Source organism: Medicago truncatula, chromosome 4, assembly GCF_003473485.1.
Source record: "Medicago truncatula cultivar Jemalong A17 chromosome 4, MtrunA17r5.0-ANR, whole genome shotgun sequence".
Classification (NCBI taxonomy): domain Eukaryota; kingdom Viridiplantae; phylum Streptophyta; class Magnoliopsida; order Fabales; family Fabaceae; genus Medicago; species Medicago truncatula.
Genome location: NC_053045.1, coordinates 31,805,521 through 31,877,454, shown reverse-complemented (window position 1 = coordinate 31,877,454; position 71,934 = coordinate 31,805,521). Strand labels below are relative to the sequence as shown.

The 71,934-nt window shown below is 32.0% G+C and overlaps 7 protein-coding genes and 1 long non-coding RNA gene across 8 annotated transcripts; 3 read left to right on the top strand and 5 right to left on the bottom strand.

Moving 5' to 3' along the window:
• Positions 1-15,811: 15,811 nt before the first annotated feature.
• LOC25492510 (putative E3 ubiquitin-protein ligase XBAT31) lies at positions 15,812-19,617 on the bottom strand. Its single transcript, XM_013600662.3, has 8 exons — positions 19,246-19,617; positions 18,953-19,012; positions 18,750-18,821; positions 18,534-18,655; positions 18,280-18,420; positions 18,072-18,179; positions 17,267-17,519; positions 15,812-16,557 (listed from the first exon to the last, which is right to left on the bottom strand). The coding sequence occupies exons 1-8, from the start codon at positions 19,426-19,428 to the stop codon at positions 16,153-16,155; spliced, it is 1,344 nt and encodes a 447-aa protein (XP_013456116.1). The 5' UTR covers positions 19,429-19,617; the 3' UTR covers positions 15,812-16,152.
• A 5,026-nt stretch (positions 19,618-24,643) lies between these two features.
• On the top strand, positions 24,644-25,422 carry LOC25492509 (uncharacterized). The gene is made up of 3 exons (XR_003011042.2): positions 24,644-24,813; positions 24,905-24,967; positions 25,142-25,422. It is a non-coding gene; the product is annotated as an uncharacterized lncRNA (long non-coding RNA).
• A 4,330-nt stretch (positions 25,423-29,752) lies between these two features.
• On the top strand, positions 29,753-31,520 carry LOC112420984 (E3 ubiquitin-protein ligase RNF144B). Its single transcript, XM_024780849.2, has 3 exons — positions 29,753-29,890; positions 30,104-31,049; positions 31,124-31,520. Exons 2-3 carry the CDS (start codon positions 30,634-30,636, stop codon positions 31,197-31,199), a joined length of 492 nt encoding a protein of 163 aa, XP_024636617.2. The 5' UTR covers positions 29,753-29,890; positions 30,104-30,633; the 3' UTR covers positions 31,200-31,520.
• Positions 31,521-34,354: 2,834 nt separating this feature from the next.
• Positions 34,355-35,307, bottom strand: LOC25492508 (probable E3 ubiquitin-protein ligase RNF144A-A). The gene is made up of 3 exons (XM_013600660.1): positions 35,127-35,307; positions 34,555-35,074; positions 34,355-34,430 (listed from the first exon to the last, which is right to left on the bottom strand). The coding sequence occupies exons 1-3, from the start codon at positions 35,305-35,307 to the stop codon at positions 34,355-34,357; spliced, it is 777 nt and encodes a 258-aa protein (XP_013456114.1).
• A 1,109-nt stretch (positions 35,308-36,416) lies between these two features.
• On the bottom strand, positions 36,417-37,494 carry LOC25492507 (E3 ubiquitin-protein ligase RNF144A). Its single transcript, XM_013600659.3, has 2 exons — positions 36,681-37,494; positions 36,417-36,442 (listed from the first exon to the last, which is right to left on the bottom strand). Exons 1-2 carry the CDS (start codon positions 37,492-37,494, stop codon positions 36,417-36,419), a joined length of 840 nt encoding a protein of 279 aa, XP_013456113.3.
• Positions 37,495-46,794: 9,300 nt separating this feature from the next.
• LOC25492506 (U-box domain-containing protein 13) lies at positions 46,795-51,863 on the top strand. Its single transcript, XM_013600658.3, has 4 exons — positions 46,795-47,285; positions 49,065-49,181; positions 49,383-49,838; positions 50,400-51,863. Exons 1-4 carry the CDS (start codon positions 47,025-47,027, stop codon positions 51,552-51,554), a joined length of 1,989 nt encoding a protein of 662 aa, XP_013456112.1. The 5' UTR covers positions 46,795-47,024; the 3' UTR covers positions 51,555-51,863.
• A 4,089-nt stretch (positions 51,864-55,952) lies between these two features.
• LOC25492504 (agamous-like MADS-box protein AGL80) lies at positions 55,953-56,960 on the bottom strand. Its single transcript, XM_013600656.3, has 2 exons — positions 56,839-56,960; positions 55,953-56,615 (listed from the first exon to the last, which is right to left on the bottom strand). Exons 1-2 carry the CDS (start codon positions 56,915-56,917, stop codon positions 56,179-56,181), a joined length of 516 nt encoding a protein of 171 aa, XP_013456110.1. The 5' UTR covers positions 56,918-56,960; the 3' UTR covers positions 55,953-56,178.
• A 10,178-nt stretch (positions 56,961-67,138) lies between these two features.
• On the bottom strand, positions 67,139-68,872 carry LOC25492502 (dof zinc finger protein DOF3.6). Its single transcript, XM_013600654.3, has 2 exons — positions 68,558-68,872; positions 67,139-68,378 (listed from the first exon to the last, which is right to left on the bottom strand). The coding sequence occupies exons 1-2, from the start codon at positions 68,609-68,611 to the stop codon at positions 67,428-67,430; spliced, it is 1,005 nt and encodes a 334-aa protein (XP_013456108.1). The 5' UTR covers positions 68,612-68,872; the 3' UTR covers positions 67,139-67,427.
• Positions 68,873-71,934: the final 3,062 nt, after the last annotated feature.

Genomic DNA, 71,934 nt, shown 5'->3' with positions numbered 1-71,934 from the left:
TCTTTTGAAGGCACGCTCTTGACGGGCGGATCATGAAAGACTGGCACAATCACACAGACGTCGCTGACAGTCAAATGATTGTTGTTCATCAAGCTCTGGATGTCATTTTGAACAACGCAGCAACCCAAAGGATTACAGAATCATTCTTGGCAATTGGCATGATCATGGTCAAACGGAGAGGCTTGGCATAACTTGATGTGTAGTGGCACCAGAGGAGTTGTAACATTACGGACGTCAAGTCCGGGAGCTTCCTCATATACCTCAATCATGTTCACAGCAGCGTGATTTGGAAGAGGGTTGTCGAGGACATGAGGGACGTTGTTCTCAAAAGTCAACTTTCCTTGGTTAATGAGCTTCTTCACAATGTATTTCAAAGCATAGCATCCTTCGACATCATGACCCAGAGCACCTTGATGGAAATCACATTTGAGGTCAGACCGAAACCTGGGAGGTAACGGATCAGGTGGAGGCTTCCCCTGTCTGATTGTGCAGTGCCCTCTGAGAAGTAGAGTCGGGAGCAACTCAGCATATAGCATTGGTATCAGAGGAAAGGTAGGTCTAGCTTGTTGCTGCTGTCGTTGTTGGTGAACCGGTGGATGATTGTTCCTGGGCGGCTAGCAGAGCAGTCATGGTATCATTGGCCTTAGCCAATTCTTCCCTCAGAGAAGCTAATTCGGTACGGAGCTGAGCATTTTCCTCTTCCATGGCTGCCGAATTCTTCTTTCTGTAGAGTCTAGTCCGGTGTATTCTGTCTGATTCGTAAACTTTCCGAGCACGAGCCACCTTTCAATCTGTGGCAGAAGAACCAGGAGGCAGTGAGCACTTGGAAACCTCTTGTGGCTTGATGAATGATGCACATGATGCATGATATGTACAAATGCAAATGCAAAAGTTGTTTTTGGACATCGAAGGATTTTTAGACAAATTAGGAGTTTTGTAAACAATATCTAAACAAGCAAATTCATACCTGTAATGTTTACAAAGTTTTTAATTTGTCCAATCCTTCGATGAATGCATGAGAAAAAAAATTATGCATGAATGCATGTATGCATGATTGTTTTTTTTCAATTACAGCGAAAACATGGAGGGTTGAGATTAAAGTCGAGGAGCCAAGGGCGGACACGGTGCCCAGTAAACTAAAGTTTAGGATAATAGTAACCAAGGTTCTAATCAAGTTCCCAAACTGCAACCTCTCTTACGTATATCATGGTAGCACGGGACAACATCCGTTCCATGTTTATTCGAAAGAAGGTCTAGTTTGAGTGTAGTATCGCGTGGCGACTAAAACTCGAGACAACACTCGGTTTAGCCACCGCACTACGTCCTAAAAAGGCCAGGGATGGGTTTGGTAACTACGGTCCATAGCATCGTCGAACAATTGAAAGCAAAGTGCCTAAGCATGACAACACACGCCGACAATATTACTTCCAAAATGCCTCAGCTATGTGAGATTGATCGCATAACCCAATACACGAGGCAACCCTCGGATCGAATTGTCGATTATATCTCTACCTAATCATAAGTTCACTCAGCCCGGGTATAGGACTTTTGATATTCTCACCTCACACGTCAAATGAAAATAAACAAGTATTCACATATGTAAGCAATAAAACAAAGCGTAAATATAAACTAAGGAAAACTAGGCGCGACCCGCTAAAAAGAATCCCCAGTGAAGTCGCCATTTCTGTTATCATGGTTTTTGGGTGCCAAGCCATTAATTGGACTTGAACCTTTTGACCGTTGATATCTCTCTTTTTTCTTGGGAAGGGTAAAAGGAGAAAAACCCTTAAAAAGTTCTAGATTCGGGGGTCGTTTTCGCTACGGGAAGGTGTTAGGCACCCGGAGCGATTATGGTATTCCATAAGAACCGCTCTCCTAAGTTTATTTCTACGCTTTAGTTTTATTGCTTATTTGTAAAAAAAGAAGGTACGATTAGTCAAGAATGGGAGGTGAGAAGAAGTAGAATTTGATTTTTATTTTGGCTTGGAGGAGTTTTGACTCATTGCCTACGTACCCTTTTAAGGGATCAAAACCGATCGTAGTTCATTCTCTCAAAAAATGTTTTTGTTTTTGTTGGTTGATTTTAAGTTTGAAAAGAGATTTTGAAGAATAGAGATGAGAGGCCTCAAGGGCATAAGATTTGGAAAATGTGAGGTGGAATTAGTCTTTTTCAAAATGAAGTCTATGTATATTTAAGATTCATTGGAAATTTTACTTAAGAAAAATAAAGAGAAATAAGGAGTTTTGACTCCCATTTTATTTTTTGCAAAAAAAGTCTTCAAATGAGGTTATTTGCATATTTTGGAAAAAGTTGGATTTTCTCTAAGTGTTTAAACCTAAGCGTTCATCTAACCATAAAATCCTAGCCATACATCTACACATGCAATCCTAGGCATACATCTAGGGTGAGTGTGTGCATGCCGGTGCGTCATAGTGTCCATAGTCCATATTACAAAAATTGCCTAAATACATTCTATGGCCCCTTTGCCAAGCTACAAACCAATGATAACAAATTACACCTCTAAATGAATTAAAACTTGCAAAAATAAATGCTAAGCTAAAGAAAGTGGAGGAGGTAGTGAAATGCTATGAAATGTATGGCACATGAGATGAAATAGTTAGTAAAATAAAGCATAGAGTAAAAGAAATGCACAAGACAAAATAATATTGAAAAGGGAGGAAATGAAAAGAAATTAATAAAGTGTCAAAAATACGCATGAAAGTGGTTATAGAATTCTAGTACATGCATGACCCTTAATTCCTTCATTATGACAAATTTTAGAGGTCTTGTTTGGTGTCGAAATGAGGGAAAATAGGACACATTTTATGCTAGAATTTATAGCACACTTTCACAATATTTTGGCACTTCATTAACTAGTAAAAGTGCATGTTAATTGCAAAGCAAAGAGGGAAGTAAAAACACTATACACAAGCAGCAACTTGCACCCATAACCAGTGGTAAATTCATCACAAAAATTGCATCTTAAGAACTCATATCACATGCCAACGTTTTCATGAGGAATATACTACTAAAATGCACAAAATTATGCCTAAGCACTCTAATTAACCAAGAAATATCACATACTCTCTTTTATCATTTTAAAACCATTGAGAAGTATCAAAAAGGCATGAAAATTCATCAAGAAATATGTGATAATTTTTGGAGATTTTATTAAGAAAATTTAAGCATGCAGAGGTTCCAGTAGCAAAGAGACAGGGTGCAGATAGCAAAAAAAAGCAGCAAAAACGAAAATGAAAGGCCCAAACCATAACAAGAAAATCTGGAGCATCAGGGAGCGTTAGATTGATCTGAAGGCTGAGAACGAGGGAGTAAAACCGAAAATAAACCGGACCGGTTTAAATCTCTATATATATATGTGAAATCCGGTTTTTTTCTCATTTGTTACTCCTCTTTCTCTTTCTTCTCTCTTTTAGAGAGAGAAGCTCCACCTTCTCTCTAACTTTCCGGTCATCTTCTCCGGTTGGCATGGCTTTTCCGGCGCGGCGGACGGCGGTGGCGCCTCCGCGCCGGAGTACGAAACTGCTCCGATTCAAATTTTTTTTACGTTTTTAAACCTCCTTTTTTACGTATTACTCGAATCCGAGCTTAGATTTTTCAAAAGAGCTTTGAATCGGAGTAGATCTAAACTTGAATCTTGATGAAAAAAACCAAAAAAACGGAAAGGAAAAGAGGAAGAACGGCGGCGGTTACCTCACGATTGCGGTGACTCTTGGCTTGGCGTTGTTGCTTCGTGTTCTTCGCGTTCTTCACGTTCTTGTGGCTTCGCGTTCTTCGCGGTTGTCACGTTCTTGTTGCTTCGCGTTCTTCACGTTCTTGTTGCTTCCGTACAGATTCGGTTTTCCCTTTCTTCTTCTCGGATTCGCACACCTTTCGTGATCGTGCTTGAGTCCGGTGACGGATTCGCACTCGTATTGCGAAAGGAAACAAATCGATGATGATGATTCTCTGACGAATCTTCTGAGATTTGCGGAAACTTCAGTGGATTTTGATGATTTTGTTATGAATTTGTGTGTTAGGGTTTGATGAATTTTTCTGTGTTCTTGGTGATTCTGTTTTCTTTGATCTAACAGAATGGAGAGAGAAAGTTTTGGATCTGTTTGTGATGTGGCACTGTGTGAATGGAATCGCCTGAAAAAATCTGACACTGTTTCCCTTTTATATGCTGCCATGTGTACCTGAACCAATAAAAAAGTGACATCTGGACTGGACTAAAATTTGTGCGAAAATTTGGACCAAAATGCCCCTTTGGGGCGTTTCTGCAAAAAAAAAAATGATAATAAAAGGACTGAAATGCAATTTTTAGAAACTTTTGGACTTAAATGTAATTTTAAAAATAAAATTGGACTAAAAAACAAATTTGATAAAACGTAAAGCGAAACAAAAATAAAATTAACAAAACGGACTAAAACGAACCAATGGCCTAAATGAGGTACTTCAAAGTAACCTCTCTATGCCAAAATTTTGTGTGAAATGACCAAAATGCCCCTAGGGCTAAAATTGACCTAAACAGACTCTAATTGACTTGACGCTGACTCGGATGCAAGTTTGAAATGAATTTGATAAGGCTTACTGATGAAATGTTTAAAAACAAACTGAAAAGACTCGGAGACAGTCATAAGGATGAAAATGGGTCCCACTGCAAGAAATGACCAAAATACCCTTCTGTATGACTTTTTGCAAATTTTGAAATAAACTGTAGAAAAAGCAATGTAACGATCCAGAGACACTTTTGAATGACTTACAAGACAAGTAAAGACATTTTGAAAAGTTTTATGCAAGGAAAACATAAGTAAAATTGTGATTGAAAATACAGCGAGGCAGAGACAATTTGAACTGTGCAGTTGAAATTTGATATTTGACAAAGTTTGAAATGCAATTGGGCCCAGTATTTTTAGGTCCAAAAACAGGGTATAACACCCCTTACTTGAAAAAATGAATTTTTTATCCCCGTATTTAATTTGTGTCCAACATCTCATTTTTAAGTCATTTTTTATTTAGTTATATTATTTGCACACACATTTTTAGACAAAAATATGACATAACCGTATTTATACGGTGTTTTTTCTTTCATTTTCTTCTTCCCTATGCATCTGCCCCCTCTTTTTCTGTCTTTGCCTCCGCCGGCCACCGTCTCTATTCTCACTCTCTCTTTCATGGCCACTGCCCCTCCTTCTCTCTCTTCGCGATCTCTCTCTCCCTCTCAGTTTGATGGGAGAGATGTATAACTTGAAAAGGTTTTCCTGTCAAAGATAAATGGAACCGGTGGAGTTTGTACAAATCATTACTATTCCACTCACAATATTACATAGTGAGTCTTCTTATGCTCGATTTTTCGTCCCTAAGAAGGTAGCAAAATCATGACCTTTAAAAGATCTGGTCAAAGACAACATTTTATCCATCCACTCGGGATAAGACTTCCTATACATATGCTTACTCATGAGTTTCAACAAAATCCAAAAATAACTACTTCCATAAGATCTTTTCTCGACTGTAGTCAGCCAATGCCACACATTTTATAAAGATTTTTTAAAATCTTGTTGATTCTGAACTTGAGGTGGAGAGTCCTCCCCGTTGCTTTCTTGGTTCATTTCAACAATGTTTCTTATAAGAGTCCCTGGTAGGTTGGTACCATCACAACATTATACTGGAAATCTGGATTCATAATCATGTTTGCTCGGCCACATAATAACTAATTGTTCTTGGTAAATTTGAACCCACTAAGGATGGAACAAGTACATCCGAAACTAACAAGATTTTTGTTGGATTAGTCGATCCATGGGAAATATCCTCATTGTTATTGATTCAAGTAACCAGTAACTGGTCTATGTGATCATTGTAACACCCCGTTTCCCCAAATCAATTAAATAATAATTTTTCAACATCAGAGTAAAACCCCAACGGACATGCCACACTACAATTTCAAATTTCTTAAATAGAATATATAAAAATTTATTTAATTAAACATCCTTCAAAATTCATCATTAAACTTGCAGCGGAATAATTCAACTTTAATTAACAATCATCTCCAATAAATATTCATGGCATAGAAGCCTCAACAAGCAAAACCAATCATCAATAGGGCTACAACAGCAATATTCAAAATTTGATACATAGGAAAGAATTAAACACATAAAATCCCATCCCACGTATCAGAGCCCTAGACACTTTGAGCCACCACCAACTACTCAGGATCACCTGCAAGTTACCCATAGGAAGGGCAACATTTTCAAGCAGAAGGGGTGAGATTCACAACAATAATATAGATAAAGAATGCATCATTTGAATCTAACACCCTATCACATAATTCATCAACAACATATAAATATCATCAATTCCAATATCATCAATAAATGGTAATTAATAACTCACTCAACGACTCATGCAACTCATCACCACTCCACTAAGACTCCTCTAACAACACCCATGCATGTGGTACCAAAATCAGGACCGTAGCCCTCACCGCTGTAGAATGGTTAAAGCATTCATTTTCAGGACATAAGTCCTCACCACTAACACCACTTTGAGCAACTAGTACTCCACCACTTTGAACGACAAGGCGTTCCAGAGCCGAAGCTCTCCCACTGTTATGCTTATGCAACTGACCCGCTTGTGTATATCTACATACAACCCAACCTATACATATATGTGTATATGACTCACCACTCCAATTTACAACATTCAAGTATAACTTCATTAATTAAAAGCATACATCCAGCCAGCATCCATTACAACCAATATAGAACATCCAGAAAAATACACCAATATAAAAGTCATGCTTAATCATCAAGATAAATCAACCATCTACAACAGAATCCAATCCAACAAATACTGGGCAACTTGCCTCGCGAGCACATCTGCTCGCTATGGCGAGCTCAGGAAAAAGGGCACTCGCCATGGCGAGTTCGAGGCGAACAGAAAAAGACTGCTATCGGGAGTTTTGACATTTTTCTCACTAAATCCTCATTTCCAAGTTCCCTATTCAACTTTTTGATCTAAAAATTGCACCAGTCCTCTCTAAAATCATCTAGGTACATAAAACTACCCAAAATACGGCTTATAACAACACTTCAAAAATCCAGTTTTCCTCACAGGTACTCGCCATGGCGAGTTGTCTCACTCGCGAGGCGAGCCATGAAGTTGCTCACTCGCCTTGGCGAGCAAAGGCTACTCGCGAGGCGAGCGATGAACTCCTGTACGGGCAGAATGCAGATTTTTCCCAAAAATCCCATTTTCCTCCAATTCACTCCCCAAATCAGTTTACAGATATGCAATGAAAGGTTATATGCACTCAGAACCCATTTCTAACATCAAAGACACAATCCCTACTCTCAAAACCCATTAATTTAACAAAACCTAACTTCTCCCAATTCTAACATAAACCTGTTAAAAACAAAATCAGAATTCAGAACCTATACAATTGCGGTAAACCTCACCCTTACCTTAGTTTTGCAGAAAGATCAGCACAGAAAATGACAACCTTGGCTCTCCTTGCTCTTCTCTCCTTTTCTCCCAAAATTGACAGTTACACGTGAAAACGTATTCTGACTCTTTCTTTCTTTCTTAACTTCCCTTTATTTTAATTACTCCCCCTTAATTCTATTAAATATTACTTAACTCCCCACATTCCAAAATAATACTAATTCTCACTTATTCTAATTATTATTAAAATAAACTATATAATAAAATAAACACACCACATAAATCACCAAAAATCATATATAAGACTCCACATAATCAAAAATAATTAAATAACGATTGGAGCGTTACAATCATGCTACCAGTATACCAATTTGTCTCAGTGCTTTAAGTTGCCTCCTTGTCATATGTAGGGGTGTACATGGGTTGGGTAAACCCATAAAACCCGTCAAATCCACCAAAAAAAAATCCAAAAAAGTAGGTTGGGTTGGGTGATTGGGTGGATATGGTTTTAAAAATGAAAAATCCATAAAAAATAATGGGTTTTGGGTAAAACCGGACACATATCCAATAAACCAACTTACCCAATAATTTCCAAATTTTAATTTCATTTTCATAGGGAGGAAGAAGAATAACAAATGTTTTGATCATAAATTTAGTTTAATTTCTAAAATTGACACAACACATCCTCTATATTGAAAATAAAAAAATATTAGAGTTACAAATTATGATGTTGCAATTTATAGTTACTTTTATGCTAAAGCAATTTTACATCATCCAACTTTAATTTATTTCAAGTAATCGATGATTAAATTTTTTATTTAATATTAAAATTTATTATTTTATGATACTAAAATATAGTGAAAATAGGTTACATAATTATTTTAAGAAAATAAAAAGTTGAGAAATTTTTATGAAAAAAATACAAGGACTCGTCGTTTAGTCATTTCATACTAACAAAAAAACAATTGGGTAACCCACTACCTAACCCAAACCAAACCGGAAATTAATGGGTTTGCTCAAACCCACCCATTAATTTAACGGGTGGATATTTTACCTAACCCAAACCGGAGTACCCTATATGGTTCGGGTCTTGGGTTTGGCCAAACCCAACCCAAATCGACCCACGTACACCCCTAGACATATGTACTTAGCCAAATTGAAGATTAACTCGATTAAAGGCATCGTTTTCGTTGGTTTTCCTTAGGGTTACCCTTGGCAAGAGAATTAGGCTTGGAATTTAAAGGATTGGAAAATACTTCTTTTTTTTTTTTTTAACTCGGTATCTGGCCCAAGAACCGACTAATAAGAGAGGTCCAATTCCACCGTCCATTTTGTGGAGGGTCGGTTTAAAGCCAGGGCATAGTTCAATACATGCTTAACCCAACATGATTGACACCATAGGAATGTAACATGAGACCTTGAGATGAGAACACTTCAAGGTTCCAATCCAACATCATTAGACCAACTTCAAGAGGGTTGGTGCCTATTGTATATGACTTGATTGAACCTAACATTCCCACAATCAACTGAATTTGGATCGCAACACCTGCCTGACATTGTTCCTTTATATTCCATGAATAATAGAGGTGACAAATTCATCACCAGAATGGGGTAATTTGGCCTCCAACTTCCCGAAATGTTAAATCTCAATTTGAACCATGTGTTTAACAATGTTAGCAAGTAGTTGAGAGACCTCCTATATGATGTCATGTAGGGTCGTCCCTGTAAAATTGGAGGCTCAGCTCTCTTAATAAAAATAGGTCCCTAAAAAATACAACTAAAAAAAAAATTTATCATGTTTTATTTTATTTTATTTTCTTAGAGAATAATTATAGAGTAAATTACACTTCCCTCCCCTCAAAGATGCTTGAATTACACTCCCCTCCCCTCTTATGTTAAAATATACACTACCCTCCCTTGAAAAATAAAATTTACACTCCCCTCCCTTATAAGATGCTAGAATTACAACCCCCTCCCTTAATAATTAAATATGCACTACACTTTAATCTATTTTAACATAAACAAAATATTTTTATGATATATAATAATTTTGAACCATCATTTAAAAAAAAATAATTCATTTATTTACAATTTAAATGTCAATGATAATTAAATTTAAATATTTCGCTATTGATTTGATAATTTAGAGTATAAAATTAACTTTTAAATAATCATGCTTTATTGTCTTTAGTAATTTTTCACATATTTTGATTTTATTTTTGGTTGTTTCGTGTTTTATAATAGGGTTTAAAACTACATGTTAATGAAATTGTGAAGAAAAAAAAAAGCAAAAAATATGTATTTAATTTTTTATTCTATTAAAATAGACCTGTAATACTATTTTTTTCGAAGTGTGTTAGATTATTATTATTTTTCTAGATTATTTGAAATAAAAAATAAATATTGAGGGAGTAAAGTGTAGGTTTTAACATAAGGGGGGAGGAATGTAATTCAAGCTTCTCTTAGGGGAGGAGAGTGAAAAGTTTTCTAATATGTTTTGAATAAGTGGGGAGGAAAATGTATATTTTAACATAAAAGGGGAGGGGGTGTAATTCAAACATCTTTGAGGGGAGGAGAGTGTAATTTACTCATAATTATAATGTTTGTTGTTAAAAAATTTCGATTTTATACAACAAGTATATGCCAAGAATGACATGTACTCTAAGAATAAGTAATATTATACTTTTACTTGTAAATAAGTAATTAGAAGAAAAAAATATTGATGAAATATAGACCTCAAATCCATTAAAATTAGGCTAAAAAAACCCAATCATGGTGAAAAAAATGCAACTAAAAAATATAACATATGGCATTCCTAGAATGCAACTGCAGCCCCTAAGCACTGCAGTGCCGAGTTAAACCACTGGGCCACACGTTTTGTACTGCTAATCATGCAATGTTACGCCTATATATTATTATTTTCAGTGCAATTTATTTATTTTTAAAAAAAATATTTAGGGCCCCAAAATTAGGGAGATCCAGCTCCATTAAGCTGTTTGCACCTCCCAGGAACGACCATGATGTCATGTATCACCATATCAATATGTTGTTATTATTTGAGTCATAAACACTGGTTGTTTATCTAGATAAACATAAGCATTTCCAAATATTTAGAAGAGTTACTGATTCTGGCATTCATAAATTTGTACTGGATCATTAGGTACATGTTGAAGATGGGGTTTGATCCATGTTGTTGTGACTTCCACCAGAACACAAGCGTATACACCAAACATAGTTGTGACTTGGTGAACCCACCAAATTTTTTAGTGGTATTGGTCAAGTTGTGTTTTATTGGACATAGCAAATTTGTTGTCGAATTAAAAAGTTAGTCAAATGATCGATTAATAGCTGTTGGTTGTAATTTTATTTGTGCTACAACAATTACGTTAAGGAATAAACTTTATCATTGAACTAAATATTTTTTAACCAAAAGTACAGATAATGTTAAGAAAGACGCTAACTAGTGACTAGTGTCCTTAGGATATTAGTTAAAAACATAAATATATGAATTTTTTAAAACTTGTGTAGTTAAAAGTTGTAAAAACATTTATATGACGTTTTCTTATAAAACATTTCTTTTTTAGTTTCGTTAACTAGTATCTTGGAGCGCTAGTTAGTATGACCCAAAGAAACCATGATGCCGTAGACACCATTTTCCCTCCCTTGATCAATTCCTTACTCTCAAAGAGGAGCTACTACTTAATAAATAAATAAATGAAATAAAGAGGTGCTACTATTGAAAATAGAAAGAACCAAGTTGCCTTTAATTTACGACCCTACGAATTTCCATTAATATTGACTGAAACAATTACAGAACCTGGTGGAATCATCAATTTCGGCACCAGTACTTGTTCTCGATCTATCGACTGATGACAACTTTGAGATATGCAGGGTAAGTAATTTGTTTGGCTAGTTTCAGATTATCCTCCGTTCCTTTTTAAGTGTCACTTTTAGAGAAATTTTTTGTTCCTGTTTAACTGTCACTTTCGAAGTTCAATGCAACATTAAATGTTGTTTTACCAATATTATTCTTGCTCATTTATTGTGGAGAAAGAAATATATGAAAAGAAATATTAAATGAATAAGGTTATTATAGTAAAAGTATATATTATTGTATCAAAAGTAGTAATATTTATTGAATGTCTTAGTTTATGTAAAATGTCAAAAAATAACAATTAAAAAGGAACGGAGGTAGTATGTGTTTTCAATTCATAGGTACCACTAGGCCCTAGCTAATACCTAATCAAGCTTTGAGTGTGGCATATCCCACACATGGGTTAACACACCCTATTTTCATGTGAACGTGACACTCTTATAGCATTTAAGGTAAATTATGTAAGGAGAAATGATATTTAAACAACCATTTTTAACAATTTTGATGACAACTCTCTCTCATATTCTTTTTTTTTTTAAAAAAAAACTCTCTCTCATATTCTCATTATACTTTTATTTTCTCTCTTCCTCTTTTTCTCTCTATTGTTATTGTCGAATAAGAAAGGCGGAAAAAGGTTGTCATTCAAAGTTGTTTCAAATTGGTTGTCAAAATATCATTCCTCTTAACTAAATGATCCACGTAAATATTCTGAATTTTGTTTTTAGTCCCTATAAAATAAAATCACATTTTTTAGTCTCTATAAAATTTTCTATCAGCATTTTTAGTCCCTATAAAATTTTTCCATCAATAATTTTAATCCCAGTCAAAAATTTTCATCAACATTTTTTATTCCTAAAATGCTTAAGGAAAATGTCACAGGAACTAAAAAGTGTGATTTTATCTTGTAGAGACTAAAAACAAAACTGTGAATATTTATAAGGATTAAAAACTTAATTAAATCTAATATTTATAAGCAGCACTTTAATTTTTTTGCCCAATTTTACATTGGAAAGTCTTACATCACTCATTTTTGTGATAGAAACTAAAGTGAAAGAGTGTATTACTTTAGAGGTGCCTTTTATGAACAATCATTTTATCATTTTATGAGATTTCCGTGAACTTAATTCAGTTGGTAGGAATATTGCATATTACATACAGGAGTCGAAGTTCTAATCTCGGATACCCTATTTTTCTACATTTAAAAATGTGCAAGCTCTAACCACTAGACAATTTAATAAAAAAATTATTTTATGAGACAAACAATCAAAATATTAAAAAAAATGTAGGTATTGACATAAAAGTTAAAACAATACGGAGAAAGTAAAGACACAATGTAAATATGAGAGAAAAATTTATTTCAAAAGTTATCATAAAATGGTTGTATAAATATAATTTCTTGTTCCTTTAGATGTAAATAAATAAATACATAAAAAGGGTAAATAATGTTTCTTTTATCCTTGATTATGAGCGGAAACTAATTTTTGTTGTTGGAACTAATACCTGAGAGAGAGAAAAATGATTTGCAAAATTGAACTCTTGTTTATTGTATTGTACTTTACATAATATATATTTATAGGATTAACTAGACACTAATCTCTTATATATCTAACTTGGCATTGCAATGAGACGGGGTAGGGGATATGTTTTACCTTTCCTATCTCAATCTTGATTTTTACATACTTACTTGTAACCCTACACATATTTATCGGGGATGAGAAATTAAATCACATCTCCATTTTCGAAGGGTTTGGGTATCCCCCGTACCCTAAGGGAATCATTTTCTTAACAAAAGAAATTTGTTTAGTCTCGAATGCAATGTTATAATACATTATCTAACAATATGTTCATTTTAACATTTCCTTAACCGAATGAGAAGAAAGAGACAGAGAGTGCGAGATGTTGAAGAAGAGAGCGAACTCGAGTGAGTGTCGTCTAACAGACTGACACTCTAACTGACTGAGAAAAATGATCCAGGGAGTTTCTATTTATATAAAATGACTAATAAATGGGAAGTAAAGTATTTTCTACATTTTGGAACATATTTGAGTATAGATTCGGGATGGGTGTCCATATCCTCGTTATTCGTCTCATATCTGTGTTTTGAAATAGGAAAAAACTCCAACTCATACTCAAACTCAATCAAAATGGAAAAAACCTGTCAAATTAAGATGAGTTCGAGTGGGTATCCGTGGGTACGGATTTTGCTATCATACCTATACCTAACTAACTTCTTCAACTACTCATAACTAGAATCCAATAACAAAACTATCTAACACTAATTAGTTATCTTTTTTAAGGAACACTAATTATTTTATTAAAACCAACTAAATCAGAATTAACCATAACATTAGATTCCTCCATTTGGTCCCTGACGTACTTACAAGACATGTTTGTGATTCGTGATGATCATGACCTATAGAGTAGTTGATGGACAATATATTCCAACAATTACCCATCCAAGAAAGATTACATGACAAATAGAGAACCACATAACCTTGGTGTGTGATGTGGTGTCACGCTAGACTAATTTGCCAAGAAAGATTAGAAGGTATACTTTTTGTTTTAAAAAATAGATATATAGATTTTCATGGGAATGCACTTTCCCAACTTCTCACATGAGAAGGTAATCTATTCCCAAAATAATTTACACATGAATATTTTTTCTCAAACTTGTAACAAATGTCAGTAATGTATTGCTGGAAATATGATTCTTAGACTTAAAACAAACACACTTTCTCTTGAAAATGAAAATAAAAGTATATCATGAAGATGAGTTGAATTATTTATCGTACATTGCACGTTCCCATTCTGATTCATGTGAATTGGAAACCACTTTGCTTTGGACACAAATGGGAAGGTTACGAGATTTATAATTGCTTAAGCTTGTTTGTTTATGTGGCCAGGGTCCATGTGGTCATGAACTAGTCATCCTTTAAGATTTATTTATTTTTGGCAGATATTCTTTTTTTTCTTTACTAACTTTAAGATATATATTCTCGTGTACAATTTAAAAGGCAATGCACCTGACCAAAAAAAAAAAGAAGAAAAAGGCAATGCAAATATCTAGATCAGAGTATTATTATTTTTTATAGATGCATCATTTTTGTTTAAAATTACATATATTTTTAAGAAAAAGTCAGCAACAGAAGTTCAAATATACTTTTGACAACACAAAACTATTGTGCAATGCATTAAAATATAGGACAAATCATAATTTTTTCCCCCAATATATAACGAGTAGCTAGATAGTTCATCAATGCATCAAACTTCTAAAATAATATTTAATTGTGCAATTCATTAGTCAAAATAGTCATTCAACATTGACAATAACATTTTCTAATAGAGACTAATATGATAGTAAATACTTATAGATATTAATATAACAGTCGGTATATTGAGAAACGGATATGACAATATTAACATAACAATTTAACGGAGAGACTATTTTAACTAACAGAGTGCGCAATCAAAAACTATTTTAAAATTTCGATAAATTGAATGAATATTGTATCTACTCATTACACATCCTCATACGAAAATGATTATTTATCCTAAAATAATATAACCCTTAACTACATTAAGCTTATTTGTTTTAAAATCATAACTACATATAAATGATAAGTACAAATTTAACTCTCGCATTAGCTTATTTTCATAAATTTAACATTATCTTTTTAGCACTCTCTCTAATACTCATTTTTCTATTAGATGAAATTCATGTGAGCCTCATCATTTTATAAGATCCATTTTCAATAAGTGGTATCTACATAAACTTTATCCAATAAAAAAATGAGTATTAGAAAGAATGTTAAAAATAGAGCATACATATCACTTCTCATGGTGTATAAAAGGATAATGATTGTCTCATGCCATATATGTGTCAATATGAGAGAGATATAGAACACAAAAAGAAAGTAAGATATAAAACAATTAATGAGATAAAAAAAAAAAAGAGTAAAGAAAATACAAGAGAATATTAAAAACATAAGATGAAAAGATCATTTATAGATGATTACACTTTTGAAATTTATTTAAATTTAAGTATATAATTAACGTATATTTTAGTCTCAACTCTTGGATTTCAAAAAATAGAAGATCCGAAGTTTTGCCAAGATATAAGTAAAATCTGATTAAAAATTATTTGACGTGTCATCCTCAATCAACACCACTTGGGATCATAATATGGTTAAATGTCACTAATATGTATGGTACAACTTACTACTATAATACATTTTTTGGGCAGTGCCTATAAAGTGTCATTTTCCTTATGAAATTACTAGAACAGACACAAGACTTCAATATAGTCACTAGTCATTATTCACAGATTTTGTAACAATGATGCTAATTCTGCTTTGTCAACTAGTTATCCATAACCTAGTGAGGCCCCAGTGACCCTGACACATGAACTTGTCTGGATTCTGTTATATTAATCGTAAGGTTCCTTCAGTACGGGTTAGTAGTGCACAAATTATTATATCGATGTAGACATTATCACATGACAACCAATAATAGGCCATGCCTTTCCCTTTCATATTTTATTGCTCATTTTGTTGTTACATTCAGAAGCAAATAATAATACACAATACATTTTCTTTATGGTCTTTTAGACCTTAACTAATGAGAAAAAAGAATTTTCTCAAATTTAATGGATGCAGTATACTTTCATTGACATTACAATTTACAACATGTCATGATGATGCACACTTTGCTTAGTTCTCAATATTGCATATTGAACTCTTCCTTTTTTTTTACTTTCATTTTACCTTGCTTATCAAGCATAGTTGCATATGCAATTATCATTCACTCATCAGCAAAAACACAACAATAGGTATCAACATCATTGTGGCTTATCATCAACGTATTCATTTTCGGAAGCAATCATCCCGGAACTACGGCCGCTCATTTTTCCGAATGAATTCACATTGGACAATCCCTTGAAACTGCTGCTGCTACCCTCGTTCATGTTACGAAATTTCCTTGACTTGCTTGGCTTGAAACAAGTGGTATCAGCGCCGTCTAGATCCATGTCTTCGTGAGTTTCTACCTTGATAACCATCAGTTTAGATATAGCGCTTCGACAGAATGGACAGATGGGTGGGATGGGATGCGAAGTTGAAGTGTTGGCCTTGTTGTGACAGCAGAGTGTTAGTGTGCATTGTGCACACATCTGGTGGCCACAGTCTTGGACCTCAATTGTACACACCTGCTCAAAGCAGATGCAGCATAATTCCGTCTCGCTAACCTGAAAATCACATTAGATCTTGCAATAAGTATATAGTGTGGTTCAAGAAAAAACATAAAGATTTTTCTTTCTTACTAGTGTGTTACAGCAATGCGAATGTAAAGGGAAAACATAGATTACAAGTCAAAGAGAGACGGATTTCAGACTTGCCCCAAAAGTGAATGTATAATGAACTTTACACTTGACTAGAATTTGGAATACAAGAAATTCTGACATTTTTTAATCAGTACCGTAGACTTGTTTCATTTGTTCAAGAGAAGTTTCAATAGTTCAGAGCCTGTTTGATATAATGATGATCGCTTGATGGGCTGCTACGTGCACTGGTAACTTCTAACCTACAGATGGTAAAGAGATGATAGTTTTCTAAGGTAGCTCGTTGGGATGGCAGACAACCCCGAGCTCTAAGCCTAAAAGGTAAGTGGGCTTGACTAAGTTGTTACCCGGCTGGAACAGCAGAGTCAAAGACAAATAGCTCAGAGTTTATGCATAAATTCGACAGGTTTAATTGATCAAAATTAGAAGGAAAAAAACTTAAAAGTATAAACTTTTGATTTGCTGCATATTCCGAAAAATATCCAAATAATTAGACTTCCTGCTGTAAATTTATTAAGTTTGTAGGAACTATATTGCCATAATTCAATTCAACTGCACATAAAAGCAAAGCAGTAAACTCAAATAGTTGGTAAGAAATCAAAGGGTGTCAAATTACCTCAGATATATTGTCATCTATTCGATCAGAGTGTGGAGATGGAAGAGAGTAAGGACTGCCTTTCAATATGTTTTTCTCCCTTTCCCTGTTCGCGTCCAACAAGGCCTGCTCTAATAAAACTTTAGCCTCTGGATTAAGCTCGCTGATTATCTTCAATGATGATGGCCATACAAGAGGCTGTGCAGATGAAAGATTTAGCAATGCTGCACATGCTCCATGCTTGTACTTCAAAGCAACCACATATGGTATCCGCCTGCATAAACACAAATACACACAGTATGAAGGCAATTTAAGAAATTCTTGGACTTGAAAGTTGAAACAGGTCTAGTTTATATTGTAAGAATTTCTCGACTTATGAATCATAACAATGTTTCTTGGGATAAGGTAAATCCTAAATTGAAAAATAGCAAAAAAGAACAAAAGAGGAAGGCCTACCAAAACAAGTGATTATATTTTTCAAATTATAGGTTTTTCTTAGAGACTTCCTTACATTTTACTACTATAACTAACACCAAATTATAGGTTTATTTGTATGATCTATCAATCATCGGATTTGGATTTTGTGCAGTAACTACATCACGTAGTTTTCAACCTCAACAGTTCAATCTCAAGTTAACAGTCGAGATCTTTTTAAACTGATTTTGTTATTGTGTAATCTGAACTGTCCAATCTCAGATTAACGGTTGAGATCAAAAACTGTGTGTAACAGCGTGCTTTTTCCTCCGTAGGAAATCCAAATCAATTGATCATCATTGGTGAGATCTTCTCAAGTGGTAAGAATTCATATTTAGAAACTAGAATGTACCCAGATGCATCACGTTGGAGACGATCTGCACCCCATGCTAATAATTCGCGGATGCAATCGAGAGATCCTCCTTTAGCTGCTAGATGAAGTGGAGTACTCCCGGGACATCTGCAAATATAGTAACATATTAATCAACAAAACAAATGAACACGGCAAACATTCAAATCCAAGCTTGTCAGTCATCATTAGAACTTTGAAAGATCAATACCCATATCTGCTAGTTGAAGCACAAACAAGAGCTCCACTACACAATAGAATGTGCACACATTCAGGCCGTCTTTGACGAGCTGCCAAATGCAACGGTGTAGCACCTCTACCGTCTCTAATATTCACAAACCGTGCAAACCCCCTGCAATATAAATTGTATTCATGTCATTGTTAAATGTTTAAAAATCATCAAAGTACATCACCGATCCGAACCAATTAGGAAAGAAATTGATGCCGAAATAAAAAAGGACTAACCAAGAAGCAGCCACAGGACTAGATCGAGCAGCAGAAAGTATTGCCTTAAGGCAAGAAGAATGACCATAGTAAGCAGCATAATGCAAGCAAGTTCTTCCATGACACACATCAAACATTAAAACCTGATAATTTTTCATAATTATTTGTTTTAATAAAATAATTAAATATAAAAAAATTCATAAAATTGAAATAAACATGGAGGGAAATGTAACATACATTAGCACCAGCTTCAAGCAACTTTTCCACACAATCAATCTTTCCATGCATTGCTGCCAACATAAGTGGGGTCTGAATTTTTCAAAAAACACAATTAAAGATAAGTAAAAAACAAACACAAAAAGATAAAAGATTCTCCACACACATTCAATTTTTCAATTCTTTCCATAAAATTCCAAATTCAAATAACATTAACAAATCACCTGCTTTTGTCGATTCAACACATCTGGATTTGTAGATCCATCTAAAAGCCTAGATAAAACCTGCGAATTCCCAACAACAAAAAAAAAAAAAAAATCAAATTTTGGAAACAAAAAAAAAAACATTTTTTTTTTCAGACCCAGAAATTAAAATGAAAACCCAATTGGGAAACTTGGCTCAAATGGTTAATAAGTCCATCTAAGACGAATCTTGATGAACCCAAGTTTCATAACAATTTTTTGTCAGACTTTACTTATCTGGAGCGAATTAACACTCAAAGGGAAAAGAATTGAACCTGGATCTGACCATTGGCAGCAGCAATATGAAGAGGGGAATGATGATCATAAACGGTAGTACGATTGAGAAGAGAAGGGTGAGTCTGTAAAAGAGTAGAAACAGTTTTGAGGTCACCATGTTGGACAGCACGAAAGAGTCCATGTTCATGACTACCTCTACAACTAAGACCACCTTGACCCATCCTTCTCCACGTTTTCAATTCAAAGTAGCCACATTTATTATTATTGATATTGAGTTGTTCTTGTTTGAGAGAGAGAAAGAGAAAGAAAAGAAGGGAGGGACATAGTCACATAGGTAGCTGAATGTGTCAGTAAATGAAACTTGGCTGTGGCATGGCATCAATCAGATTCTTTGTAGTTGTACTCCTCCATTATCCCCAAAACTTTTTATTTTTTATACTCAATCTCATCTACCTTTTTGTTGCAGTAAATTACTGTGGTAAAAATACTGTCTCATGTAGTAGCTTATTGCACAAGATTTTTAGTGTTTCATTTTAAAAGAATTCAATTCAAAGTACACTTTCTATGTTAAGACTTTCACACTTCACATTTTTAGGTATGTTTCAGTTTTTTGGTGATAAAAATTGATTTTCAAACAATTGTTTCTAACTAGAAGTGGGTTGAAAATATAATAAAGGTTGTGGCACTAATTAACAAAGTTAAATTTCTCTAAAATAAAAAACAAAGTTAAATACGTTCCTTTTCCAAAATTTTCTAGTTAGCATTTCTCATGTAATAATTTGTGTTTGAATAGTACATTTGAGTAAAAATAAGTTGAACATTAAAGTTGTAAAAGTCAACTTTAAAGTCAAAAACTACAAATTTTAACTTCAAGTATAATTAATTCTATTAAAAAAATAATTATATCAGAATCAATTTTTGTATATTTAGAGTCAATTTTATCCCCTTAAAAGTGGATCAAAACATACATTTAGTCAATTATAGTTTGATTATTTAAAACATTTGAATTTAATTATAATTATTTTAATGTCATACATATGAATTTATAATTGGTTTTGATTTGTTGACAGAAGAAAACGTTTTACCTAACTCAAAATTTGGATAATGATTGAAATTGTTATCTTTAATTAGAAGTTCAAAATCCTTAATATCTTCATGGTTGGGCTTGTGAGATTGTAACGTGCGCAATGTTTATTTAACAAGATAAGAGAAAACATATACTTCCTCCGTTTCAAAATATATCTAAATTTTACTTTTTAGGTTCATTCAATTAATGATGTATGTGGTTTATAATATGGACCACATACATCAATAATTGAATGAACCTAAAAAGTAAAATTTGCTTATATTTTAAAACGGAGGGAATATATTTTTTTTTTACAGAAAAGAGAAACATTTAAAAACAAATATAATTTTTTGTGTGTAAATGGAATTTATCACATACAATAAATACATTTTTGTGTAAAGAATATAAATTGATTTTTTTGATTCCATTATTTATTTATTTATTGTCGAAATGACTTTAATTCAATTATTAAATGATTGTCTTTTTCAATGTAAACTTTTATAAATATACCTTCTAATTAATGAGTGTCAATTTAGTAAAATGAGTGTCACTTTGGAAAGAAAAAAAATTTAAAATGAATCTTAAGTTCACTTTTTAATGTAAATTTTTACAATTATACCCTCTAATTAATGTTATGCACTACTTTCAGCAATATAATTCTACTTTTGTGGTCTAGAAGTCATAGCTCAACTGGTAAATGTCGAAATTGCAAGGCCGGACGTCGTGACCCGGATTCGAACCTGGAACCTCACAGTTACGTGTGAGTTTAATTTCAGTGGATTACCACTTCATCTATAACAAAAAAAAAAATCTACTTTTGTGGGAAACACACCAATAGTTATTAAAGGTAATTTAATAAAAGAATTATTTATGTCGACAACTTTTCTACATTTGTCAATATGTGTGCGTAAACTTTAAAAGACATTCATTTATAAACAAATGGATAAAAAGACTTTTTTTTTACCTCAAATGTGACATTTGTTTCTATTCATTGAATCACGATATCCTACTATAACTTTAATAAAAATCAGATGTTTTTGATCAAGTAATCAAGTTATTAGAAATTCATCCAATAAAATTAATAGTCCAAAAATCTAAAATTCAAACTTCGACCCTACATATTACATGCAACGTGGACATAAAAAGTATACTTTTTAAAATAAACAAAAACAAATATTGACACAAGGAAAAAAAAATTAATGGACTAATGCAAATATTTACCGGTATTCATCTTCAAACTCAAAGTTAAAACACACTCATTATCAACAAACAAAAAAGTTAAAACACACTCGTTAAAGTTAAATGGTAAATCTATAGATAGTTGAATGGTAATTCTATTTTAATGACTTGTGTAGGGGTGGTACTACTAGTACTACATTATGTTAACACGTCAAAAAGGGAGACCTATTTGAGCTCGAGCTTCCAATTAGGCAATGTGGACTTACCAATTTGACTGCAACTTTGGTCCTTTTACTTATTTTTCTATTGCTGTCGTAGGAAAGTTGATCGTGAAGTGAGGGGCTATATATTCTGATTCTGGTCAAAACAGTAACCTCTCTTCATGGATCGTGACTATGTCTGCTGTAGACAAAGTCAGTTTAATTTTTACTATTAAATTAATACACCTTTCGTCTAAATCAAGATCAAGAAGAAAACATTTCTTTATTTATTCCATTTTATTGGTTCACAAAAAGATTTTATACTGCTCATATATATACTGTTGTTAAATTGTTACTATACACATATTGACCATAATGGCGTGCGATTAATTGTGGAAGTGAATTCCTTCATTCCAATCAAAAATTTTTTTTCATAGGATGGTTGATAATCGAATTGTTGACCGTTTGCTTAGGCTTTGTTTGGGAGTTTAGAAGGAAAGGAATGGGAGGGCTTTAAGGGGTTGGAAATATATAGAAAAATAGATTAAAAAATGGATTAATTAAGTTTTTGGTCCCTATAAATATATGCAGTTTTGTTTTTAGTCCCTATAAAAATAAATCACACTTTTTAGTCCCTACAAAATTTTCGGTTAGTGTTTTCAGTCCCTGTTAAATTAAAATTTGTTTAATTATGCTTAAAATTTAAAATTTTTTAATGATTTTTTACATACTTATTTAAAACATTATAAAAGGTTCCGCCACAATAAATTAGCTCAAAATTTTATTTTTAGGTTCGAATTTTCGTTAGTTTTATCTTGAATTTTTGACGTTTTAAAAAAATTATATTTAATTCATTACATGTTAAAAAATTCTAATTTTTTATAAAAGAGATTATTATAATGTTCTTAACATGTATGTTAAAAATCATTTAAAAATATAAAAGTTTAAGTATAATTAAACAAATTTCAATTTAATAGGAACCAACACATACTTTTAGTCCATGTAAAATTAAAATTTGCTTAATTGTGCTTAAACTTTTAAATTTGTAACATATTTATCACATACTTACTTAGAATATTATACAAAGTTCCTCCGTAAAAAATTAACTTAAAATTTTATTATTAGGTCCAAATTTTCATTAATATAATCTTGAAAATTTGACTTTTAGAAAAATTCATATTTAATTCATTATATGTTAAAAAACTAATTTTTTTTTATAAAAGAGTGTCTTATGATGTTATGAACATGTATGTAAAAAATCTTTCAAAAATTTAGAAGTTTAAGCATAATTAAATAAATTTTAATTTAACATGGACTAAAAACACTAACAGAAAATTTTGTAAGAACTAAAAAGTATGATTTATTTTTATAGGGACTAAAAACAAAATTGCAGATATTTATAGGGACGAAAAACTTAATTAACCCTAAAAAAATTCACATTTTTTGAAAGAACAATTTTTTAGAGAATGATAAACTAATACTTATGATTAATATACTTTTAATTTTAAGAATATTATGGCAACATAGATTGGATTTGAAAAATTCATATAAACCCTCCATAATCCTCCCCCAATACAATTTTTGAGTTCCCCCAAATAAGTGAGATTTTTTATTATGAGTAAAATATAAAATTGCAGAAATCTTCTTTTATTTATTAAAGTTAACCCGAATGCTAATTGTTGCCTTAATTTTAACCTAAATTCAGTGCTTGCTTATCTTTTATTAAAGTTAACCCGAATGCTAATTGTTGCCTTAATTTTAACCTAAATTCAGTGCTTTCTTTTACTGTATTACCCCAGTTTAAAATATCAAATTGCAGAAATCATCTTTTATTTATTAAAGTTAACCCGAATGCTAATTGTTGCCCTAATTTTAACCTAAATTCAGTGCTTGCTTATCTTTTATTAAAGTTAACCCGAATGCTAATTGTTGCCCTAATTTTAACCTAAATTCAGTGCTTGCTTTTACTGTATTACCCCTGTTTAAAATATCAAATTGCAGAAATCATCTTTTATTTATTAAAGTTAACCCGAATGCTAATTGTTGCCCTAATTTTAACCTGAATGCTAATTGTTGCCCTAATTTTAACCTAAATTCAGTGCTTTTTTTTACTGTATTACCCCTGTTTAAAATATCAAATTGCAGAAATTTTCTTTTATTTATTAAAGTTAACCCGAATGCTAATTGTTGCCCTAATTTTAAGCTAAATTCAGTGCTTGCTTTTACTGTATTACCCCTATTTAAAATATCAAATTGCAGAAATCTCCTTTTTTATTTTAAAAATCGTTTCCTACTAAACAGATAAATATAAAAAAAAAAATCACTTCTATTAACAAATTCTTCCTATTTTGTTTGCATAACAAAAAATCGTACAGATACAGATTGTTTCTAATCGTTTCCTACTAAACAGATAAACATAAAAAAATATTAAAAAAAAAACAAATCACTCCTATTAACAAATTCTTCCTATTTTGTTTGCAAGACAAAAATAGTACAAATAATTGTTCCTAATGGTTTCCTACTAAACAGGTGCTTCAGGTTTGGTTTCTATGCTTTGTTACGTATTGATATTTTTTTTGTTTTGTTTCGCGTTCCTTTGGTATTGCTATTTTTCATCCATTTTGTTTCTATTACTCAAACCTCTATTGCTCATCTTTTTCAATAACGTGATTTTATTTAGGTTATTTTTCTCTTTCAAAATCTCTCTACTTCACTTGGTTCCCCTTACATACTATGACTCTCCAGTTTTTGTCCGTTCTTCCATACCAAATCTATCGATTGCAGGTGCTTCAGGTTAGGTTTTTATGCTTTGTTACTTATTGATATTTTTTTTGTTTTGTTTCTATGCTTTGTTGTTGCTATTTGTGTTTCAGTTAATGGCGTTCCTTTGTTATTGCTATTTTTCATCCATTTTGTTTCTATGCTTCAAATCTCTATTGCTCAACTAACTCTAATTCTATTTAGGTTGTGATATTTGCACTTTAGATGCTTTTGTTTGTTGCAACGCCAATTACATTTGTTTTGGGAAGGGAAACATTCCAAACTATGTCATATACAGATACATTGAGCATTATCCGAATCAAAAATTGTGTTTTGAGTATCCTAATTCTGAAGATGGATGCACCAATTTACTTTGCCACTGTAAGATATTTAAGGGAAAGGTAAGCTATCTGGAATTTTGGATTTTTTTTCTAACTAAATTTTCTTGCTTAGAATAATTTGTTGACACAAGAAAATTGTTAGTGTTTATAGGATCTCATGGTGGATTGATGAAAAGGGAGACAAGTTTGAAGTATGTTATAATGAATCTGAATGGTAAGTAATGAACCTTTGAGATATGTTAGTTTTGTAGGTCATGGATATCCATGTTTTGAAATTTTAAGTTCTATTTGTAGTGATTTTTCCTATTATATATGTTGTGTTTTGGAAATCATTTGCATTTTCTCATTAGTTTTAAATTCCTAACTTTGTCTTAATTGATAATGATAGGTATGCATAACCAACTACTGAGTTTTGGAGTGATGGGGTTATTCTTTATATTCTATTGATTTGGTACATTTGACATCATTTTAAGGTAATATAATAGCAAAATGTGTTACCATTTACGTTCCAAATTTGTTGAAGCTATTTGTTCCATGAGATGTGAAACTTTTTGGTTACTTCATAATTTGATTCATTTACTTTCTACACAATGCTATCTTGAAGAACATGCTCATTGAGAATTTCATTAAATATTTCAATGTTAAGTAAGTGATATCTCAAACTGATTAATTTCTTCCTGCTTTTCTTATTTTCTGATTTACTTATGATTTGCATCACATTATTCTCTAATATCTCAAACTATTTTTTTATTATCAATTTGTGATTGACCTTAAAAAATAGCATATGCATGACAGGCAACTTAAGGACATCTTTGTGTTGTCATCCATTTTATGTCTATGATGTAGAAAAAAAATTGAATACATGCTTCCACTACATGATTTAAATGTGGTTTCCCTTTACAATATTATCATATTGGAAATGACTGTGTGTACTTAAGATTAATTTGTGGAGGGCTTAACTACTAAAGTGTCCTTTTCAATGCCATTTTATTGGTTATTTATGTAGCACACTTTGTATCAATGTATCTTTGATATAGTTTGTCCTAGACAATTGATAAACAAATTTTCAACTCCAAACTTTTTCTACTTTTTTTTTTAGAAAAATCAAATATTATTGATGACGAGACTGTGCAAGATGCACAAATACTCGCGAAAAGCGGAAAAACAAAGTTGACAACAACTAATCCACACACCCACAAAAACACAAAATCAGCCGATCCTAACAAAGCACGACTTTGCTACACATAAACAACAGCAAAAATGTTGTCAAAACAGAAAAAATGCAGACAGAAAAAACCTAGCCAGCAAAACGGTTGCATTGATATAACTTGCTTCTATTACGACATATAAGATAAAGTGTAATCATTGTTCACCTGCGGTATAACAGGACTCTCTTTTGAAGGAATTGGTCTCAACTTGCTCCAATCAAAGAGGATATGATGTGTTCAAACATCTTAGTTAGGAGTGGTGGTGCTCACTGATCTGTGACAACATAGTTTCCGCACGAAAGTTGATTTCCTCCAAATTTATGCAGGCTACAATGTACAGAAACTATTTTTTTTTTGTAGAGATAAGAACCATTTGGTAGATTATGATTGATGAAAAAAATGATTTGTGTCTCATGAAAGTTTTTTTTTTTTTTTTTTATGCGACTAAGATATTATGGTTGATTTAATGTTACTTAATAGATTCCTTCAACAAAAAAAAGTTATTTATTAGATAAATAATCATTGAAAGATTTACTAAAAAAAATAATCATTGAAAGATTAATTAAATAGTCATTAGAACATCCCCGTGAGCTTAGCTCAGTTGGTAGGGATATTGCATATTACATGCAGGAGCTGGGGTTCGAACCCCGGACACTTCACTTCTCCACAATTAAATTGTGTGACCACTAGGCTACTTGACAAAAAAAAAAAAAGTCATTAGAACATTAGTTAACAAAAACCTTATACAAGGGCTATAAGTCTATTATAAATCGTTTTAATTCATTCTTTTAAACTAGTGGTTTCTTTTATACGTTGTAGTTGCACGGTTGTAATTCATTTCTATTTTGTGTAGTTGTTTTTCTAAATAGTCTTTACATAACAAGTATATAATTTGTTTAGTCTGCAACTAAGTTAACAAAATCAAGCTTTTAATAAAAACATTGCTTTTGTTGTTATAGATCTTGATGCTGCCATCAGCTCAATTTTTGGGATATTGGTTAAGGATTACTTCAATTATCAATACATAGTTACTTTCTACTCATAATTTTAGGTCACTTTTATCCTCTTCTTTTGTGTCTTTTACCATTTCATTATTTATATGGTTATAAAAATGATTTGTTCTTTAAATTATTAAGTCGTAGTTCTAGGTATTTTAGTTTTTAAGCGTTTTTGTCTCTCTATTTTTACTCAAATGCGGAAATGATCTCCCATTTTAAAAATACTCACTTTTAATCGTTCTTAAAGATTTTTAAACTTAAAAAATGGTAGCGCTTATATGTGAACTATCTTTTATTTTGGAATAATATATTTTTCTTGACAAGTATTAAATACAGACGATTTGGTGTCTCTTTAGTTGGTAAGATCCGTGCGGAGCACGGGTCGATTGTCTAGTAATAATAAGGCCCTGTTTGGATTGGCTTATTTTGAGCTTATATGAGCTTATCTACTCACATAAGCCTTTTGAAAGGTGTTTGGGTAAATAAATAAAAATAGTTTATCATAGTTTCATAAGCTGCTTATGCTATATTTTAATAAGCCTAAATTTTCAGCTTACCCTCCGGCTTAACAAGGAGCTTATGAATTTATGTAACCTCATTTGATTCTCTTTGGATCCACTTTTTCAAAACATATATTTTAATTATAATGTTAGTTATCTTTGGCGGTGCATAAGCAACAAAATTGATATATACTTATTTTACTAATTTAAAACACGTAACTAAGAATTTTTATTTTTTTTGAAGGAAGATTTTTATTATTTTTTCGTTACGTAACAAAATAAAACTGAATATAAATATTTTTTCTTATATGAATATTTTTTTGTTACGTAACTATATACTTATCTAATATTAATTTTGTCTTACATGAATATTGATATTTTTTTTAGGCTTAAATATGTAAAAGGTCCCTCTAAGTTCGCGCATTTTTGGTTTTCATCCCTGTAAGTTTTTTTTCTTCTAAAATGAACCTTCTATCTTCTTAACCTTTTGAAAATATTCCTTGTCGTCAGCTTCTGTCAACAAAAACGCCATAGTGGTTAACGGAGCACACGTGGCAGTTCATGAGTTGGCACATTTGATGAGATGGCATGAGAGATGATAACTAAAATCAAAAACGTAAATTGACACAGGGATGAAATTAAAAAAACGTTCAATCTTCTTCTTCCTCTCAAATTTCAGTCTTCTTCCTCTCAAACTTTCCACAATCTATCTCATACCTTGCGCCCTTGAACCAAAACTCATATCCTTCAACAATTTATTCTAATTCCATTACTCAATCGTATGTTTTGATTGTAATGTTAAGTTGAAACAATGTATGCTACTTAAGTTTGATTAATTTAGTGATGTTTGTTGCAATTGATTGCAAATCCCTCTTTTTTCCACAATTCCCTCTTATTCTTCCAGATTGCTACCAATTACCATACATAAATAGTCAGATCCCTTTTCATCTTTTCTCACTCACATTCAAATTCAAACCCTGATTTCTCAAATTTTCATATGTATAAAACAAGCAAGAGACAAAATCCAAAAGAAGTGGCACATGGGTTTCTTCCATTTTAGCAGCAAGAGACAAACAAGCAACAGCAGTAACCTGAGTGATCCATGGCTTATTCTTTTGAAATATCAAACTAGTAACAAATCTATCACATAATCATTTTATTGAGTGAAAATCGTGTATAATCACTCCTATTAATTGTGAAATCGTAGAATCCACGATCTTTGAATCGATTTCTCAATTCTGGTCACAGTGGAAAAGATGAGGCGTTTTCAATCGCGGGTCAGAGAAAGAAAGGAGATTGAGGTTGTTGTTGTTGGGTTTGAGACATCTTCTATGGAGAAGATGAAGAGAAAAGGTTGTTTCATTGTGACAAAGGGAGAGAAAGCATATCCATTTTCAATTGTGTAATTTGAACATGTGTTTAAATTGTGTAATTTTGTGTTTTTATTTAATTGATGAAGAGAGTTTGTGTTGTTTTAATGTGTTGATGTATAGTGGATCTTTTTGTTGTTGATTGATGATTATTAGTTTTGTTTAAAAAAATATTTATGAATATGGTGATGAAGATGAAGAAAACAATGAGGGAAAAAGAAGAATAAGATCTTGATTTTAAATCTGAAATTTTGATTTTACGTTTTTTATTTTAGTTACTGTGGTAATTTACGTTTTTGATTTTAGTCCCTGTCTTTACACAACTAATCATCTCATGCCATCTCATCAAATGTGTCAACTCGTGACTTGCCACCTGTGCTCCGTTAGCCACAGTGGCGTTTTTTTTTTACACAGCTAATGGCAAGGACCATTTTCAAAAGGTTAAGAAGATACAGGGTTTATTTTAGAAAAAAAAAAAAAAACTTATAGGGACGAAAACAAAAAATGCGCGAACTTACAAGGACCTTTTACATATTTAAGCTTTTTTTTTTTAAGGATAAATATTGATTATACTATATATATAATTATAATTAATATATTATAATATTGTTTTTACATCTTGATTAATTTTATCAAAAAAAATCTTGTTGTGGTTCGATTCTTTGATTTTTTTTATTAAATTAAAAATATTTAAAATTTCGATAATTGCTTATGTAATGTCACATTCAAACACTTTAATTTATGTAAGTACTTTTTAGTGTACATATCCAAACATAAATAGCTTATCAAGTATAAGAGCTTATGATGTAAGCTCTAATATTATAAGCCATAATGCTATAAGCATCTATATAAACTGTTTATCCAAACGGGACCAAATTCTTAATTGGAAGGCAAAACCGGTATGATTTAGCCCTACACAGAATTTGTTAGCACTAACCGGAGACCTAAAAGAGCTCACTCAGAACTGCCAAGCATAACCACTGCTCCAAATTCCTATCTTTTCCCAACCTAAAAGTATAAACAACCAACGAACACATTCTCATCGATCATTCAATGACAAGGTTAGTCACTGCATCCTTAGTTCTCTTCTAATTCAACCGGTTGATTAATACAAATTTAGATTAGTAATCGATATTTTTCCATCTCTAATTAAGGTGACATGTTTAATAATAGAAATCGATTTTGTTTCATGATAGTTTTAGAGGTTTCATTATTAAACTTTGATTGATGGATATAAAAAATCTCTTGTTAAGCTGTTCTGTTTTACTTTTTAGTCCTTGGAGCGGTTTGGAACACTTCAAGAGTTGAGCTAGGGTTTATTGTTGCTATTTTCGGCCTTGGAACTGTTAAAAAGAGAAAATTGTGGTGACATGAAGGGGAATTCATCATCCTCTACAACACATGATGATCAAAATTTAGTAGATGATATCTCCCTCTTAGCCCTACATGATCATGATGAAGAAATTTTTCGATTATGTGATGAGACATATGCAGAAGAATTACAAATACAAGAAGCATTATTATTTTCCGCTCTTATGTCAAATACTACTATAGATGTAAAATATGAAATCCAAGAAGTGGATACAAAAGTTGATCTCAAACAGAAGCAGAAGCAGGCTTTTGTAGGTGAATATTCTTTGTCGCCGTCTTATTCTTCTTCTCAGTTGAAACAATCCTATTGTGATATCTGTATGGAAGCTAAACCTGTTGAAGAAATGTTCCAAAACCGAAAATGTTCACACTCTTTCTGTGAATATTGTGTTGGAAGATATCTAGCTGCAAAAATTCACAAGAGAGTATATCAATGGTAAAATGTCCTGATCCAAAATGCAATGATATTTTGGAGCCTCATGATTGTAGTTCAATTTTACCAAAGGATGTGTTTGATAGATGGGAAAATTCACTTTGTGAGAATATGGTGTTAGGTTCACAGAAATTTTATTGTCCTTTTAATGATTGTTCAGCTATGTTGTTGAATGATGAAAAGGGAATTGTGACTGCTTCGGAATGTCCACATTGTCATAGATTGTTCTGTGCACAATGTAAGGTTTCATGGCACACAGGTGTTGATTGTAAAGTGTTTCAAAGCTTGAAAGACGGCGAGCGAGGGATGGAAGATCTAATGGCCATGGAACTTGCAAAGAACAAGAGATGGAAAAGATGTCCAAAGTGTGGCTTCTATGTGGAAAAAATTGTGGGATGTACTCGCATTTCATGCAGGTATATTCAATTCTCTTTTGTTAAAAATTCTACTTTTATTTATTATTCTGCCTTGTAATCAAACTTATATGCAGGTGTGGCAATCAATTTTGCTATGGCTGTGGTTCTCCTTGGAATAATCAGTCCCATTATGCATGTCCAACTCAATGAAAATTGCATGGGGAGCTATGAAGTACGAACACTCATCGGATTAGGTGTGTCTCGGTAGTTTTACACTGAATTATGTAATTTTCTCAATTTACTAGCGTTGTCGTCAGTGCCAGTGTTCATGTCCGGTGTCCGTATCCGTGCTTCATAGATGGCGAGTGAAATTGCAAAGTACAACGTTACAGCAAATATTGATTGATGACTATATTTTGAAATGTGACTGATATGTAATTTTGAGTACAGATTTATTTTTGTTTTGTTTTCCTGTTTTACGGTGAACAACAATTTCTTGAGACTCTCTTCCATGTTATTTTGTCTTTCTAATATTTTTTGTTGTCCCTGGCTGTGTTTATATATAGTTCTTAGCTTGTTGTTTGTGCCATGTTTTTAGAGAATGTTTAAATTCCAATTTAAGTTTTAGAATTTGGGTCGAGTCTAACTCAATCTTACATAGTTTGTAAAGTGAGGACTGCTCCCATTTAATTATAAACATCTTGATCAAATGTTATGCTTTTGAGAGTGTATTTTCATGTCAAAGAGAGGGTTTGGATTGGAGAGGGATTATGGTGCGCGGTGAAGGATTTTTATTCAGTAAGGAATTCGAATGAGAGACGTGGTGTGAGCCATGATGTGCGAAATAGTGTATCACCAGTCATGGTGGTTTTTAAACGGTTTCTATCCTGGATGGAGCTTGCTTGATCTTTCCCCTACTATTGCTCGAATGAGAGACGTGGTATGAGATTCACATGCTCCCATCCTATTGAGTCTTTACTATAAACAGATTTAATAGAATTTTTATATCAGTGGAATGACTGGATAGCTGGAAAAGCCTAGGTGTGCGGGTACTACTAAATCATAAACATGAAATCTCGTTTATTGTGATTTGGAAATGCTTGGTTAGAGAAGTCGGGACTTGACTACGTAGTCAAAAGAGCGTGGAATATGCAGAAATACCAAGAAGCGCGTAGAAAATTAAGTGTAAGACTCAAGCAAGAGGAAGCAGAGAGAAAAGGCGCATTAGCTACGAGATGTTGACTCAAATATAAATTTTTCCTTTGTGGTAGCAACCTCAAGAAAGAAATGAAATCAGATTGTAAAACTGTGCAATTCTGATGGAATTGTAATCCAAGAGCAGGAGGGCATATGTAAAGTTTCAAAGGACTATTTTGTGGACTTATTTCAACAAGCTGAAAGCACACATCATCAAGCTACAACGCATATCAGCCAGAGTCACATAGAAGGAAGATGATAAGCTGACCAATGAATATTTGATTGAAGAATTTAGAGAAGCATTGTATAGCATGAATTCGGATAAAGCACTGGGGCCGAATAGACTCAGTTCCGCTTTTTATAAGAGCTTTTGGGACTTGTGTTGTCAAGACATATTGCAAGCGCCAAGCAACCAAATCACGGATGGATCAATGCTACTTCTCTCCACAACTAAACAATACAAATATTGTGTTATCACCAAAGTAGACAATCCCATATCGATGAAGGACCTTAGATCGATTTCATTATGTAATGTGATATACAAAGTCATTTTGAAAGTGGTAGCCAGGAGACTTCAGCCTTTCCTTATCAAGTATATATCTATTGCGCAAGCCGCTTTTGTTGAAAATATATCGATTCTTGATAATGTTATGGTTGTTATGGAAACTATTCATTATATAAGGTGCAAGACTAGGGGAAATATTGGTGATGCAAAACTTAAAATAGACATTAGGAAAGCTTATTTTGTTGAAGAAGCATTAGGAAAGCTTATGATAGGGTTTCTTCGAGGTATCTTTATTATTGAGGTTATGAGTAAGATAGGTTTTTGTGAAAAATGGAGAAAATGGATTTCTATGTGCCTTGTTGGATCAATACATTACTCGATATTGGTTAATGGGGAGAGTGTGGGTCCCATTTCACCATGTTGCAGCCTCCGTTACGGTGACTCGATATGTTACTCAATATTGGTTAATCTTACTCCGTTAGGGTGACATTACTCGATAGGTTTTTGTTTTTAGGGAAGATATCCGCGAGAGACAGTGCATAAAAGATATACTTCATAATTACTAAATAAGATCAAGCATAACAATCAATTTAGGCAAGTCGGAGATATATTACAGCAGTAATATGCCACAAGATATCAAAGACAATATCTCAACCACATTTAATGTGACGGAATGTATCGAAAGATGAAGGTATTTAGGTATTTAGATACCTCAAAAATAGAATGTGGAAGAAGAACCAAGGATGGTCCGACAAATATTTATCGAAAGAAGTTAGAGAAGTGTCAGTGAGATCAGTAGCTCAAGAAATTCCAACGGATTGCATGAGTTCAATCCTTCTACCTGAGTCTTTAGGTGAGGAGTTGGAGAGAATTGTTAAAAAAAAAATTATTAATTTAGGTGGCACTAATGACCATTTTACAAATTTTCCCGGGGGGATTCAAACTTAGCACCTTGGGTGACAAGGATAAACTAGAAATAATTAAATCATTTCAATGGAATTCAAATTAAACGATTGGAAAAAGAATTGACTGGCTTAGGTGGAAAAAGCTTGCTACGAGAAAAGGAGCATGATGATATGGGGTTTTGCCATTTTTACTGCTTCAATTAGGCAATGCTAGGGAAGCAATGTTCGAACCTATTGATCAACCATGATACCATACTTTCTAAAGTCTTCACAACAAAATATTATCCAGAGGGGAATTTCTAGTTGCAATGTAGTTCAATCTTTCCAAGTTACTAAGCAAGTTATGAAAATGAATAGCACTATTTCATGGGATGCACTGCCGTCTAATAGGTGATCATGGATTCTGGTTTTTGGCATTTGGTGGCACCAGTTTTGATGCGCGCAGAAGGCTTGGTCAAAGCTATTTTTAATCTTATTTAGGCTAGATAAAGTGTGTATGGAAAAGTTTGTCATGGTGTTGGGGATGGTTTGGTGAAGAAGAAATGCAACGTAGATGGTGCATGTTTCGTCGATAACTATTAAAAAGACAAAATCATATGGAAGAGAAGGGTTTCCAGAAACTGTTAATGCACCACAAAACAAGAAACAAAAATAAAACTCCTACTCAATATTACATATCAAAATCATATTTTCAAATATATATCAATCAAGCAATTGATGTAACGTTGTGCTATGCAATTTCACTCGTCATGCAATTTCTATCCAGTTGCACACTTATAATGGGAGTCAGTATTCCAAGTGGATCCACATCCATAGCAAAATTGATTACCACACCTGCGGATAAAAACAATATGACAAATTTTTTTTTACAAATCAAAGCAGAATAACTAATATTTAAGCAAGCACCAAAAATAAAAATGCAAAAGTAGAATTCTTAACAAAAGAGAATTGTCTATACCTGCATGAAATGCGAGTACATCCCTCAATTTTCTCCACATAGAAGCTGCACTTTGGACATCTTTTCCATCTCTTGTTCTTAGCAAGTTCCATGGCCATTAGATCTTTCCTCCCTCGCTCGCCATCTTCCAAGCTTTGAAACTCTCTACAATCAACACCAGAGTGCCATGAAACCTTACATTGTGCACAAAATAATCTATTACAATGAGGACACTCAGAAACGGTTACAACTTCCTCTTCATCATTCACCAACATAGCTGAACAATCATTAAAAGGACAGTACAATTTTTGTGAATCTAACACCATATTCTCACAAAGTGCCTTTCCCCATCTCTCAAACACATCCTTTGGTATAAGGGTGCTACAATTATGAGGCTCCAATATACCATTGCAATTTGGATAAGGACATTTTACCATTGCTATATTCTCTTGAATTTTTGCAGCTAGATAACTTCCAACACATCCTTCACAGAAAGAGTGTGAACAGTTTTGGTTTTCGAACATTTCTGCAGCAGGTTTAGCTTCCATGCAGATAGCACAGTAGGATTTTTTTCAATTGAGAAGAAGATTCACATTCAACAGGTTTGAGGTTAGTTTCAGTATCAACATTTGCATGCACCGCAGGTAATTGTATTTCATCTGCATATTCCTCGTCAAATAATGGAAATATCTCTTCAGCATGAAGGGCTAAAGAGTCGAAATCATCAAGTAAAGTTTCATTGTCTGTTGTAGGAGATGATGAAGTTCCCTCCATGTTCCCTCAGAATTTTTTTTTCCTTCAGAGAGTGTTCACTACATTTCTTTTATAGGTGAGTGTCTACTACATGAAACTCTTGTGTTTTGAAGAGCAACGTTTGGTTTCGGTTTTAGCTGGCTTTGGTATTGGTACTAATTTGAATGCTAGTAAATGCTAAATAATGGCAATCTAGGAATTTGGAAAGACCTTGCCCATTCCCATGGTTCATGTTTATGAAGAACGACTAAATGGGTATGAAACGTATGTGAAAAACAAAAGTAAATAATTAAAAATTATTTAGGGAAATAGTTACCCTCAACAATAAAGGTGTTTCTCTTTAGGTCCCCAATATATCTAATGCCTCTTAAACACACATTCGGTAGTTATTTATCAGAAATACGGTTTTTTGTCAAACATACATCTGGTAGATAACTACTGAATGTGTATTTAGTAGGGGTGTTCAAATCCAAACCGAAAATCAGAAAAAATCATGCATTTGGACGTTGTTTTGTAAAAGCCGCTAGGATCCAAATGGATTTCGGATCACTTTTTTAAAACCGAACCGCAAAAGTAAATATTAATATTTATATATTCTTTTTATTAATTAGTATTATATATTGAATTATTATGTTATTGTTGGTTTTTAATCTTATATTATTGCGCTAATTTAATCTATGTTATTATTCTTTAATATGTTAAAAAATAATCGATGATTTTCATACTGTAATTTTAATTTTTTTAATATATTTTGCATCAAACCTATTATTTTGCATTGTTTGTGTATATTCTTAAAAAAAGTAAATAAAAAATATATATTTTGCAATCTAGATATCCAAAAACCGATCCAAATTAAACCGCATATATTTGGATCGGATTTTTTTAGAATAGTAATCCAAACCGAACTGAACCATATGTGATTTTTATTTTGGATCGGATGACATTTTACCTCAAAATCCATCCAAACTGCACCGCAAATCAAGAGAAATGTTCCAAGAATAAGTCAGGCCGTCCGAAAGAGTCTATAATCTTGGTTTAATAAAGAAAATGGAATGTTTTGATAAAAAGGGTTCTACAAATGAATGAGTTTTAAATTTGAAGTGCAAAGAAAACAAAAACGCTTTTTTTTGTTACAAAACAAAAACGCATTGAAAATCTGTAAAATGCAACAAGTAAAATGCATAAACATAAAGTGTAAAAATTAAAAATTATTGTTTTTCTTCTTTATTTTTTAAGTCCTCAAAATTCCATGCATTTGACCATTCCTTGTTTTTTTTTTTTTTTAATCTAGTAGCTAAAGCTCACAATTAAATGTGGAGAAGTGGGGTGTCCGGGGTTCGAACCCTGACCCCTGCATAGACCTAGGGGGATTAGACTAATCCTAGACCTATCACCTATGTCACCTAACATAGCAAAGAGACCCACAATTTTTTCCACATAGAAGCCACACTTTGGACATCTTTTCCATCTCTTGTTCTTAGCAAGTTCCATGGCCATTAGATCTTCCCTCCCTCGCTCACCATCTTTCAAGCTTAGAAACTCTTTACAATCAACACCTATGTGCCATGAAACCTTACATTGTGCACAGAACAATCTATGACAATGTGGACATTCCGAAGCAGTCACAATTCCCTTTTCATCATTCAACAACATAGCTGAACAATCATTAAAAGGACAATAAAATTTCTGTGAACCTAACACCATATTCTCACAAAGTGCATTTTCCCATCTATCAAACACATCCTTTGGTAAAATTGAACAACAATCATGAGGCTCCAAAATATCATTGCATTTTGGATCAGGACATTTTACCATTGATATACTCTCTTGAATTTTTGCAGCTAGATATCTTCCAAGACAATCTTCACAGAAAGAATGTGAACATTTTTGGTTCTGGAACATTTCTTCAACGGGTTTAGCTTCCATACAAATAGCACAGTAGGATTGTTTCAACTGAGAAGAAGACGAAGAAGATTCACCTACAAAAGCCTCTTTCTGCTTCTGTTTGAGATCAACTTTTGCATCCACTACTTGGATTTCATTTTTTACATCTATAGTAGTATTTGACATAAGAGTGGAAAATAATAATGCTTCTTGTATTTGTAATTCCTCTGCATATGTCTCTTCAGATATTCGAAAAATTTCTTTATCATGAATGGCTGAGAAGTAGAAATCATCTGCTGTAGAGGATGGTGAAGTTCCCTCCATGTCCCCAGGATGAAAAGAATGAAAAGAAACTCAACAATATGTGTTGAAGACAAGGGTGATTTTCACATGTTTTTGTCGATTTGGTTTTGGTGGTTGCTACCATTGGAATTGGAATTAATTTAAATGCTAGTAAATGCTAGATGATGGAAATCTAGGAATTTGGAAAGACCTTGCCCATTCCCATGGTTTTGTTTTTGAAGAACGACCAAAAAAGGATACGAAACATCTGTGAAAAATAAAAATAAATTTTAAAGAGAAAAAAAAAAGTATATACACTTAACTTAGAAAAATTGTTAAAGAAAATCAATATTAAAAAAAGTGAAAAGGTAAAATATTTAAGATAAATAGAACAATAATACTTACTTCAGAAATGGCCAGAAAGAATTAAAAAAAACAAATAGTACTAGTAAAAAATTAGCACTATAGATAAGCATCGATAAGTCTATACTTCTACATATATAAATATAATAAAAAGAAAATAGTTGTTTTTTATTCTTTTGCATTTACTTTTTCTCATTTTAAAATTACTCTTATTTTTCAGTATAAATATCATATATATATATATATATATATATAAATTCAAATATTAAACATTCACAAAAAAAAAAAAAAATCAAATATTAAACAAAATGTAATAAACTATATATGTCTGATTTTTTTCCTTATCATTTTGTTAGACTAAGTTTTGTTGTTACCATGAACAAGCCACAAGGGAATATCATTCCCAATGTTGAAATTTATTTTCCACGACATGTTTTCAGTCATGGTCAATTATATGTAGCCTTATCAAGAGAAGCTTCTCAAAATTCAACAAAAGTTATCATCAAAGAAATGCAAGGAGAAGGTGGAGACTTTACAAAAAAAAATGATTTTTAAAGATATTCTTTTATCACAATCATATGATTTTTCCTGTAGGTAACACAAGTCATTATGCATTTATGTTGTCATTTTACTAATTATTATTAGAATAAACAATAAATGATTGTTATTTTATTTTATATGCATGCAAACCAGAATATGTGGAGTTGATAAACTATTTTGTTATATGCTTTGACAATAATTTGTAGATAAATCGATGTATGTATAATTTTTATTAATATTTAAAAATTTAAAAATTATAATCAAAATTATACAAACAAACATAATAAAATATACAAACACGTTAGCGTAGTAAAAAGAGCGGACAAACGGGAACGATAGTTCTCGTCTTTCTGCTAGCGTTTAATGATAACAATGTATGAAATAACAATTGGGTACTCTAATGTGTGTTCAAGCGAGCAAGACCATATAATTAAATTCTGACTTCAAAATTAAATTTTGGTTCTGATACATCAAGCTCTGAGCACAAAGGAAAGTAGTATGGTACTCAAGAGAAGCATTGGAAACTTCTAATGACTTAGAAGACGATATGAAGAAAGGTCAGCAGAAAGTCAAAGCTTTGATCATAAGATGTTTTGAAAACTCTAGTGGATTTAGACTATGAAGGAAACAAGTTTTGATTGACACGCCAGCAGACTAGGTGACTCTAATATGATTTGTCTTTTCTGTAGGAACTTCGCTTTCAACCTTTAAAGTACTATTTGTCTTCTTCTGACCACGTGCATAAACAATCATAGCTATTCAATGACAAAAAGAGTGTAACAGATCATTCCCTAAGAAGCAAAAGACTCCTCAAGTACTATTGAACGACATTATCCATTTGAGGCAAAAATTTTAAATCTGATCAAAGTTTCTCAAGAATTAACTTGATTAGTTGGCAATCTTCAAACAAAGGCTCCCTCTCAATTCTCTCCTATATATTGACTAGAGCATTTTGAAGAATTAAGTGACTAAGAATTTTACAAGTGGCAAAATTTGGCAAATTCAAAAGCACACAAACACCTAGAAAATTCTCACAAACTTAGTATCTTAGTATTTCTTAAGTGTCAGAAGTTTCTTGAATTTAAAGTTGTGTATCACTCTGAGTTCTATAGTGAAAAGACCCATAAATTTATTTGTTAAACTCTGATTGTATAAGTCATCTTTTGTGAGGTAAGAAGGTCTTCGTTTTGTGTGTTGGACCAATTTTTTTGTGTGGTTATATAGAAAACAAATCCCTCAGAAGTGCAAGAGGACCGGACTAACCTCGAATTTTAGGGTGATAATTTTCTTGTGTTGTCTCTTTCTCCTCTCTCTCTCTCTCTCTCTCTCTCTCTCTCTCTCTCTCTCTCTCTCTCTCTCTCTCTCTCTCATTATCTCTTGCTCTGTTTTGTTTAAACTATTAAAAATGTTTTCAAAAAATTCAACATAATTGAACCCCCCCTCTTCTTGTGTTTTTTCTCACCTTCATTTTCTCATACTTCGTTGTCCTTTGAGAAAACGAAGGCTTTCCTTTCCCCCTTTGAATTTCGCTATCTTACTTTTATAGGCTCGTCGGGGGAGAAACAATGTCCTTTTTGAAGAGCTATCATCTTTATTGAAAGTTTTGACCCTTCTATGTGCTTCACTCCCGATTGAGGTACTGGTAGCTATTGAGGTTCAAAGTCTCCAGAAGGCAAATGATAGTTTGGGCATTCAAGTAGAATGTTTTCTTTGGAAGCTTTTAGGGGGTGTATTTGGTGAATTGAGCTCGTGCGACTTGTCTAGCCTGGACTTGTCTGTCCGACCTTCTCGTTTTGTCTTGATGATATTTTCTTTCTTGACGATATTTACATTCTACAACGCGACCTTCTGGAGTAACTTGGTTCTCTCATAAATTTCTTTCTCAATAAATAATGCTTTCATTTGATTGTTCATTCCCGGACCAACACGACTTCTTTGGTGAACCAATCGATATAGTTCCTTGGTGATTCGTCATTCCATTGGACGGTCACTGCAAGGAATAATATGACTTCATAATGGTGTCTCTCAATGGTCATCCGGGTTAATTAGCCTTTTGTACGTCTCCAATATAGGTGGTTTTTTGAATGATTAGTCAAGGGAACAAATATAGTATGAATATCTTAGAACATGTGCAGTCAAAATCTTTAAAAAATGTAAAAAATAATTTTTCCAACGTAAATGTTTTTTTTTTTTATTTCTTTAATTATCTTGAGAGAGCTAGTTAGCACGACCCTAAACATATTAATACTAGATATGTATGATTCTTAAGCACACATATAAAGACTAACCATTTTTCAATTCATTTAGTTTTACTTTCTCATCGTAATTTATAGGATCTTGCTAACCAATGCCTTAGAGCAATGGTTAAGGAAACCAAAAATAGTATATTTACATTGAATTCAACAATGTTTTGATTTTTAAAAGGTTAAATTCTTCACTTCTTATCGTTTCCCAATACAATGTTTTTTTTTATCATCTTAACTAATGTCATAAGGGCACTATTTAATATTTTCCTAATTTATATTAATAAAATGGAGGAAGAAGTCTCTATTTAGTCCTCTCAAAAAAAAAAAAAGTTCTCTATTTAGCAAATAAAATAACCAATAGAAATAGAATAACTAATTGAATTCGTACTGTTAGGGAGAAAAGAAATTATTCTTCGAACTCAGCCTAGCCTAGCTTTCACTTCCGCCGTCAAATAACCGGATCCAAGTAAGTGTGGGCCCACTTTATGTGGCCATCGTTCATTGAATCATGGTTACTGGTTAGTAGAGAGGCACCAAGTATTTAGCTTCCCCTGGCCCCACACAGTTCAGCCGTCCTACTCCTGACAAATTTGCTTGGTTTAGTTGCTTCCTGTTTCTTTCTAGTATTATTTTATGAAGACTGATTCATGTTCTATAACATTATTAGGTACAAGATGCCACATCAACGACCACATCTTACTTTGATCAGGAGAGTATTGGATGGAATTGGTAATCTTTTATCTATTTTTTATAACCAGTGATATTTGAACATCTATTTGAAACAATTTTTGTGACAATATCTTTTTTCTCTCTTTTCATTGGTCAAAAATAATGGAGAGAGAAAAAGAAAGAGAGGGAATAAGAGTATAATGTGAGTATGTGAGATAAAGTTGTCACAAAATAGTTGTACAAATATTATTTTTCATTTTTTACTATTTAATTTATCATGTGAATATAAATTAAATATGTCTATCTAGGTGCTTAGTAATAGGAGTTCATATGAGCAAGTATATTTGTAGGGCATATGAGTTTCTCCTCTTACTATTACTTAAGGATGGTCGGAGGAGTTTGTGCCCAATAGTTCAAGTTTGAATTTGACTTGTGAAAGTTTATGTTTGCTCATTTATCTAAAAGAAATGTTAACGAGTGTCTTTGGAGTACTCTTTAAACCCTTTAAATAGTAGTACGTTTTTTTTGTTTTATGAAATGTTGTGTATTCAATAAATTAAAAATTGTATTAGTTGATTTTTTAAAAGAATAATTACTAAATTTAAAATCTTTAAAGAGTGTTCTAGACGCACTCGTGAATAAGAATTTTTATTTAATCGAGTCTGACTAAACGCTTTGGGTTTAACTTGTTAAACATTAATAAAACTTGAGTTTGGCTTGTCAAACTTATCTACTTCCCCTCTTTCAATTATGCACATTTTTCTTAATCTTAATTGCAATAAAAAGGTTTGAAATGAGATTCATTTAACAATGTCAAGTTTGAATGAAATTTTTCATTTTCATATAAAGTTATAGACTTAATTTTCCTTTTGGTCCTTCTATTTTATTAAACTCACAAAAATAATCACTATCTTTTTAAATCAAATTTTTTGGTGCCTTTACCTCTAGCCCAAAACCAACAAGTTTTCCAAATTCCCTCGTATCAAATGTAGCATTAGCTAGGGGTGGGCATGATTGGGTTCAGGATGAAAACTAAACGGAAGCAAAATGAATTGTTTGCTAAATCTAAAATAAATGAATTGAATCAAATTGTTTGCATTTTGAATTGAACCGAACTATTTTAAACTGAACTAAATTGTTCAAAACTAAACTGAACTGTTATTATTGGTACCGTTTGAAAAATATATAAAAAAAAAAACGAAATCGAATTTTAGTTACCGAACTGAATTGAACTGTTTCGAATGGAACTGAATGTTTTGAACTGAACTGTTTTAGTACAGTTTCATAATTGTTAGTAATAGTTTTTTTATTTTGTTAGGTTCAGTTCAGTTCAATTTTTTAGTTATTTTTACTCACCTCTAACACTAGCTAATGACAATTAAAGCAAGACCTCCTAAACATCCATGTTACATTTGATCCGTCTCTGTGTAGGGTTTTGCCATCGAGGGACATATGTTTTTGGCTGAAAAGCTTGGATTGATGTAGTCAAAGTTTGACGGGGGAATACCTAGTCTTGCAACAGTTGTGTAGCGTGGGCTAAAACAGTGAAATTATAGTCCAAAACTTAGTTCCAAAACTTGTTATAACGTTGTTTCTACAAGTTGTCCCATGATATGGGTGACGTCTCCGGTACGCGAGTGCCATGGGTCGCGTACCGTACGCGAGTTGCTTTTTCCAGTGTTTACCTGCATGTGTCGGTAATGCACAGCAACCTAACCTGTTGCAGAAGGTAATTTTGTGACATAAATTATTATTTGTAATTAATGGTACAACCATAATAAGAAGGGTAATTTCGGTAATGCACACATCATAAAATATCAATATGTTTGTCTCCAATAAACCCCCGATCCAGAACTTATTGATATAATTTTTGTTTATGCTAATTATTTGAAACATATTGCAAATAAAAAAATTTGTACTATTTTTTAAAAAAATTGTTAGCAATTACGTTATTATTTTTTTATCTTATTTTGTTAATTTTGTCTTATTAATGTAATTTATTTTTTATACACTTATTTGAAGATATTATAAAAAGTAACAACACAATTAATTACCATTAAATTTCAATTTTAGTTCAACTATTTTAATCGTTCATCACAAGTAAAATTATAAATGTGTGTTAAATTAAAAAAAAAAATTCCAAGTTGATCATACATATGTTATAACCAATGTCTTTCATGAATGCAAAATGTAATTGTCGGTCAACACTTGAAAATGAATGTATAGGACTATTTAAGAAAAGAAATTTATAAAAAAAAAGATATATTCCACGTTTATAATATATACGACATGACAAAAGAAACACTTGCCGTATCTTTAAAGAGCATGCTTTTGTCCTTAAAGAAATTTATCATGCTGTGATTGAATAAAAAAAAAAAGGGGTTGCAAATAATAATTAGTATTTTTTAAACTATAAAAACAGTAAATAATAAATAAGAGTATACCGTTTCTTTAAAAAAAAAATAAACGCTAATAATGATATAATTATTCAAACCATGTGTATTTCAATCAAAAAAATTATTTCCGTAATTTATTGTATCATTTTTTATTTTTTAAACTATAAAAACAGTAAATAATAAATAAGAGTATACTGTTTCTTTAAAAAAATTAAACACTAATAATGATATAATTATTCAAACCATGTGTATTTTCAATCAAAAAAATTATTTCCATAATTTATTGTATTTTCATATTTCATATAATTAGTTTCTCAAAAAAAAAATTGATATAATTATCAACAAAATAATGTTGAGAATAACAAGGGGATGCAAATAATAATTAGTATTGACATTTTAAATTACATGCCAAGCCCAGCCCATGTCTAATTACCAAAGCCCTTATACTATTCAAAGATACCCCACACTTAAAATATCAATTATTTAATTCAGGTAGGGCCACTGCTTTTTGTCCAAAACACCCTTTACTGTTGGATTATTACAACTACTATTCCATTTTTGAAAAAACATAATCAAATTAATATAAAAACATTTTATCACCGTTAAATATCAGCCGTCCGTTTATATCCGACGGCTGCAATCACGTTTGCTGGGCAAAAAGACGAAAAAACCAGGTCGCGCACGGTACGCGACCCATGCCACTCGCGTACTGGAGACGTCGCCCATGATATGAAATATAATACTAGATGTTATATTTAGTGGGAACAATTCTTAACCATACTTTACTTGTCGGCCAAACTCCAGATTACTAGAGCCTCATTCCCTTAGGAATCAGAGGGTTAACACAAAAAAAACTTTGTTTGAAAAAGAAATTTAGTTTATAAAAAAATGAGTAAGTATGAGTAAATGAGAAAGAGTATAATTGACAAATTATACCTTTAAACTATCAAAATGATACTTAAATAGAAACAAACAAATTATGCAGAAATCACACTGAACAATGAGAATAACTAAAACTTTTTTTTTTTTGAAGGAAGAGTAACTAAGACTTTGATTTTATAAAAAATAGCGAACAACCGGTAAACTAGCTTATATCAAACGGGCTTATAAAAAAAAGTTGTTTGTTGATTGAATCTCCAGTGTTTGATAAATTTTTTTGGTTGAATTAACTTATAAATATAAAATAACATGTATTTAATTACATAGATAAAAGCGAGATAAATAATGCTAAACTATAAGGGTGTGTTTGTTTCAAGTTATAATTGTTGATTCCCGGGAATAAAATGATAGAAATATATATGCCTATGTTTGTTACAAGTTTACTAAAATTTATTCCTTGGTATAAAATATTTCTGGGAATAGAAAAAATTTCCCAAGGAAAAGGGTGGGAATAAAGTTCCCATGGAGATGGGAATAAATTCATAAATAGTTTACCTATTATAATTCATATTTTTATGGTTCCTAGGAATATTATAAAACTAACCAAACATATTTTTCCTAAATTCCTTGGAATAAAATTCCCATCTTTATATTTCAAGGAATGTTATTCCTAAGAATAAATTTGGTAAACTTGAAACAAACACACCCTAAGTTATATGGATTAGTTTATCAAAATATGTTATAAGATAATAAAATAAACTATAAATTTGTTAGAACATGATAATTAGCAAAAATAATTTTTTTAATCAAATAAACTTATAAGATATAAACTATACGCTATACACTCAAAATTATGTTCTCGTGAGCTTAGCTCAGTTAGCATAAATAATGTATAATATATGCAAGATTCGGGGTTCAAACCCCAACCACCATAAAAAAAAAAAATACACTCAAAATTATGTCTTACTAAATTGACATCAAGTAAATCCATTATTATATACAAATTACATAATTTGTTTTTTAGGTGACAACTTACACAACTTTTTTTTTTTTTTTGAAAGAACTTACACAACTTGTTTTGGCTAATCAACTCTTTTTTATAAACGAAAAAGAACTTCATTTGAAGCCAAACAATTTTGTCATTATCCGAAACATAAAATTGACAGTCTCTTCCACTCCTCAAAGATTTTCTCCGTAGCCATCGGAGACTGTTTCGCGTTTCTTCTCTCTTACATATTTGTACAAGTTTTACCGTGTCATTAGTTAAACTGAATTAACGGAATTTCACCTTCAGCGCTGTACTACCTCAACTAAAGCCAAGCCAAGCCAAGCCAAACTGAGCCGAGCCACCACAATTTCATCTAAACGTGTTTTGTTTCATTACTTCAAGATAAACTCTACAATTAATGTTTTAGGAATCCTATTATTGTATTGTAAATTAAAAGGAATAATATTATTGAGAATATTATTTCCAAAAAACATTTGTTTGATAAGATTTTTATATATTGTTTGGTAAAATATTTAATTTGTATACATGGATAACAAAATCTTTTTTTAGGAATACATGCAACATTATAATGTCACTTTTTATAATATTTCTATAAATATTAATTTGCCATGATAAGATTGGATGTATATACAAAAAGTTACATAAATAGACATCAATCTTATCTTATTTGATAAATTCTTGATATTTCTAAAAATCTATATAAAAAAACTTATTTAATTTAAAAATACAAAATAGTATTTTGAAAAATAATAGAAAATGACAGTTATTGATAGTTGTATTTTATTTCGAGAATAAAAAATTCTCGTCCGCTAAACATGAGAGTGAGTAAGCAACTAGTAAGAGATTCAATTCATGATTCTCGTTTATAAAGAAAATTGGAGAAAAAAAAATTCACCTTACGCTTACGCTAAACATGAGAATAAACAAACAACTAGTAAGAAATTCAATTCATGATTTATGTTAATAAAAAAATTGCAAAAATAAAAACCCACCTTACATTATATGTTTGCATGCCCTCGATATACATTATTTATCGTTAAAAGACCGTACCGATAACATGCTAATAAAAAAATAAACATGGAAATAAACAGCTCACAGTTGCATATAAATTTATTTTTAGAAATAAATCATAATTGTAGCCAATTTTTATAAACTTTCTAATCTCAACAAATGCATCTCAATCAAAGTTCGTACCCTTTTCAATCACTTTATCTTAAGCCGCGCCACAAAAAAAGCCACTAATTGAAAGAAAGAAAGAAAAAAAGATCATCACGCGTCTCTCTCTCTCTCTCTCTCCATTATATCTCTCTCTCTGTCTGTCTGTCCAAAAATCCTCAGTGTCCGAAAACTATCTGTCGTTGACAAAAACATGACCGGAAACCTCAATCTTCGACACCAAATCTCCACCTTCTAAACCACACCTTTCAAACCGATCTAAAAAAACCAAAACAAAACTTGATTACTATAACCATGGAAGGTGAAAAAGTAAACGTGGTGATTGATTTGGTGAACGAGATAGCGAACATCTCAGACTTCAGACCTATGGTGAAAAAGCAATATTGTAACTTAGCACGAAGGTTGAAGCTGTTGATTCCTTTGTTTGAGGAAATTAGAGATATGAAAGATTCGATTCCGAATGATACTTCAAAAGCGTTGGTTTTGTTTAAAGATGCTCTTGATTCAGCTAAGGAACTTCTCAGATTTGGTTGTGAAGGAAGCAAGATTTATATGGTTTGTTATTTTTCATCATTTTTGCTTTTTGTAGATAGCTTTTTGGGATTTAGTTAAAAGTTATTTTTAGTATTAACATATCTTTGAACTTTGCTATATAAGTTTAATTTTTTTTTTTTTTTTAAATTTAATAAAATTATTCTGCTTGGTTATGTGGGAATGATTTTTTTTTTTTATTTTTATTTTTTATTTTTTATGACTGGCTATGTTTACTTTAGATTTGTAGTAATATTTTATTTAGTTTGTGTTTGTGTTTGTGTTTGTGTTTTTTTTTTTTTTTTTTTTAAATTGAATAGGATTGTTAATTTTTATTTATTTTTTTGAGATTGATTTCAGTTTTGAATTATGATTTTTGATTGAATTTGTGTTGGTGATTATGATCTGATTTCTTTCTACTAGTTCTGTGTTTTTTTGTAATTAGATTTGTTTATGGTGGGTGAGTGAAACCTTCATAATTATGGATTTTTGTGCTAAATTGGGCATTTTGAGAATATATTGCATGTTGTTTAGGAAGTGTAATGAAAAGGAATTTCTGACTTTTGAGCTTGTATTGTATTCAATTCAATGTTTTGGATTTAATCTGCTAAAGGTACAAGCCTATAATTTTCCGAGATCTCCGGCATATTGTATCGGTACTCGATTTGTCTTCTTCGGGGAAGGAGACTTTACTATTAATTAAAGTGGCAATGATCATTTTACAATTATTATCGAGGGGGATTTGAACTCTATTCATCGAGGTAGAGGTTATCAGGTTGAACTTTTACAACCTAGCCGACACCTCATGAACCCCTGAATATTGACAGAAAAATTTTCTCCCTTTCATTTCTATTGTTGAAAAGACTTTCGGTGAGGAGTTGAGTACATAGTTTTCTATGCTTGTTCTTTCTTCACTTGTGAGTTGAGATGCTTTCCACACTCCAGATGTGAAATCTGAAGATATATAATCTTTGCACACATGAACATTTGAGCGACAAAAGGGGATTTCTGAATGCTGTAAATTTCTCTCAGCTTAAAGACCATATTGTGGGCATCCCCTTTTGATGATGTTGGTACTATTTGTTGATCTAGTATACCAAACATTTTACTCTTGATATTTAATTATCATGCTATATATTTTGGATCATGATCGGAACTCTTCATTCGACTAAACCCTCTTTTATCAAAGGTACCCTAGGATTCCAAAACCATGTTTTGTTTTAACTTGGGTAAGATTATAGCTGTGTGATTCTGTCACAATGGTCCACATGTGGTCCAACTGCTTTGGACCATTGTTATTAAGATAGTTCTGGTTTCTGTTGTGTGGGGTTTTGCACAGGAAGTTAAAAAGGTAAAATGTAGAGGTAAGCGAAGAGTATTTTCCTTTAATTGTGCCTAGTGTTTCAAGCATTGCTATATTTTTACAGTACGTTGTCCATGGTGCCAAAATTTATTATGCCTCAATGAACTTTCAAAAGGTCAGACTAATCCAGGTTTTTGTAAAATTTAGTAATTAATAATTCAATACAATTTACAATATCTGTACTATTTGGAATCCAAATAATATTGTATTGTATTTCTTTTTATCTATATGGGAACCTTACCATGCTTACAGTTACATAGGAGGCATTTCATATGATTGTTTTGACCTTTGGTTGCTTACAGCTCAAATTCCCTTGTGAATCCCATTCTTAAAATTATGAGTTAAACCAATATACTTAGAGCATTATGAAAACTTAATTCTAATAAAATGACCTGTGCTGCCTTAGATGTTGATTCAGTTGATTTGATTAATGTTTGCAGGTCCTTGAGAGGGACCGGATCATGAATAATTTCTATGAGGTGACAGCTCGGTTGGAACAATCACTGGATGGAATTTCCTATGATAAACTTGACATATCAGATGAAGTTAAAGAGCAGGTATAAATACTTCTGTTATATATATTTATTGCTGTTCAACCGTGTGCGATCTTGCTAGATAATAACTCTTCACAGTAGAATAGACACTGCCGCACTACGATCTTTTGTATTTATTTTTTATTGAAATAAGACTATGGAGCGTCTTTATCTTAACATTTTTGCTATTCATATAATCTTGTGTAACTCTCGCTATCGTTTTAGGTTGAACTGGTTCTTACTCAGTTCAGAAGAGCCAAAGGGAGAGTTGATGAACCGGATGCCAAGTTGTATGAAGATATGTCATTTCTTTACAACAATAGCAGTGATGCAGCTATAGATCCAGCTGTGCTAAGTCAATTAGCAGACAAATTGCAATTGATGGGAATAGCCGATCTTACACAAGAATCACTCGCTTTGCATGAGATGGTGGCAGTAAGTGGTGGGGATCCAGGGGCGCGCATTGAGAAGATGTCAATGTTATTGAAGAAGATAAAGGATCACGTGCAAATAGAAAACCTAGTGAAGGATGATACCAAAACAGCAAAAGGCGTTTCTGCAGGATTTTACGAACTAGGGGAAAATGACGCGAATCATCAAGCCCCTGCTATTCCCAGTGATTTTAAATGTCCGATTTCCTTGGAATTGATGATGGATCCTGTCATTGTTTCAACAGGACAGGTATGTACGTTCTAGGATACTCTCTTATAGACATTAAAGTTTGGTCATTTCATTATCATTCTTGACTTCAATTTGGAAAGTTCTTCTCTTGCATATATGTCTACTTGAGTGTAAGATATCTGCAAACAGAACCATGCTCTTTACACAATTTTCTCAATAGATCTAAAGGTTTATTTGGTTTAAGAAAACTTAAAATAATCTGTTTCCATTCAATAATTACAGAAACTTACCTTGTTTTCACTTTACTATTAGTTATCAATGATTTGTACCAAACATGGTATAGCCTTTTCACCATTTCCTGGATGATCATTCTCTCATTTTACTAACAAGAAAGGGTGATGTTCAGAGAAAGAAAAAAGTAAACTTTATTTTAAAATTTCTTCTCTATGGCTATTGAGATTTAATGTAGTCAGACAATATGCAAATTATACAATTGTTTTATTATATATTGATGAATTTCTTTGGAACACAAGTTTTCAGTTTGCATTATTGACATTGTTCAGAGTCAGTTTGCTGATAACTGTCTATTAATACTCAGACACATCTTGTTCTCATCTGCAGACTTATGAGCGTTCTTGTATTGAGAAGTGGTTGCAAGACGGGCATGGGACGTGCCCAAAAACACAGCAGAGTCTTACCAGTACTGTTCTCACACCCAACTATGTCTTACGAAGCCTGATAGAACAATGGTGTGAAGCCAATGGCATAGAGCCACCAAAACGACCCAGCACTTCTGAGCCGAGTAAATCAGCATCAGCCTGCACCCCAGCTGAGCGAAGTAAGATTGAAAGTCTTATCCAAAAGCTCACATCCGGAGGTCCCGAAGACCAGAGATCAGCTGCCGGAGAGATCCGGCTTCTAGCAAAACGCAATGCAGATAACCGTGTAGCTATTGCTGAAGCTGGTGCAATCCCTCTCCTTGTTGGTCTCCTCTCCGTGCCAGACTCTCGAACTCAAGAGCATGCTGTTACAGCACTTCTGAATCTCTCAATATATGAGAGTAACAAAGGAAGCATTGTTTCTTCCGGAGCAGTTCCAGGCATAGTTCATGTGCTGAAAAGGGGAAGCATGGAAGCTCGGGAAAACGCAGCAGCAACACTTTTCAGCCTTTCAGTTATCGATGAAAATAAGGTTACAATTGGTTCTTCAGGAGCGATATCGCCGCTGGTGACACTGCTGAGTGAGGGTACCCAAAGGGGTAAGAAAGATGCTGCAACTGCACTCTTCAATTTGTGCATTTATCAGGGAAACAAGGGAAAAGCAGTGAGGGCCGGTGTTATTCCGACGCTGATGCGATTGCTGACAGAACCTAGCGGGGGAATGGTGGATGAAGCATTGGCAATTTTGGCAATTTTGGCTAGTCATCCTGAAGGGAAAGCTGCCATTGGTGCTGCAGAGGCAGTGCCGGTTTTGGTAAAGTTTATCGGGAATGGATCCCCAAGGAACAAAGAGAACGCAGCCGCGGTTTTAGTGCACCTTTGTTCTGGAGATCGACAATATATAGCACAGGCACAAGAGCTAGGGGTGATGGCTCCATTGTTGGAATTGGCTCAAAATGGCACGGACAGAGGCAAAAGAAAGGCAACACAATTGATAGAGCGTATGAGCAGGATCCGTGAGCAGGAGCAGCATGAAGTTCCGACACAAACTGAACTTCAAGCTCAGAACGATGATATCCATCCACCTTTGATCATTAACCTCGATATTGACACCTAAAAGTTTTGTTTATATATATGTGTATTTTGTTTCTTTAAATGTGTTGAAAGAGGCATCGGTTCGGAAGAAAAGGTGGAAGATCACCTTCCTGCACCAAGTTATTCGTTGTTTGTTTGTGTTATATACAAAGACAAAATGCAAAATGCCATTTGAAATGGGAACAGATCGAAGAAAATGAGAATAGTGTGCCTGACGTGAAAAATGTATAATTGTAACATAACATGTAATGTACCTATTCTATCATCTTCAATATTTAATGAAGAGATGTTTTGTCTATTGGCATGATATATATGTCAATGTGTTTTCACATATTCAAAAACGTTGATTTACAAATGTTGCTGAAATATTATTTATAGCTTCTCTTTGTTGGTTCCATTGATTTTGAATTTCCCAAAGAATAGTGGAATGTGTCTTAGAACGTTTTTTTTTACTATGCATGTGAGTGAGGATAAAACATGGATGAAAAAACTTTGTTTATTGTTAATCTTGCAAGTAGCTTGAAATGTTACAACTTCCATATTTTAAAGTTAGAAAAACAAACATGATTGATTATTAATCAATATTTAACAACTAATCCATATGTGGATATGCTAGTATGGGTTACAACTGTTGTGGTGACCCAATCTAACTTGACTTATTGGTGGGTTATTAGATTGATAAGAAAAAATAACTCACTTATTCAGGTCAAAGTGGGTCTAATCTCAGTAAGAACTTTATCCTACCTTTCTATTTTTATCTTTTTTTCCTTCGTCATGTGTTTTGATCTCAACCAAATTTATATTTTGCTAAATTCTTTCTCTCTCTCATTTTTATTTGTTTTCTCCAGCAATTATTCTCTTGATTTTTCCACGTAAGGAACAAACAATTACATACAAAACAGCAAATCCAGTGCAAGTGCACATCAATTTATCAACAGTTTGGAAGTACATTGAATATTTGCAAACAAATTTTGACGTCAAATTCTGTCTAATTTTTCTACAAAATGAATTAATAAACCATAAGCTACAAAAGAATGAGACAAACTTATCTCACAAGGAAAAAAAATACAGGGAGGGAAAGTCATTGTTTCTTTTTTCCTCTATCAAGACTAAACTTTTTAATTCAATCACTATGGTAGAGTTCATCCAATAATCAAGGATGGACCGAAAGTTTCACAGAAGCTTCCTTCTTAGGGTTCACGACCAATTAGCCAAGTCAAGAGTCCACAAATGCAGAAACAAATAGTCCTCACTTATGAGACACATAACAACTCTTAAAAAACCTTGCTTCTGGAAGCTTTCAAAGGGGAATTAGTATACAATGTATGTGTAAATACATGATTTTGTTTAGATCAATATATAAACATACACCTATATTTGTCTATATATATACACATGATGGAGAGAGATATTTCAAACAAGAAATTAAATACAAACCCTGCCTTCAAGTCACTAAAACAGAAAGTTTCAAGGAATTGACTACAGTTTTGTAGTCAAATATGCAATAAGATACTCTTTTTTTTTTTGTCAAGTAGGCTAGTTACTTGAATAGTTGAATTCACTTTTTAAGGTGAATAAGTGAGTGTCCAGGATTTGTATATTATAATGCATTGTCCAAACCAACTTAGATATGCTTACGAAGTTACGATGACTGTACAATAAGATACTTACAAGGCAAAATGTAGTGTCCTTTGATCACCCGTCTAAGAATTAAAAAAAAAAAATACCAAGTATAAAGCTTATTGAAAAAGAAAACCATATTAATAATATTTTCAGCACGTAGAGGACTTCCTTCTCTAAATGAACTGGTCTAAGACAAAATACATTAGACCATAACTCACACAACACTTTTGTTATGGTCACCAAAACCTAGTTTTACTAAACATGTATCTGTAGACTAGAAGTAGAAGGGTCCTGAGTCTCATCAATTCACATAAAAATAAGATCATGTATTATACAACAGTAAAATTTGTTAATTTGTTTTTTTATGAAAAAACCTTGAAAACTTTTATGTTAGTATGCAGATACATTGTGTTAAAAGTGAAGTTTGCTTACCTCAATTGTGTCTCTTCTAATTGCAGATATAGAAAGATCGATGAGGAAGTAATGTAACGAGGGCATAGGAGGAAGAAACCAAGTATTTGCATTCGTTTATTCATCATGTGTGTTTTTGAGCATAATCAATAGAATGCAATGAAGAACTTGAAACTTGAAATTTCTTCCAACTTCTGTAAATTTCAAATAAGGATTCACATATGTACGGCATCTTCTACAGCGTGCAACACTAGCTGGAGAAAAACTATTAGTTGATATGATTCAAAGTTAGGCTTTTCCGAAGAAGAAAAAAAGTAGTTAGTTAGGATTTTAGTTAAATAACAAACAGTTAGTTAGGTCACTTGAGCTACAAGTTAGTTTTAGTTGGTTGTTAATTCCCATGTCGTATAAATAGTCCCTAATCACATAATAATCAATGTGTGATCATTCAATAAGATTTTGATTGCTTATCATCTTTATTCTCTCTTCATCTTCAAAATTCTCGTTATTTTCTTTCTTGATCAAATCATTTTTACACACTGGTTCTTGTTCTAAACCTGTCAAGTGTTCTATCAAAATTTAATTATAGACAAATCGTCATGAAAACAAAGAACAACGAACAAATGTAAATACCGTGATCGGTAAGTAACTGCTCATCAAACATGTAAAAAGTGGCGCTGGCCCAAATAGGAGATTCAGCAAGAAGACAGATTTACTGTTCCAAGAGGCAGATGCCATCTTGAAGCTAAGGACTGAGAGCTACGAATCACACTGGTGTGAATCGTAGATATCTGATATTGCAGTTCTTGGACATCTCAGCCAAATTCTTCGGCTCCACCGCACCATCCAACGGCCTAAGAAGTTCTTTAGCATCAAATAATAGATCATCGTTCTAGGACGAGTTGGCATTGTGAGTGAACTGAAGTCTTACGTTTAACCTTGAATGATGAAATGCAGCCTCCTTGATGAGGTGAAAAGGGAGAAGATGCTGCATGAGTTGAAGGTCCACCATTGCTTTGATTAGGAGGAATGCATAGGTGGAGCTTGAATTTCAAAACCTTGTTCCATCACCAAGCCTATTAGAAGATAAAAAACAATTTTGATTTATGCAATGCTTGATATATAGAGAAGCAACAATAATTATCAGAATTGTTCGGAGTTCATGCTTCATTATTCGGATAAATCAACAAATAAGCTTCAAGGAATTGTTCGGAGTTCAATTGCACAAGTACTTATACAAGTAGATAAGTTCAAATAAGTCAATCAAAGTAGATGGATGCTTGATAATTATTCGGAGTTCAATTGAACAATAATTATCAGAACTCAAATGAATTGGAAGTGCTATGGATCTACTTTGATTGACTTATTTGAACTTATCTACTTGTATAAGTACTTTTGTGATTGTTTGAGATAGCTTATGGAAACAACTTATGGCATATCTATAACTGTTTTAAGCTTATTTCCATAAGCTTTCAAGTATAGCTTATAAAAAAATAGTTCGACTTTATTTTATCTTTTTATTGTATAAATAGATTATACAAAAGCACTTATATGACAAGCATTTAAGCTATAAGCACTTAGTTAAATTGTTTATCCAAACACGCGCTTATCATAAGTTAACACATTGCAAATGGTACATGTAGTTAAGGGGGCTTCAACAAAAAAAAAAAAAAAAAAAAAAAAAAGAACTTTATGCCATAAAATAAAACCTTGCTTCAACTTGTTAGACCTTTATTTTTGTCCTACTGGGATTTCTGTGCTGGTGTCTCCCATCACTGACTTGACGGTAAATGCTCACGGACCCCTTGAATTGCTTAAAATTTCACATGGAGTGAGAAAAACAAGCATTGAATCCTAGAATTTAGTCCACCTTTTAAGCAAAAAAATGTTTATCTCTATTTTAACTAGAGTTCTTCTTGTACTTATTATCTCTATTTTTTTTGTACTCTTTTTGAATTTTTTTCCAAATGTGTGTGTACACGTGTGTCATTAAAAAAATATATAATCATTGTCGTCAATGGTTTGATTCTTATTTGTAAGTAAAACATGTTTTGTATGAAACGGGCATGGGTCCTGTTTCTAACAAGAATCAAACCATAATTATAAACATGATTTGTGTAAGAGATGGTAAGCAGATTTAATGAGTTAGACTGTAATTAATTACCATAAGTTATGTTTATGTGTTATTGTATATGACAAGTCTGGAACGTAAATTAAATTCAGTTTGGAAACGAACGGTAGTAAATAGTTGTTGGAGGTATTTTGGTCAACTTGAAGTGCCTGTGAAAAATCGATAGGTGTCTAGAGAGAAATTTTCATGTGGGTTTGAGTCAAGTGTATAGGCTTGCATAAATAAACTCTTATACCGATCATTTGGAGATCACAAAACAAAATCTCTATTTATTCCATTGATCATCATCAATAGTTTAAAAGTAAACATAACTTAAAAAACAAAGTCTACATGTTTGAAACAAACATGCATAAAGACAAACTTTCAAACAAAAGGAAAAGACAGTAAAACCAAATGATAGTGGAGAAAAGACTCCATATTACACAACAAAAGATAAAGAAAAAAAATTCATAACTAGTATTTTCCGACTCCTTTGTCCTATTCATAATCCCACCTCATTTCCAACCTCGTCTTGATCTTTAATTGTCATTTCTTTCATCTTCCGATCAACCTCCTTCAAATTCTCATCAATAAAAGATGAAAAATCATTAAGATCATATTTGCTCATTGAATTTCCATTAAATTCTACGGTTTGAATATAATGATCAATGATATTGGTCATTTCCTTCTTTCTGGTTTCCAACCTTTGCTTCTTCAACTGCCCGTAGACTTTCCCAATGGTTTGCCTCAAGAAGACCTCCTGATCCACCATCTTTTTACTTTGTTCAACTCCAGGCAAACTCCTAAACCTAGATATCACACTTCTGACCCCTGAATCTGATGGCCAAACCTCTACTTGAGGGCTGTTTTGCTCTGAAATTATTGCACATGCTTCTACTCCGCATAGGGTGCTAATTTCATTAATCTTCTTCATAATTCCTATTAAAAAAATCTATATCCATAAATAATATATAATCAATGGTAAAATTTAAAATTGACTAAATGAAATCTAAATCACGAATTTTCAAATCTATAAATTATAATTTTAAAAAATATAAGAAAAGTGTTAACATGTGTTGATTCTAGGAAAAAAGCTATATGTATGATATACAAAGATAATCTATACATGCTTGATTGAAATTAAGGAGAGGCTAAATCTAACCATTTTTCCTCTTTCTGAATGTTATACTCCTCTTCGAGTCACCTGTTATGTATGCTAGTTTCACCTTATTTCTGGTCATCGTAGTGAGGATCAGAAGACAAAATGAAAGTTGTGAAAATGCTTTCTCTTATGTTTTTCTTCTGACTCTAGTTGTCTACTTAAATAGACAAATTTGAGATACATTTTACAATTTTTTAAATATAATATTAAATACGCATTATACTCTTTCTATAAATTTTAATGAATTATAAATATTAAATTTATTTTACTATAAATTTTAATATTTTGACTAGGCATTGTAGATATATATTAATAAATGTTTATTCATATACTATTGATTTATAAAATACATTAAAAATAATTAAAAGTGACATTGATTTATTTTTCAATAAAAAGTTCAACACTATTTTATTAAAATAATATTTAAATATTATTTTGTACATCATTAATTACTTATTTTATATACTTTTAAAAAAATTGTAAATTGTCATTAAACTGATTTTTTTTTTTTTTGGTAATTTAAATATGGTAAAGTTAAATATTTAGTTTTATATTTAATCGTTATTATTTTATTTGACAATCGTTAAAAATCGTTATTATTTTATAAAAACACAAATGGTATTAATTATTTTAGATTTTTTATTAAAATATAATTGTTCAAAATTCGTCCCCTTCATATATTATACATTGTTTTTACCTATTAAGTTAAGCTCGTAAGTTAAAATAAGGGTATAATATGAAGGAAGTGTGCAAAAATACACTTTTCTAATTTAGTGTTGCTATTTCAAAACGACACTTAAAAACGAATAAAGGTAGTAACATATACATATTTTAAGGAAAAAGTGTATACATTGTAATAAAAAAAGAGAAAAATAGTGTAATTTGATATTTTTCAAAGGACTGAGGGTGAATTTTAAAATGATCAAAATTGGACCGATCATTGAACGATGTAGACATTTTTCATTGTCTAGCTAGATTTTAATGAGAATAATTAAATAAAATATTCAACCTTTTCATATTATGCATAAAAAAATATTAAATAAAAACAAACATCATAAAGTTCATAATTATATTTATTAAAAATTTCAATCTCATTAATTATAGTAATATTATAAAAGTCAATAATTTTTTATAAGGTAATAAAATCTAATTATTAATTAATATAGTAAAATAAACTAATTAATGTTTTAAGGTTATTTTTTATATAAATAATATTTAATTGCTTTATCCGAAGACAATAATATTTATTTTTTTGGAATAATTATCCGAAGATAATGATAAAAACTAGCCTCAAATTCCTTTATATATGAATGAGAATTTCAAAGCCGTTAAAAGTCAACTCTTTTGATAAAATTGTTCATTGAACCTATAGTTAAAAAATAAAATATCATTTAAATTTTTTATTAAAATATAGTATTATGAATATACCTCCTCCAGTCACATTTATAAGCAAAAAATAACTTTTTAGGTATATTGAATAATTAATGTATCTGACATATATATGTGACCAAATACATTAATTATTCGATGTATTAAAAAGTTATTTTTTGCTTATAAATGCGACCGGATGAAGTATTATATTAGTACAAAATGTACAGTTCCTTAAATAATATTCAAAGCAATTTAAATTTCAAACTAGCATTGTAAAAAACATATTAGGTCCATGAGGGGTTCATTCAATGGTAAAACCATGATTTTATAATTTTAAAAGATAATTTAAATTTCATAATGGTTGATTGCAAAATTTTACCTTTTTTTTTGTTCAGGATTCGAACCCAAATCTTACATATATTATGCATTATTCTCACCAACTGAGTTAAACTCACGGGAACGGTTGCAAAATATTGCTAGTATCATCGTTTATATATTATAATTTTATTTTCTCCAAAAAAAATAAAATAAAAAAACATCTAAGTATAGTTGCACCCAAAATAGAAAAAATATATCATATTTTTAAAAATATGACTTTGATCTAGCTACAATACTACCTATCTCTAACCAAACAATTGGGCTCAAATACTTAAAAACATTCCTTTTTGCTTTAAAAAATTATATGACGAAGAGAACTTCAAGACAAATATGAAACTTGAGTTTTATACGTGGGTTTCGTTTCTTTTCTTGTTATCTTTTGTTTTCTATTTCTTTTTATTTTTTCTTGCTTTGTTTTCTGTTTTGCTTTTTTTCTTGTTTGAGAAGGTTTTCGTTTATGTATCCCTTCTCCTTTTGGTGTGTTGTTTCTTTTTATCTATATATTTTTAGGGTGTTGCAGTTGGTTCTCCATCTGCACATCCTTTTGCTTAAAAAAAAAACAAGAAGAGATAAAAAATAATACAATTATTTTTAATTTAATGAATAAACTTTACATCGTGGAAGCTACCTCTAATCTCCTCACGTCTCAAGTTTAGGTCAGGGTGTGGGACAAATGCCCCAACTCAAGTTTTTAAATTTCAAGTGACTTTTATAAACATTCTGCATTTTCGTTCCCTAAATGCTAAGTTTTGCACCACTGTCCTAATTGTTCCAACACTCTCTCATCTCCCTTGACAACTCTGCGGCATCGACACTTATAACAAAAGATGTGTTTGATGTCTGACACGTGTCGGTCTGACATCGGTACGATACTGACACATATATTACATTTAATTATTTTACTTTTTAAATATTTTACAAATGCCGATGTGTTCGTATCTGTGTCAACGCTTCTTAGCTCAAGCGATTCTCTCCCTCAACCACAATGAACACAGGAAAAATGAAAGTAATGTTTGAAAATAAATCAACCCAAAGTTATTCTTAATTTAGTTTTTTTTTTTATTTTTAGGAAGTTCTTAATTTAGCTACAAGCAACATTCTTTAAAATGTTAGTGAAGGTTTGAAAATTAGCGGTTAATTACTTGGAGGGTGTTCCTCTAGAAGTCCAAATGGATGAGAGGTTCAATCTTAATGTCAATACCTCTAAAAAAAAACTAAAAATAAAAAATAAAAATTCTCAATTTCAATATGTTTGGGAATCAGATATTATGGCGGTTATTTAGCCCCATTCATGATATTTTATGGGTCTTAAGCAAATTGTGAGAAAATGACTCTCTTACATGACTATTTGAAAATTTTCAATAAAAGAGAAAAAATAACTTATTTCATTTAACATAATATGTATCAACACATCATAATAGTTTTAAAAAATATAAAAAAATAACTTCTCTTTTCTCGAAAATGAATAGGAAGCAGTTTCTTCGAGCATTTTAAGATGAAAAACATCAATGTTCTCCAACATATCATCTCAACTGACAAATTTGTCAAACCGTTCAATCTCTCTTATGATATGATGGTCTCAAGTAGGTTTTAATTAACTTCTGTTCTTAAAAAAAAAATCTTTCTGCCAATTGTACCGTCACAGACACCATCATTAAAATCAATGTTCCGCAAATCGAGTGTTAGCACTCTGAGTTTACCGGTTTTACGTGTTTAGGTACCAAAATCGTGTTAACTCGGAGGTAAACTCGATTTCTGGTGAAATCGAAAAGTTTGACGAGTTTGAGCAAGTTAAGACTCAGTAAACTCGTGTAAAATTGGCCAAGTTTACGAGTTTACTCCTCAAAAAATAAAAAAATTGGCCCATTTTTTCAGCCCATTATTTTCAAGCCCAAATGAAAAATTTCTACTTTCTAGCTTTACCGTAACACACGTTTCAGCTTTGAAGTGAAACGTTTCATTTTCTAAGAACAAGAGAGCACAATCACAAATGAAACGTTATGCTTTTGTGTGTTAATTTTTCTATTTTGATACTAAGTTAAGCATACCACTTTTTTTATAGTGGTTTGGTATACTTTACATTTATAATTAAGTCTATATTTTTCACAATTGATCTTTTTACAATATTATATTAGCTTACATATGTCATGGATATAATAAATTGTATAAAATTTCAATTCTAGGTAAACTCGTATGAGTTTACGAGTCGAGTTTATATAGGTAAAATGAGTTGAGGTAAACTCTCGAGTTGTAAAACCTTGATTAAAACCCTATAATAAGTACCTTGAAGGTAACAATGTGCTTGTGAATTGAAGGTAATAATGTGATTATGAATTTAATAAGAATTCGTTGAAGGCGATGATGTTGAGGCAAAGTTTGAATGAAGAAGTCGTTTGAAGGCGACAAGCAAGCGGGCAACACCTTTTGCTGATCCAAGCAAGCATTGCATTTCATTTCTAAACTCAAAAGTAATTTTTTTTGTTATAATTTTTGGGCCTCTCGTGCATTTTGTTTGAAGGTAAACGTTGCAATTTTCATTCTATATAAACCCCCTACTATAATTTTTTTGTCCCTCACAAACCTGGGCCATAGGCGATCGCGCCCCAAGGGTGACCCTGCTATTATTTAGAAAGAAGTTATGGCAACGTTGTTAATTATGTTTTGGCGTGGTTGAAAGATATTCACTCGATGTCTATGTGTGAGGAGTGAGACATAGATATTTTTTGATGGTGAAAAAGTTAGGGAATATAAGGCATTTGTTTCCTCTTTGTCGGTTGACGGTGCAACCCACAAGAGGATCCCGCCAATCAACTAACTTGCTCATCACGGGTTTACTCATCCATAGACTCGAACACGCGTCCGACACCTTGGTTCGTGTTTCAAGACAAGCCAAATGCGAAGCCCACATGCCAACGCTAGGAATGCGCAAGCGTCAAGGGAGACTGAATCAGTGTCGAGGCAGCCCTTTAACTATGATTTTGGTCACCAAAGGTTTGACCTTTCTTCTAATTGGATGAAAACTCAATTTAAAAATATATTTTAGTTAAGTTACTTGTTTATTAGGTCTATAATCATCCCTTTTTCACTATTAGACTAATAAAATGAACTATAGTAAGACTTTACTTGCTAAACAAGCTAACTATAATTTTGGTCACCAAAGGTTCGACCTTTTTTCTAATTAGATGAAAACTCAATTTAAAATTTTATTTTGTTCAAGTTACTTGTTTATTTGCTCTATAATCATCATACTATTACTATTAGACTAATCAAATGAACTATAATAAGACTTTACTTGCTAAACAAGCTAACTATTATTTTGGTCACCAAAGGTTGAACATTTCTTCTAATTGAATGTAAACTCAATTTAAAACTTTATTTTAGTCAAATTACATGTTTTATGGTCTACAATCATCCTAATTTGACATTTACTCTAATCAAATGAATTATTAATAATTAAAATTAAAAAAAGAAGATAAAAGATAAAAAAAAATTAGATGATTTGTGTTTTAAAATAATTAAAATTTATGATTTTTTGTGCTTAAAAGATTTTTTATTTTAGGTTGACGATGCAAATGTTTCTCCTCTAGCTTGACTTATATCATCCTCCACCCGTTTTGACGACTATTACCATTTTCTTTCATTTAGGTTGGTTGTTTAGGGTTGAATACCACACCCTTATGAAAATGTGCCAAGAATGCAATGAACTATTTGTTTCAATGTATCTTTGGTTGCACTTTAGAGTTAGAATTAATCTTAACATGTTTTAGGGATGTACAAAAGACGAGTTAGACTGAGTAGTATATATGTGACCTGAACTTGATCTTAACCTTAACTTGGGTATTTTTTTTATTGTTTATATCTGAATCCAACTCTAAAATCGGGCGGTGTCTAGGGTGGGAGACCTTAATAGGTCTCCTACGGTGCATAACCTCTTTTTCTTTCTTTTTTTGGAGCAAAATAACCTTCTAGAACTGCTAGATTGATCAAGCTCACTAGATTATACTATAAACCAACCACACTTGATTATTTCCTTTTTGTCTTATTCTCCCACGAATAAGCTTCCAATCATTTCCCTCTTCAATCTCATTCCCCTGCACTTTTTTCTTTCTTTCTTTCTTTTACGATAGCAAGCTTTCAACACTTTTATGTGCATATTTCTCAATCATGTAGAAACCAATTTGTTCCTTCACCACTCTCTGTTCCTATATTCAAATAATTGTTTATATGTCTCAATAAATTAATCCTCAGATTTTGCATGAACTTAAAAAGAATGGTTTCAAATTTTCATATCTATTGAGAAAAAAATTCAGAGAAACCCATTAAGTAATAAGATTGACACTTTACTAATCATTAAAGGTAAAAGAACAAATCGTTGATGTATATTAAGGAATAAATCAAACAGAATTCACACTTTTTATAAACATTCAATTGAAAAGATTACATCTGCAACAAAGAACAAAACCCATACAAATTACAACAAAAAATCAATTTTTTCAACCATTAAAGAGTTCATTAATCTTCCCACATTTTATGGTACAAACTTTCGCTGGTAGGAGCGACCCTCTCCGCACCTCTTTGAGTTTCTATCATCCAACACGAGGATATGGAAATGGTTATGGGTTTATTTGATTCATCAGTATAACTTGTTTTTCTTTTATCTCTATGGATCTTAAACTTGTCACTGCACCATCAATGATACAAGCTCCTTTGTTGTTGGTTCTGCAGATCTGAGTTGTTTGAGAGAAAAAGAAAGAACACGAAAGTGTTGTGGGAGAGAGAAAATGATAATGAAATAAAAGAAAGTATTAGGTGTAGACACACATATAATAAGATTCATAGTGAATCATAATCTAACGCTAATAGAAGTTTCACTAATTTCTTTCACAAAAAAAAAAAAAAAAGTTTCACTAGCTTGCTCACGGTAGGAGACCTATTAAGGTCTCCCACCCTAAACAGATCAAACTCGATAAGGTACATGTTTTGTAAAGACATAACAATACCAAGACAAGATGGGCTGGCCCCAAAAAACCTAACCAATACATAACCATTTTTTTAGAATAAGAATTAATGAACACATGTTTTTAATATAAGACAACAACAAAGTAATTCCATGAAGAGATGTGTTAATTAAACAATCATTTTAGTGACAACTTTTGGGACAATCATTAATTTACAAAGAAACATAGTTATTGACACGAAAACTAAAATAATAAAGAAAGAAAGTAAAAACATAATGTGAGCATGAGAGAGAAAGTCGTTGTCACAAAAATTGTCAAAAAATAATTATACGAATATCATTTCTCTTTTTTTTTTTTTGAAAAATTAAATATTACTAATTAATTATAAAGTTAATTTTTTTTTGTTTGAATTTGAAACCGAGTTCTCTTTTTCTAACTTTTAACTCAAACTAATTGAACTATCCAAATTTACCACCATGCGGGAGTATTACATTGTATTGTATTGAAATACAAGTTAACTGTATTTATTTAGCCTCTGTTTGTTACACCGATGGATCAGACCTGTATCCACGTTTTGGCAAAAGCTACACTTTTAAGCTTCCCAAAAATCACGGTAAATTAGCATTAGGAAGTGGTATTTATGCTCCCACCATTATACCAAACAGGCACTTAATAAGCAAGCATGATATGAAATGCTAGTTAGAAATTTAGGTAATCCACAAGCATCTCGTGGCACATAGTTTATGCTTTTGTTTCAATATCAATATAGTTAACTCCTATTGATAGGTGCATCATGCATGCTGGTTAGGAAAAAAGAATACATTTATTCCAGCTAGCTGCTGAACCAGTGTCTATAAAGTTGGTAACGGTCTCTGGCATTAATGGTTGTATAGGTCCCCACTCTTGAGAAAAAAGAAAAAGCATAGAACTAGAAGAAGACGAAGAAGATAAAAAGAATAAGAAGATGCAAATGAAACAAAGGAATAATAACGTCCTTATAATTTTGATACTCCATATTATGGATTAATACAAAACTATAGAGGTTGAAGGTTGAACGATTATGATTAAAAAACACTGTTGAAAGGGGTATGTAACAGTTGAACAGTTCACATATCCATGAAAGTAGAACATGCATGAATTTCTGAGCCTCATTTTCGTACCATATATTATAGCTTCTGCAAAATTAGCCCACACTGCTGTGTTATTTACTTGCTTCTTTTTGCTTTATCTTTCGATATGTTTCTTCTTTGAGACCCACACACACCGACATTTTTGGAATCTGAGGTAACTATTTACTGCCTACGTAGTACAAAGACACGGAGAGGAGAGATAGCTTTTGTCTGTGTTGCTTTATTCGTTCTTGAAAGGTTACATTGGTCCTTTCAAAAGTTGTTTATCATAATTCAATCATACCCCTTATCTTCGGATGAGGATTTCCTGCTGTAAATATTACAGGCAGTTGTCCACTGTAGTTGTTTTGCACCGTCTGATTTGAAGTGAACGGTCAAGATCTGACATTGTGTGAAATTGTTGAAATCCGTGTTGCGAATTGGAACCGTCGGATTATGGATTGATGACTGAGATTTTCTCCTACGGCAAACTGTGTGAATTTGCTACAGCAGCAAATCCAGATAGAAACATTGAAACATGATGATAGCTGCTTTAGTGTGCAACCGATATGGATTATCAAACTGAATCGAAGTACTATGTATTGGTCGTAACACTTAAACCCTAATTCATCGTAGAAATAAACAAAATTATAACCGCTCAATAATCACAGACGTATACACCATTAACCGAACTACAAGACCAAAGAACATATTTTGTTGTCTTTCAATTTTAGTTTCTCATATACTTTTATGCTGGTTGCTTCTCTAACCTCTCAATCTGGATAGGACCAAGGTGAACGACAAAACTCTTCTTCAAAAGTTTTGTCGCATTTTCAAAACTTGATTTAAACTCAACATCTTTTTAAACCAGAAAGACCTGAATAATCTCATCTAACAAAAGAGACCTAAATATTCTCATCTAAAGTATGTATGTCCATTGTTCCACAGATTATGACTTGCACTTGGAATTTGGATGATAAAGTTTGTGATAATTAGTGTATGGCGTGTGTTTTGCACAATCTAATTCAAATGGAACAATAACTCCAAAGTCCGAAGAGGCAGAGAGAGAATATGAATTGAGAAATATTATTGACCATAAAGTAGAAACAGTTAAGACTTATTTTGACCGTAGACTCTTTTTCCCTTTAAAATTCACACAAGTGCGTAATTAATAATTCGGGTTTGTATTTTGCATAATTCTGTTGAAGAAGTTATAGAACAGTCACCCACTCAAAGTTTTGTCGAATATAGAAAGAATTGCATGATTTTAAGTGGGATTTTGGCGTCTTCTTTCAACCTCAAATAAATATCTTACAAAATATACATGTCCCATCTAATGAATCTAATAATCTTATAATAATTTCAAGCATATTTTTGACTCTTGACTGATGCACCAAATGTATATAACTAAAATTAAAATGAAAGTTATCTCTCCCTTTCTAACCCAGCTTCCACAAATTTCCATTCTACACGGTTAATATCTTGTGCAATCAACTCATTTGAATTGATTTGGTGGTATTGACTTGAGTTATAAGATTATACTTCTTCTCAATATCTCAGTTTTGATTCTCCTCAATATTAATTTAAGCGGACTAATTTAGCTTCTTCAAACAAAATATCTTGTGCAATCACACAGTTGAAACATCAACATTATCAATTCATGATCACGATTTTTTTTAATGTAATAAAATAATGAATTTAAAATCTAAATCGTCTAATCTTGGTATAATACCTAACGATATGCGGAATGTGTGAATGGAATCCACACCTTGCTACTCTCACGTTCGTCATTGTTATGTAGCAATTATGTTCTATGTCTGAATTTAAAAAAAAAAAAAAAAAAACTATCCATTAATACAGTTATACTAACAAGTACGATGTAAGCAGCTTCCTTGGAATCAAAATTTGACACTACTGAGGAAATTATTCAGACCATTAAATAACTGTCACACTCAATTGTTTCCAAGAAGTATAGTAGAACTTAATACCAGCTTCTGGATTGTAGTAAAGGAGGGCTTTAAATTACTCAGTGATAAAGAGAAACATCCGAAGAAAAGAAAAGAAAAGAAAAAGCTAGTGTGTCAGAAATCAGAATCTTAAATCTGTACCTTGAATTATATACCCAACTTGTGCATACAATTACACATCAAGATTTCCATTATTAATTCCAGATGCATGACAAACATTCGTATCACAAATCTTACAACTTTAATTTGCATTTAGAATGTTTCACTAATTTAATTATAATTAATTTAATTAAAATTTGTATAAAGAGGCTGCAAGATATATACATAATTTACAAACATATTCCAAGAAACATTACCTCTAAAGTTAAAGTCATCACATCTTTAGTTCTGTATAACCATATGCTTTATCGTGTAAGCAGAATCTGAGAATCATATGCAAAAGATGGTGCAAAAATAGTGTAAATTAAACTAGCTAGCTCTATGTAGCTGGTTGTAGCTAGGTGTAAAGTAAGTAACATTAAGGAAAATTTTGTACCGAATTGATATTATAAAAAACACACATATATAAGTTATAACATTACATGCACACACAAAGTTATAGAAAATAAAACAAGCCCATATATATAGTACACAAATTACTTGACTCCATGAAACAAAATAAAAAAACATAAACAAAATCAATTACTAGAAGGAGAAGAAGAAGATCAATTCTACTACCATGACTGAGTTGAATAATATGAGTGATCATAGTTGAAGTTGTGACCAATCGTTCGAAACTTCATATCTTTGATCCATTCGGTCGAAAGTTACAAGATATGAGTACTTGAAGAGCCTGATAAATCATTCCAAGAATAGTATTGTTGTTGGTTATTATGTTCAGAGACACCAAGAGATGTTCTTGAAAAATTTAAAGCTCGATTTTCTTCCATTTTAACCGGTGGCTCTTGATTAGCCCTAGAGTTTGAAGCTATATCTCTAACAAATCCAGATGCTGCAGCAGCTTCAATATTACTTTCTCCTTGAAAAGTATATGGATTATTTCCAGAAGAGTTTGATTCGAAAGTATTCAAGAAAGGAAATTGCTGCAAATTACGCCATGGTTCAACTCCGACACCTCCAGCAACAGAAGAAGCAGAAACAGAAACAGAAGTTGAGTTACCATTACCAATACCAATTTGAAACCCCATATGATCTTGTTGTTGTTGTTGTTCTTGGATCTCACGCAAACCAAGACCCATGTTAACGTTTCCAACAACATAACGATTCAGATTCTGCATCGAGGCCATGAAAGGTAGATTAGGAATTGTTTGTGGTAGCTGATGACCAATTAGTTCATGATGAGAAGGGATTGCACTTGATGAGGAAGTTTGTTTTTCTTGAGAATTTGTTGAATTAGGAGATTTTGAACGGCTTCTTTTGTTTTTCTTGTTGTTTCTACGACACCCTCCACCAACTGGAACATTTCTAAGTGCACCCCCTCTTGTCCAATAACGCCTACATGTCTTGCAGAAGTGACGAGGTTGAGTGAGGCTGTAGTTGTTGAAGTAGCAAAATTTAGTGTTGGTTGAATCGCAACGAGGACACTTTAGTGCTGGTTCAGGTGGTGGTAGTTTTGCTAAACGAGCTCGATCAGCCATGGAGCCGGGCCTGATCGAGCCCATAGTACCACCACCAGTAGTACTACCTCCCACTTGAGGTGGTAAAGGTGGAAGAAGTTGAGTGTTATCACTTCCATTTGCTTGCTGATGATTTGGTTGCTGCAGGTTAAAATAGATGGAAAGAAATTAAAAAAAGGAATTTTAAAAATTATTGTGATGAAAAAAAATCTAGTATATTCAAGAAGATGTAGTAAGGAATATGAATGATTCATCTTTTTGAAGTTTTTTTTTTCACTTTCTTTTTTGGATTTGGAATTTGATGAAAATTAAAACTTTACCTGGTGGTGCCAATTAGGAGGATCTACATAACCTTGAATAGAAGAGAAAACCATGGTATTGAAAATCCTTTTATGTTATCTTTTATAAAGTTTTGATGGCTCTTTAGGGAGATGGTGGAGAATCAAACCAAGGGAATACAGAGAAGAGAAAGAAAGGGAAAAAGAGCATTAAAGGAAGAGAGGAGGGAGGAGGAAAGCAGCAAGAAGAGGCTTTAGTTTGTTTACTTTGCCCTTATTCCCTCATTCTCTCATCTCTTTTTGTTTTATTATATTTTTTAGGGTTTTTAGTGGAGGAAGTTTCTTAACCTATAAGCTTCTTTTTTTTAATGGGTTGGTCTTATAAATTTGTTCTTAAAAAGGGGATAGTGGTGGATACCATGCATGGATGAGAGAGATAATACTTCCTCCGTCACAAATTGTATGACGTTTTGGACATTTCATTTATATTAAGAAATATAATTAATATTGTGTGGGAAATAAATATTATGAGTTGTTTTACAAAATTGTCCTTAATAAATGATATGGAAAAATAAATGAAAGAATTGAAAGAAGAAAGAGTAATAAATAATTAATGATATATTAGGAAAAGTAACATTAATATTTCATTAGTATTGTAAAGTGACATACAATTTGGGACAATTTTTTTTCCTAAAACAACATACAATTTGGGACCGAGGGAGTAACAAATTATGGTTACACCATATATCTCTCTTTTTGTGTGGCAATATGTCTTTTCAAGGGTACATGGTGGAATCTAATGACATAATCAAGGAAAAGAACTTAGAGCTTAACCATCAAGTTCATAGATAATTGACATTATAAAAGATGAGAAATGATCATATTCCTACGACTATTTTATGATAATTTTTTCTTTCATATTTATATTATGTTTTTATTTTATCTCTCTGTTATTTTGATTTTCGTGCCAATATCAATTTTTTCTTTGTAAATTTATGGTTATCAAATAAATTGTCAATTAAATGGTTGTTCAAATAACGCAGTTCTAAAAAAAATACCTCACAACATAAGAAGTTTTTTTACTCTGCAGTAAAATTTTCTTTTTATATAGTTGAACGGAGTTTGAATTCCATTTGAGATGGTTTTCCCAGTTTTTTTTTTTTATTTTTAAAATGTACATGCTGATTTTTTAGAAGGCACGTTTTAAATTATTTATTGCATTAGTTTTTTTTTATATCATTACAGAAACACATATTATCTTACGTATGGGAGTATAATGCTTTTTTTCTTTTTCTATTGTGAGGATTGATGGAAAGTGTGCAAGAAATAAGACAGTGAAATCATGAGATTATATAATTACAATTTAAAAAAAACGAATTAATACACATTGCTAATTAAATTAACTATATTGTTTAATATTTTTAAATTAAATCAATGAATATTATATCAAAGAACACTATATGAATTGCAAATGTAGCTAGTACTATATGAAGTAAAAAAAGCCTACACAATTCTTATTCATGAAATAGTATCAAATTAGCCTTGTTTTGTAGGACAAAACCACCTTTACTACTAGTACAATAAAAACACCTTTTTTTTAATATAAATAAAAGATATACAATAAAGAAATGCAGATGACAATGTTTACTTATTTTTTTGGAAAAATAAGGTAAAATTATTCCAACCAATAGAATTGAATTTCTATTTAGTTTTAAAAGTATATCAGATCTACTCACATATAGATTAGACGATACACGTCTTTTTTTAGCTTAATTAATATTCTCGAGTATGGTCCCGTGAACATAGCTCAGTTGCTAGGACAATGCATTGTTATATGTAGGGGTAGGGGTTCGAACCCCGAACACCCCACTTATTCAACCTTATACAGTGAATTCTAACTACCACGCTACCTGACAAAAAAAAAAAAAATCTCAAGTATGCATGAGTTAAGAAAATATAGTAATGTCGTCATCCAAAAAATTATACCTTAAGATGTTATTTTTTGCGATTGCGTGGGGATATCCAATTTTTTAAAATATCATGCCAAAAAACATACATGTCTTCCAACCATAGATTAAATAATTTGACTAGCCTTTCATATTTAACCATTTTAAATAAGACATCCCTACCTTTTTCATTTTTTCCATCCAATTGTTTGATCAATGAAACCAAGTTTGTGATTTTATAGGCCAAAGCAGTTCACAAAAAGAAAGAAATGAAAATGAGTTTAACACAAGATATTGATTTTGGTTAGTCTGCTAAGCGTGTGTTTGAAATCGAGTTTAGAAGCCCAATACCACTTCCCAATGCATTTTCATCGTGAAAATTCTAAAACTAGTACATTAAATTTCTATCTTGCCGTGATTTTAGGTTAATTGACGCCATTCCAAATATACAATAAAGAAACACATTCATAATATATTAATTTTGTCAAAATATACGATTTTGTAAAGGGTACGGAAGATGATTGAAGTAATTAAAGAAAGATGAGACAAGTAATTCAGAAAGAAAACGTGAAAGGGGAAAGGGAAGTTTGCAACATTGTCATATATATTATGTGTTGTATTATAAATAATTGACCCTAGCTAAACTTTAATTGCTTTACTTTTTTATGTACTAAGGTCCAGTAAAATTCAAGGCTTAAAGTTGTGGTCAGATCCTTTTTGGGCACAGCACCAACACTAGTGACATCAATGTATGAAATGCTATGTTTATCCAACTTTATCAACAAGTATCTTTTTAACAAAATCTTCTTCTAGTTGCCTCTCTTAACTTTAATGCTTCAATAATTAAATACTTCAAAATTGAGGGGATTTAATTAATTAATTAATGTGTTTCTTTTATCTATTTTTTGTTTTGCTTTTTCTTTCATGACCCTACTTTTTTCATGGCACATAGACCCCCCAAATATGGTAGATAAAAAAACAATATATTCTTTTTGTAAGTGGGCCGGAGTCACACTCATACTTGAACCAATTGAGTAGGGACTAGAATGAAATGAAATGCAACTATAATGAGATCAATGTCGTTTCTTCATCAATAAGAAATTTCAATCTAATTTTAATAAGCTTCATTCAGCATAAGTTACCTTTTTCGATGACTTGGCTTGCATTGTTAGTCCATGTAGCCATGTAGGAATAGCTAAGAGACATCGAATGAGTTAAAGCAAATATGATAAGCTCGTAGGTATACGGTTTTATCGCATAATAAAATGTATTGATTTCACAGAGACATGTTGAATATCAAATGTATTTTTTAAGTTGTTTAGCTAGAAAAAAAAATGAATTTTGATGGATTGATTTTTATAAATATGCAATTAAAGAAAGTGTCTTGGAGTTATTGGATTTTATCACTACCGTAGAAAGTTTCAATCTCAATTCTTCCTATTTCTATGGATAATAAAAGTCTTAAAGGTGAGG

Coding starts and splice junctions, on each gene's coding strand:
- LOC112420984 (XM_024780849.2), top strand. CDS start 30,634: ATGGTAAAATGTCCTGATCCAAAATGCAATGATATTTTGGAGCCTCAT. Junction 31,050..31,123: donor TGTACTCGCATTTCATGCAG/GTATATTCAATT, acceptor ACTTATATGCAG/GTGTGGCAATCAATTTTGCT.
- LOC25492508 (XM_013600660.1), bottom strand. CDS start 35,307: ATGGAGGGAACTTCATCATCTCCTACAACAGACAATGAAACTTTACTT. Junction 35,075..35,126: donor TAACCTCAAACCTGTTGAAT/GTGAATCTTCTT, acceptor TCTGCATGGAAG/CTAAACCTGCTGCAGAAATG. Junction 34,431..34,554: donor TGTACTCGCATTTCATGCAG/GTATAGACAATT, acceptor TTTTATCCGCAG/GTGTGGTAATCAATTTTGCT.
- LOC25492502 (XM_013600654.3), bottom strand. CDS start 68,611: ATGGTTTTCTCTTCTATTCAAGGTTATGTAGATCCTCCTAATTGGCAC. Junction 68,379..68,557: donor CTCCTAATTGGCACCACCAG/GTAAAGTTTTAA, acceptor TTTAACCTGCAG/CAACCAAATCATCAGCAAGC.
- LOC25492507 (XM_013600659.3), bottom strand. CDS start 37,494: ATGGAGGGAACTTCACCATCCTCTACAGCAGATGATTTCTACTTCTCA. Junction 36,443..36,680: donor TGCTATGTTAGGTGACATAG/GTGATAGGTCTA, acceptor TGCATTTTACAG/ATTTTCAATGCGTTTTTGTT.
- LOC25492510 (XM_013600662.3), bottom strand. CDS start 19,428: ATGGGTCAAGGTGGTCTTAGTTGTAGAGGTAGTCATGAACATGGACTC. Junction 18,421..18,533: donor AGTCCTGTGGCTGCTTCTTG/GTTAGTCCTTTT, acceptor TTTATATTGCAG/GGGGTTTGCACGGTTTGTGA. Junction 18,180..18,279: donor GCTTCAACTAGCAGATATGG/GTATTGATCTTT, acceptor CTATATTTGCAG/ATGTCCCGGGAGTACTCCAC.
- LOC25492506 (XM_013600658.3), top strand. CDS start 47,025: ATGGAAGGTGAAAAAGTAAACGTGGTGATTGATTTGGTGAACGAGATA. Junction 47,286..49,064: donor AAGGAAGCAAGATTTATATG/GTTTGTTATTTT, acceptor TAATGTTTGCAG/GTCCTTGAGAGGGACCGGAT. Junction 49,182..49,382: donor CAGATGAAGTTAAAGAGCAG/GTATAAATACTT, acceptor CTATCGTTTTAG/GTTGAACTGGTTCTTACTCA.
- LOC25492504 (XM_013600656.3), bottom strand. CDS start 56,917: ATGACCAGAAATAAGGTGAAACTAGCATACATAACAGGTGACTCGAAG. Junction 56,616..56,838: donor ATTCAGAAAGAGGAAAAATG/GTTAGATTTAGC, acceptor TTTTTTTAATAG/GAATTATGAAGAAGATTAAT.